General features: G+C 43.9%; 1 protein-coding gene across 1 annotated transcript; it reads left to right on the top strand.

Moving 5' to 3' along the window:
- The first annotated feature begins 27997 nt into the window (after nt 1–27997).
- On the top strand, nt 27998–39315 carry LOC144685650 (tubulin beta chain-like). Its single transcript, XM_078550402.1, has 4 exons — nt 27998–28156; nt 35829–35937; nt 36030–36140; nt 37101–39315. Exons 1-4 carry the CDS (start codon nt 28100–28102, stop codon nt 38153–38155), a joined length of 1332 nt encoding a protein of 443 aa, XP_078406528.1. The 5' UTR covers nt 27998–28099; the 3' UTR covers nt 38156–39315.
- The last annotated feature ends 32774 nt before the right edge of the window (nt 39316–72089 follow it).

Here is a 72089-nt window from a genome sequence, read left to right as displayed (position 1 = left end):
TCTTCCGTATTCCGAGAGGAGAGCCCTCAGTGTGTGAAGCGGCTCTCAGGCAGGGCTGCACTCTGAAACAGAGACTAGCTATGTGACCAATGGGGGTGGGGGTGGTGGTGGTGGTGGTGGGGGGGAGGGAAGGGTGACGGAGACTTGGGGTAAATGAGGTATGGTGCAATTGGAAGGGGGTGGGGGAAGGATGACGGAGACATGGGGGTCAATGGGGTATGGTGGGGTTATGGGGAACGATGGCAGGCAGGGGGGAGACCGAGGCAGCTGCAGCCCGACATGGAAAACTAGAACGCAGACACAGAAGGCGTAGGGTGGGAATCGAACTGTATGAATGTGAGGGGATGCACGCAGACTCTGGAATGGTGGGGGGGGGCGCGGTTGTGTTAGTGTGGCACAAAAGGAATGAGTTGCACAGAGACTCATGGGGGATAGGTGGGGGAGAGAGACTATGTTGTTATCAACAATGAGGGAACGGCAGAGCTCATTGAAAGATGGTCATAGTCCCTGGTCTAGGGCCAAGAGGTCGGAGTGAGAAGTTAAAGGCAGCCCTGGGGCTTTGTGGACCTTACAGTCAGGGTGAGAGATCAAAGGCAATTCTGGGGCTTTGCAGGCCATGCCACAGGACTATGCATGGCACGCATGTCATAATCCCGCTCCAGGGAGGGGCAAGTCCTGTGTGCTCAATTGGTATAAGGCACCGGTTGGTGTGCAGGGCATGTTCATTGTCTTACAGTCGTTGGCGATGGACTTGTCTGGCTCGGTACTGGGTTGCAGATGGGATGGTCATGGTTAAGGGAGGCATTTGCAGTCAGTAAATGAGGAAAATAAAGGGGAGGCTACTCAAGGTTTTCCTGAAGGGCTCTCATCTGTATGTGACCATGCATACAGCCTCAAGATGGGGAGGGGTGAGGTCCACACGGTACTTGGGGACGTCAACAGTGGTGGGTTCGGTGAGAGGGCTGGAATGTCCACCACAGTGACAATGGGATCCAGGGTTACTGGGGGAGGCTGGAGAATAACTGGAGGGAGGTCTACCTGCAGGTCGTGAGGTTCCAGGAAAATTGGAGGGACTGAAACATTGACAGGGGTAGGGTCAAATCTGCTCTGAAAATAAAATGCAGCACCACCATCTTAAAGCCCTGAAGTTATTGCGCAGTTTAAAATTAAACATTGAAAAGAATTTGCACGGGAGGGTTCTGAGGGAGTGGGGGAGGAGCCACAGCTGGACTAACGGGCCCTTTCTGCTGACAGTCACAACATTGAAATAGAGTCAGAGCTGAGAAAGAGGAAGGCTTCTTGAGAAGGTGCAATTGGAGCCATTGCATTTTGGTGCGCTTTAACGAGAGTCTGAAGAGTCAGTGGCTTCACAATACAGTTGCTCCATTTAAGCATTAACAGAGAGGTATGTGAGAATGGAAAATGCAGGTAACCGTTGTGATGACTGTCACTTTAAGATCAGATCGACTGAGTAGGAGGTCACGTGATTAGTTCAACCAATGTGTAGCTAGAGTAGGGGAATAAATTCTAGCGGAGGAGTTTCCTAGGAAATGGTTGTATGAGGGGCTGGCTAGATACAAGCACACACAGAACATAAGAATATATGAACTAGGAGCAGGAGTAGGCAATTCAGCCCCTTGAGCCTGCCCTGCCATTCAATATGATCATGGCTGATCTCATTTCGGCCTCAACTCCAATTTCCGGCCTTCTCCCCATAACCTTTCAACCCGTTACTAATTAAAAATCTGTATATCTCCTCAAATTTACTCAGCGTCCCGGAATCCACTGCACTCTGAGGTAGTGAATTCCACAGATTCACGACCCTTTGAGAAAAGTAATTCCTCCTCATCTCTGATTTAAATCTACCACCCCTTAGCCTAAAACTATGGCCTCCCGTCCTAGAATGCTCCATAAGGGGAAACATCCGCTCCACGTCTACTTTGTCATCCCCTTTAGCATCTTATATACCTCAATTAGATCTCCTCTCATTCTTCTAAACTCTAGCGAGTATGGGCCTAAACTGCTCAATCCCTCCTCATAAGACAAGCCCTGCATCTCTGGAATCAATCTAGTGAACCTCCTCTGAACCGCCTCCAATGCAACTACATCCTTCCTTACCAATGCCTTGTACAGTTGCAACAACACTTCCCTATTTTTATACTCTATTCCTTTAGCAATAAATACCAAAATTCCATTTGCCTTCCTTATTACCTGCTGTACCTGCATACTAGCTTTCAGCGATTCATTCACAAAGACACCGAGATCCCACTGCGATGAAGCATTCTGAAGTTTCTCTCCATTTAAATAATGTTGCCTTTTTATTCTTCCAACCAAAATGGATGACTTCACACTTATCCACATTAAACTCCATCTGCCAAATTTTGGCTCATTCACCTAACCTGTCCATATCCATTTATAAATTTCTTATTTCTTCATTGCAACTTACTTTCCCCCCTATTTTGGTGTCATCTGCAAATTTTGCTATAGTACCTTCTATCCCTGAATCCAAGTCATTAATATAGATTGTAAATAGTTGGGGCCCAAGGACCGAACCCTGTGGCACTCCACTAGTTACAGCTTGCCATCCAGAAAAAGACCCATTTATCCCAACTCTCTGCTTTCTGTTGGTTAGCCAATCCTCTATCCAAGCTAATATATTACCCCTAACTCCGTGTGATCTTATCTTGTGTATTAATCTTTTGTGCGGCACTTTATCAAATGCCTTCTGGAAGTCCAGATATACTAATCTACAGGATCCCCATTATCCACTTTGCTTGTCACATCTTAAAAGAACTCTCGCAAATTAGTCAAACACGATTTACTCTTCATAAAACCATGCTGACTCTGATGGATTGCATTTTGACTTTCCAAATGCCCCATTACCACTCCCTTAATAATGAATTCCAACAATTTCCCAACGACAGACGTTAAACTAACTGGTCTATAGTTTCCTACTTTCTGCCTCCCCCCCTCCTTTTTGAATAAGGGCGTTATATTAGCATTTTTCCAATCCACTGGAACCTTTCCAGAGTCCAGGGAATTTTGGAATATTATAGCCAATGCATCCCGTTGCCACTTGCTTTAAGACCCTGGGATGTAGGCCATCAGGTCCTGGGGACTTGTCACCCTTTAATCACAATAGTTTGCTCAGTACTTTTTCTCTAGTGATGGTTCCTCCTTCTCTATAGCCTCTGCACTACCTGTTACTATTGGGGTGGTACTAGTGTCCTCCACCTTGAAAATTAAGGCAAAATATTGATTAAGCGTCTCTGCCATTTCTGTGTTCCCCACTATTAACTCCCCAGTCTCATCCTCCAAGGGACCAAAATTCACTTTAGCTACTCCCTTTGCTTTTATATACTTGTAGAAGCTTTTGCTATCAGTTTCTACATTTTGCGCTAGTTGTCTTTCATAATTTACCTTTGCTCTTTTTATTATTTTTTTAGTAACCCTTTGTTGATCTTTAAAAGTTTCCCAATCTTCCAGCCTGCCACTGACCTATGCAATTTGGTATGCCTTAGTTTTTGCCTTTATGTTATCTTTAACTTCCTTGCTTAGCCATGGATGCTTTTTCCCCCTCTTACCATCTTTCTTCCTCTTTGGAATATATTTTACTTGGGAGGAATTGAATATCCTTAAATATCTGCCACTGTTCATCAACTGTCCTACCTTGTAGTCTTCCTGCCCAGTCCACTAGGGCCAAATCTACCCTCATGCCTATGTAGTTACCTTTAACTCCAGAACACTAGTGTGGGACTCAAGTTTCTCACTCTCAAACTAAACTTGAAATTCTAACATGCTATGATCACTCTTCCTTAGAGGATCATTAATTAATCCCATATCATTACACAAAACCAAATCCAGAATAGCCTGCTCCCTGGATGGTTCCACAACATATTGCTCCAAGAAACAATCTCTAATACGCTCTATGAACCCTCTCTCGAGGTAACCCTTGCCAATTTGATTAGTCCAGTCTATATGCATATTATCATCCATGATTACTGTCGTGCCTTTCTTACATGCTCCCAGTATTTCCTGGTTTATACTGTGCCCTACTGCTGAACTACTGTTTGGGGACCTATAGATTACTCCCACCAGGGACTTCTTTCCCTTGCTATTTCTTATTTCTATCCAGACTGACTCTACGTCTTGCTCTCCAGTGCCTATATCATTCCTCACTATAGCACTGATCTCTTCCTTTACTAACAAAGCTACACCACCTCCTTTACCTTCCTGCCTATCCTTCCAAAACACTGAGTACCCTTGGATATTCAACTCTCAAACCTGTTCTCCCTGTAACCACGTCTCAGTAATCGCCACCAAATCATTTGCGTTGTTAACTCATTAGTTTTATTCCAAACGCTACGCACAGATACAAAGCCTTTAAGTTTGCCCTATTGTCGATTTTCCCTACTCTCATGTGATTCTTTGGTGCAATATGGCGTTCACACACTCTGTCCCTTCCTTTCACTTTTTGGTAACAATCAGCCCCTTCACTAACCTGCACTCTTACCCTCTCCTTAAACTTTGATTTTTTATATTTCCATGCAACTGAACACCCCCACAGCCCCGCCCCCCATTTAGTTTAAAGCCCTATCTACGACCCTAGTTACGCGATTCGCCAGGACACTGGTCCCAGCATGATTCAAGTGGAGCCCGTCTGAATGGAATAGCTCCCTCTTTCCCCAATACTGGTGCCAATGTCCCATGAATTCGAACCCATTTCTCCCACACCAATCTTTGAGCCACGCACTTACCTCTTTAATCTTATTGACCCCGTGCCAATTAGCTCGTGGCCCAGGTAGTAATCCGGAGATTATTACCTTTCTGGTTCTGCTTTTTAATTTAGCCCCTAGCTGCTCGTATTCCCTCAGCAGAATCTCTTTCCTCATTCTACCTATATCGTTGGCACCTACATGGACTACAACAACTGGATCTTTCCCTTCCCACTCCAAGTTCCTCTGCAGCCCAGATGAGATATCCTTAACTCTGGAACCAGGTAGGCAACACAGCCTTCGGGACTCTCGATCCTGGCTAAAAGAACAGTATCTATTCCCCTAACTATACTAACCCTGATTACAACTACATTTTTCTTTTCTCCCCCCACTTGAATGGCTCCCTGTAGCACGGTGCTATGGTCAGTTTGCTCATCCTCCCTACAGTCCCCGCTCTCATCCACACAGGGAGCAAGAATCTCGAACCTGTTGGATAAGGGCAAGGGCTGAGGCTCCTGCTGTGCTACTTCCTGGATCCCTCTACCTGCCTCACTCATAGTCACACCCTCCTGTCCCTGACCACTGGCCGAATTTAAGGTAGTTAATCTAAGGGGTGTGACTGTCTCCTGAAACACAGCGTCCAGATAACTCCCCCCCTCCCTGATGTGTCGCAGTGTCCGAAGCTCAGGCTCTAGCTCATCAACTCTGAGCCAGAGTTCCTCGAGCAACCAACATTTGCTCCAGATGTGGTCACTAGGAACCACAATGGGGTCCACCAGCTCCCATATCATGCAGAAACTCTCGTGTAAATAAAGTTTGTTTTGTTTGACTAAGAAGCCTTCCAGAGCGTGTTTCCACATTTGGCGATAAGGAAGAACTACCCTGGCATCTTCTCCCACCTGAATCTGTGAGTATCGTGTTTAATCGACAACTGTGAATAGGAAATTATATTACTCATCGAGGTGCCTCTTTTCAGCCAGATAGACCCATTCAACTCCTCTGCAGAGGAATGGGGTCAATACATCGAGTGCCTTGGATTCTACTTTCAGGCGAATGAAATAAGGGACATGGGGAAGCATAAGGCAATCCTCCTGAGCGTTTGTGGAAGCCAGACTTACAGTCTGATCTGCAGCCTTCCCACTCCACGTGCACCTGATTCCAAATCATTCAGCGAGTTAGCGGATCTACTTAAGGCTCATTTCCAACCGAAACTTTCAGTCATAACGCAACGTTTTAAGTTTAATTCGCGAGTGAGAGCCCTGGGAGAATCGATTGTGACGTACATTGCCAAACTCAAACAATTATCAGAGCATTGCAATTTTGGTACGACCCTAAGTGATATGCTCCAGAATTGATTAGTCTGTGGTGTGTATAATGATGCCATACAACGTCGGTTGTTAGCGGAAGTTGATATTGATTTCAAACGTGCGATGGAGATTGCACTCGCTATGGAAAGCGCTGAGGCATATGCATTGGAACTGCAAGGTGTGCAGAGTGGCGCTGTTCACCAATTGCGGGGGAACCGACAGCCAGCCATGGCACCAAATCGGCTGAACCCACTGGAAAAAGGGAAGCAGTTCCAGTAAGCTACAGAACTAAAAGATACAGCGGAGGCAGTCAAGCAGTGATTCCTAAGGTCCAATGTTATCGATCGCTCCTGAATTTGTCAATTTAAGGAGGCTGAGTGCCATTATTGTGGAAAAAAAAGACACCTGAGGAGACAATGCAGGGCTAGGTCCAGGCAGCCAAATAGCCAATCCAACAAGATGTTACAAGTACACAATGTAGAAGACCCCGGTATCAGTAAATCTGATATTTACTCTTTTTCAACCTCAAGGATATTAAGTCAGACCCAATCGCCGTGACACTCAGTGTAAATGGGAAACCTCTAAATATGGAAGTAGATAAAGGTGCATCAGTCACTGTGATGGGCGAGCACACATTCCAGTATTTTAGAGGGGGTGCCCAGCCTTTAAATTTAGAGAGCGCTTCAGCCAAGCTGAAAACATATACACTGGAGAAGAAGTAAAAGTGGACAGGTGTACCTGTAAGCTATGGACAGCAGTCTACCCAGCTACCTAGCGTAGTAGTAATGGGTGAAAGACCAAGCCTCCTGGGCCATGACTGGCTCAATAAAGCTAGATTGGGCTAACAGTTTCCAGGTGAGGATAGGGGGATTGTCAGAATTGTTAAGAAAATATGACAGTGTCTTCCAGGACGGGTTAGGCAAAACTAAGGGCTTACAAACCAAAATCTACGTGGATCCGGAAGCCACTCCCCGATTTTTCAGAGCTAGACCGGTACCATATGCCCTGCATGAGAAAGTGGAGGCTGAACTAAAGAGATTAGAAGAACTAGGTATTATCCAGCCGGTTCAGTTTTTTGAATGGGCTGCACCCATTGTCCTTGTCTTGAACCCCGACAATACTATCCGCATTTACGGTGATTACAAACAAACTGTCAATCAGGCCACAAAGATGGACAATAGGGCAGTGTTCATGAGTGCAGAGTTTCAAAACTTCACCACTCTCAATCATATAAAACACATAAAGACAGCGCCCTACCACCCAACATCGAATGGCTTAGCTGAGAGAGTCGTCCAAACTTTTAAGTCTGCCGTGAAAAAGCTATCAGGTGGATCTTTAGCAACAAGAGTCTCACGTTTTCTGCTGAGTTACTGTACCACCCCACCCGCAACGACAGCTGTTCTTCCTGCTGAACTGTTAATGAAATGTCGTCTCAGGACGAGTTTAAGAACATAAGAACTAGGAGCAGGGGTAGGTAATTCAGCCTCTCAAGCCTGCCCCGCAATTCAATACAAACATGGCTGATCTCATTTCGGCCTCAACTCCAATTTCCTGCCCTCTCCCCATAACCTTTCAACCCGTTACTAATTAAAAATCTGTCTACCTCCTCCTTAAATTTATTCAGCATCCCGGCATCCACTGCACTCTGAGGCAGTGAATTCCACAGATTCACGACCCTTTGAGAAAAGTAATTCCTCCTCATCTCTGATTTAAATCTACCACCCCTTAGCCTAAAACCATGGCCTTTCATTCTAGAATGCCCCAGAAGGGGAAACATCCGCTCCACGTCTACTTTGTCTATCCCCTTTAGCATCTAATATACCTCAATTAGATCTCCTCTCATCCTTCTAAACTCGAGCGAGTATAGGCCTAAACTGCTCAATCTCTCCTCATAAGACAAGCCCCGCATCTCTGGAATCAATCTAGTGAACCTCTTATGCCTAAGTCTTGTGTTTCCAAATTTGCAGGAGTCAAGTCAGTGCAACCAGGAGACAAGTCTTGATTCTCACAGTAGGCCAAAGAAATTCTCGACTAATGAAAATGTGTACATGAGAAACTTCGGTTATGCTCCTAGGTAGGTCCCGGAAGGGTAGTCTCTGAGAACAGACCTCTTTCGTATCAAATAGAGGGACAGATCTTTCGGAAGCATGTTGACCATTTGAGGGGCAGAGAGGCACTCCCACAGTCCGTGTTACCACCGAGTGTTGGCGAGCCTGTGTGCACTGAAGATTCTGGTCAACCTGTAATAAACATCAAGGATATCCCTGTGGAAGTTCATGATAATGAACTGTCTATACCAAAGGAGGTACCCGTTAGTACAGTTCCGGAAAATGTCAATCCAGTAGAAGCCTCACAACCTGTCGAACTACACCACTTGATGCAAATTCGAAAACCACCTCAAAGACTTAATTTACAACTATGGGGTCTATTGTATGTATTGTGTAATTGAGGTCCGGGCTAACGACATATGTAATTATTTCTAGAATTCAGAAAATTCTTGGTTCAATTGTGTAAAGCAGTTGCTAACCGAAAAGATGTACAAAAGAGTTAAGGGGGGAGGGATGTGATGACTGTCACTTTAAGATCAGTTCGTCTGAGTAGGGGTCATGTGATTTGTTCAACCAATGTGTAGCTAGCGCGGGGGAATAAATTCTAGGGGAGGAGTTTCCTAGGAAACAGTTGTAGGAGGGGCTGGCTAGATACAAGCAGCCACAGAAGCTCTTGTGTAAATAAAGTTTGTTTTGTTTGACTAAGAAGCGAGCATGTTTCCACAACCATTAAGGAAGTGCAGCTGCTGCATATCTGGCAGACCTTCAATGGAAGCCTCTAATGTGCTTTCTTCAACTGGCATGGATAACAGAGTAAAGGGCATCCAGTCATTGCTGAAGTGCAAGTTGAGCTTAATCAGTTTACCAGATAGAGACTGCAGGAGAGCCTTTGATAAGGAGGCACATTTCATGAATGTGTCCAAACCTCTTCCAGCCTCTGTGGGATTGAGATGTCAAGTATCAGGGTTGGCATCTTGGTTACCTAGAACTGTGAGAATGCGCCTCAGCTACAAGACTGTATCAGCAAAAAGCTGGTAGAGCAATCGCAGCTGCAATGGAGCATGACAGTGGCTCTCTGTTTGTGATTGGGAGGTCTACCATGTTTGCCCAGTACTCATTAATCTGTTGGATCCATCTGTCCACAGGGAAAAGGAGGATTGAATAATGGAGCCTGTGCTCAATGCTGCCATATTGATGGCAGTGATCCGATTGGGGAGGAGAAGGGCCTGATGCCACCTAGCACAGCTTCCAGAAGAGGCCAAGCCTGAGGTCGATGGCCTGAATTTTTCCCTCATCGTGCGCACGCGATCGGCAGGCCCAGGAGCAGCAGGGAAATGGACCCCCGACCGCGATCGGCCCCCTACCGCGATTTCATGTTGGCTGGCCAATTAACGGACAGCCAGTGAAACACGCACTGAGAAGCTCAGTGCTGCTGGGGTGGAGGCAGGAAGAGGACGGGCAACAATGTCACCGCAGGCGCGCGTGAACGCTGCGAGAGAGCTCCCTGAAGGCAGACAGCTGTCTCAGGGAGCTGCAGGCCTGCAAATAATAAAATACAGCTCTAAAAAGCTGCAAAATAAATGTCCATGCATCACAATCAAGCACCTGAAAGATTACCTCATAAAAATGCTGTGCGCATATATTTATTTTTATTTTATTTCCTAATGGAGATATCATCCCACCCTTGGGTGAAGTTTCATGAAAAATGTAAAGGCCATCTGGTCGATTCGCCCATCCGCCAACTGTAAGGTTGGACAGGCCACAAAAAATCTCAGGCATTAGCGCCGTTAATGAGCTTAATTGCCCGTTTAATTGACAGTGGGCGCGCTTCCGACTTATGTGTGCGCCCGCCGAGCAAAACATGGCGCAAGTGCGCGATGACATCGGGACGCTCGTCCAACGTCATCTCGTGCGGTTTTACGCCCGATCAGGTCGGGCGCATGCCTGCCCGCAGGATGTAAAATTCTGCCCCGTGGTCCAGGGGAGTGCCAGCAAGAACCAGAGGATGAGGAAGTTAGATCCATGTCACAGGGGTGGCTCACATGACCAAGGGTCTACCAAAGAAGACTTTTTGCAAGCTGGGTTCAGAGAGTTAGGAAAGAGATTGGCAAGCAGGACCTCAAAGGGAGTAATCTCCAGGTTATTTCTAAGGCCACATGCTAGTGAGTATGGGAATAGGAGAATACACCAGATGAATGTGTGGCTGGAGAGATGGTGCAGGGGGAGGGCTTCAGATTCCTGGGTCATTGGGACCGGTTCTGGGGAAGGTGGGATCTGTACAAGCCGGACAGTCTACACCTGAATAGGACCAGGATGTCCTTGCAGGGAGATTTGCTAGTGTTGTTGGGGGGGTTTAAACTAGATTGGCAGGGGGATGGCAACCTGAGGGAAGATTTAGATAGGACAAATTCAGAGCAGGAAGCAGGAGACAGAAACTTAGTGAGTGACTCTGAAAGACAGAAGAAGCAAAGGTTAAAAAGCTTACAACACAAGAATTTGGAAATGTTAAACGGTATTTATTTAAATACAAGGCGTATAGCAGCAAAGCAGATGAGCTGAGGGCACAAATAGATACTTGGCAGCATGATGTCATTGCTATAACGGAAACTTGGCTTAAAGAGGGGCAAAACTGACGGCTCAACTTCCCTGGTTATAGGGTTTTCAGGCAGGATAGAAAGGGGGCTAAAAAGGTGTGTTGTAGCATTATTGGTTAAACAATCAATTACAGCTGTGGGGAGGGATGATATACAAAATGAATCATCAAATGAGGCTATATGGGTTGAGCTCAGAAATAAAAAGGGGGCAGCCACACTATTACGAGTGTACTACGGACTCCCAAATAGTGAGAGGGAGATAGAAGAACAAATATGTAATCAAATTCCTGAATGCATAAACACTAGGGCAATAATAGTTGGGGACTTCAACAACCCTCATATCAACCGGGATATGAACAGTGTAATAGGCACAGAGGGCACAAGATTCTTGAACTGCATTCAAGAGAACAGTTTTAGCCAGCACACAACAAGCCTAATGAGAAGGAGTGCTATTCTAATTTAGTCTTAGGAAATGAAGCTGGGCAAGTGGATGAAGTAGCAGTGGGTGACCATTTTGGAAATAGTGACCATAATACAGATAGTTTTAGCATAATTATGGAAAAAGGATAAAGGTAGAACAGGAGTAAAAGTTCTAAATTGGGAAAGATAAATTTTACGAAGCTGAGAGGTGATCTGGCGAAAGTGAACTGGTTACAGATACTTGAAGGGGAAATCAGTGACAGACCAGTGGGGGGGCATTCAAAAGCAAGATTCCACAGGCATAGTGTAGACGTGTCTCCACAAATAAAAAGGGCTGTACTGCCAAATCTAGAGCCCCTGGTTATCTAAAGGCATACAAGGTAAGATAAAGCAGAAAAAGAAAGCTCATGACAGTCACAAAAAACTTAATATTGTAGAAAGCGTAGAGAGGTATAGAAAGTACAGGAGTGAAGTAAAAAATGCAATTAGGAAAGCAAAAACAGGATATGAAAAGATATTGGCAGGTAAAATCAAAGAAAACCCAAAGATGTTTTACCTATCAGAGATGTACATGGTAACTTGTGCACTGATGCTGAAGATGTGGGCATGGTTCTCAATGAGTACTTTATCTCTGTCTTCACTGAGAGGGATGATGCAGACCTTCTAGTTAAAGAGGAGTGTGAAATATTAGACACAATAAGCATAGTGAGAGAGGATGTATTGGAGGGACTGACATTCTTGAAGGTAGATAAATCACCTGGGCCAGATGGATTGTATCCCAGGCTGTTGAAGGAAGCCAGGGAGGAAATTACGGTTGTTCTGAGGATAATTTTCCAATCCTCACTAGATACAGGCCAGGTACCAGAGGATTGGAGGTCTGCAAACGTTGTACCATTATTTAAAAATGGTGTAAGAGATAGGCCAAATAATTATAGACCGGACAGTCTGACTTCGGTTGTGGGCAAATTATTAGATTCAATTCTGACAGATAGGACAAACTGTCACTCAGAAAGGAATGGATTAAATTAGAGGATAGTCAGCATGGTTTTATTGGGGAAAGGTCGTGTCTTACTAATTTAATCAAATTTTTTGAGGAAGTAACAAGGAGGATTGATGAGGATAGTGCAGTTTTAGGGAGGCATTTAACAAAGTCCCACATGGCAGACTGGTCAGAAAAGTAAAAGCCCATGGGATACAGGGGAATGTGGAGAGTTGGATCCTGTCAGCGACAGGAAACAAAGGGTAATGGTTGATGGGTGTTTTTGCACATGGAAAACAGTTTCCAGTGGGGTTCCACAAGGATCAGTGTTGGGTCCTTTGCTGTTTGTTGTATATATTAATGATTTGGACTTAAATGTGGGTGGCATGTTTGGGAAATATGCAGATGGCACAAATATTAGCCATATAGTTGACAGTGAAAAGGACAGCTGTTGTCTCCAGAATGATACCAATGGTTTGCTTGAGTGGGCGGAAAAGTGGCAAATAGAATTCAATCCAGAGAAATGTGAGGTAATGCATTTGGGGAGGGCAAACAAAGCTAGGGAATACACAGTAAATGGGAGGTTATTGGGAAGGGTAGAGGAAGTGAAAGACTTTGGAATGCATGTCCACAGATCCCTGAAGGTGGAAGGACAGGTGGATAAGGTGGTAAAGAAAGCATTTGGAATATTTTCCTTTATTGGATGAGGTATACAATACAAAAGCAGGGATGTAATGATGGAACTGTATAAAACACTGGTTAGGCCACAGCTGGAATTTTGTGTATAGTTCTGGTCACCACATTACAGAAGGACGTAATTGCTCTGGAAAGAGTACAGAGGAGATTTACAAGAATATTGCCAGGGCTTGAAAATTGCAGCTATGCGGAAAGATTGGATAGGCTGGGGTTGTTGAGCTTGGAACTGAGGAGGCTGAGGAGTGACCTGATTGAGGTGTACAAGATTATGTGGGGCCTACATAGAGTAGACAGGGATGCCCTGTTTTCCCTAGCAGAGAGGTCAGTTACCAGGGGGCACAGATTTAAGGTGATTGGTAGAAGAGTTAGAGAGGACATAAGGAAAAACCTCTTCACCCAGTGGTGGAGGCAGAAACCCACAACTCATTTAAAAGGTACCTGGAACTGCACCTGAAGTGCTATAACCTGCAAGGCTATGGACCAAGTGCTGGAAGGTGGCATTACAGTGTGCAGCTAGTTTTTTATATTTTTTTTTTGGCTGGCACAAACATGATGGGTTGAATGGCCTCTTTCTGTGTCATAACTTTTCTATGGTCCTATGGAGGTTAGCGAAAGACAATGTTGCACATGCTGTGCTTGTCAAGAGATGTGGTGAATCATAACTAGCACATTCTGCAGGAGTATCTAACGCCCCACGGACTGGGAAGACAAGCCTTGCTAGTGCCCCTGAAGGTCACCGCCGCACTCAATTTTTTTGCCAGCCAATCGTTCCAGGGATCCACAGAGGACCTATGCGGCAACTCAGTCCTCAACAGACAAATGTATCAAGGAGTGACAGATGCCCTCTACAGTAAGGCTCATCATTATATGAAGTTCACACTCGAAGCTGGCCAGGCTGCTAGATTTCTGGAGTTTGCAGTTATCCCAGGCTTCCCTAGTGTACAGGGTGCAATCAATTGCACACATGTGGCGTTGTGAGCTCCATGGCAGCAGCCCCTGATGTTCATTTACAGGAAAGGGTTCCAATCCCTGAACGTTCAACTGGTGTGCGACCATCAGGAGCACATCATGCACGTTTGTCCCAGGTACCCTGGGAGTTTCCATGACTCATACATCCTGAGTCACTCCCAGGGGCCTCCAGTGTGAAACTGGAGTGAGCTGAAAGTTGACTTACCCTGGCAGAGCAGATGAGATCATTCATCCTCTTCCTGCACTGGGTGGGGTTTCTCAGGTGGGTGCCCAATGAGCTGACCTCCCTTGCAACCGCGTCCGAAGCCAACAAAGTGAGGCTAGTGGGGCTTCTGGAGCCACCCCTCGGATAGAGGACATCCCAGACTCCATGGACCAGGGCCTCAAGGGAGTCATTGCTGAGCCTAGGAGCAGCTTTTATCTTGGGTGCAGCCATATCAAAATCTTTTCTCCACAGTGGGGCTGGAGAGAGTGAATGTGTGTGTTCAGGTGGCACTTAAATATGGCAGCTGGACCTTCGACCCCATTAGGTAATGGCGGGTCGGACGAGTCAGTTCCCACCCCGCCAGGTGATTCAGAGAGCTACTCGTCGATGCATAATTAATTAGCATCTGAGCATGAAACCAAGTTCCACCACGCCGCCCAGCAGGAAACACGCCGTGAAACCCCTCCGTCACCGCACTTAGTCTCAAAAATGGAAAATTCTACCTGGAATATATGGAGATGATGGAATGACAACATTTGTGGAGGGTGACTGTGAGGGATGAGTGCGAGATGATAACATAAAAACAGAGAAATATGAGCAGGAGTAGGCCATACAGCATCCTGAACCTGCTCCGCCATTAAATAAGATCATGGATGATCTGATCTTGGCCTCAACTCCATTTTCCTGCCTGTTCTCCATAACCCTTAACTTCCCTATAGTTCAGGAATCTGTCTAACTCAGCCTTGAATATATTCAATAACCCATAGAATCACAGAATTGTTATGGTGCAGAAGGAGGCAATTCCGCCCATCATATCTGCATCGAACCCAGCCTCCACTGCTCTCTGAGGTAAAGAATTCCAAAGATTCACAGCCTTCCGAGAGAAGAAATTCCCCTGTCATCTTTGTCTTAAATGGGTGACCCCTTATTTTGAATTATGGCCCCTAGTTCTAGATTCACTCACAAAGGGAAACGTCATCTCAACATCCAACCTGTCAAACCCCCTCAGACTCTTCTATGTTTCAATAAGATCATTTCTCATTCTTCTAATCACCCCACTAGTTACAGTTTGCTAAACTGAAATGACCTATTCATCCCGACTCTGTTTCCTGTTCGTTAGCCAATCCTCTATCAATGCCAATGAAATAACCCCAACACCTTGAGTTCTTATCTTGTGTAGTAACCTTTAATGTGGCAATTTATCAAATGCCTTTTGGAAATCCAAATACATTACATATAGTAATGACATACTCTACATCTTTATCCACGTCCTCAATGAACTCCAATAAATTTAGCTAGCACGAGTTTCATTGCATAAAACTAGAGATGGCACTAAGAGGAGGATGAGTGTGGAGGGTTAGGGTGAGTGTGGAGGGTGAGGATGAGTGTGGAGGGTTAGGGTGAGTGTGGAGGGTGAGGATGAGTGTGGAGGGTTAGGGTGAGTGTGGAGGGTGAGGATGAGTGTGGAGGGTTAGGGTGAGTGTGGAGGGTGAGGATGAGTGTGGAGGGTTAGGGTGAGTGTGGAGGGTTAGGGTGAGTGTTGTGTGTTCAAAGAGCGATATAAGCAGGTAACTTGTGGGAGAGGACTGAATGGGACTGCAAGGCATACTGTTCTAAGGAGCGCTATGCAGGAAAATGCTGGGGGACTCAGTGTGTGGGGCTTGGCCCTTCAGTGTGGTATGCCACTCACCCTTCCTGTCCTCATGAGAACTAATGAACGTCTTGCAGCATTGCATCCGTGTCTGAGGGACCACATTTCTGCTGCTGACTGCTTCAGAGGCTTCCAGCCACGCCTGCTTAGTTTGAGCAGCTGGCTTCTTCCTCCTGTCTGTGGGAAACACGTTCTCGTCGGGCCTTCACCGGCTCTAGCATCAGCACCGGGGAAGAGGCAGTAGCCTTCTCCTGTCTTGCTTCCGTCGCTTTGCTTCCAGAACCTTTCAGATCAAATGCAGGAAGCGGCCATTCTGACCGCTGTCAGGGTCCGTTCAAATCCTCCCATTGGCAGGTGCGGACCTGAATTCTGTGATTGGTGGGGAAATGCAGAGATGGGGCGGGGGGGGAACACTGATGCCTTGGCTGCGTTACAGAGTCACAGCAAAAACCGCTGCTGCAACGATCAGGCTCTTATCCCGCTGCCTCCACCCAACCCAACCCCTCCCCTCCCCCGATCCCGCCGCTGCGAGTGGGTTAGTTCCCACAAAATTCCGCCCTCTGTGTCTGTCCCTCTCTCCATCTGGTCCGATGATAACTCACTTCAAACCCGTACTGTTCCACAGAGTTAGCATCGGGCCCGTTGTGTCTGTCCTTCTTTCTATCTATTCTCCATCTTTGTCCAGTCATTCCATCTTTGCTTCATACGAACCAATGAAAAATTATGGACAATAAAAATGCCACTGGTCGATCTAGTTTGTCCGACAGAATACAAACACTTCCCACCCGCCCAACTCCCGGAAAAGATTAAGAAAACATTTTTTTAAAAAAAAATCTCAATTATAACGAGGAAAAAATTCTGGGTACTTCCTCTCCGACCCCGTTGTGCAATCGAAACTAGACCAAGGGATCACACAGACCATGATTTATACTACATAAATACTACATATTTAGATTTGTACTCTTGTACAAATTTGTACATATACTAGATTTGTACTCTTGTACAAATTTGTACATATACTAGATTTGTACTCTTGTACAAATTTGTACATATACTAGATTTGTACTCTTGTACAAGGTGATACCCACTCCAGCCAGAAACAAGTCCAGCTCTCCCTTGAAGAATACAGTGATTCAGCATTCGCCACAGGAAGTGGCAGCCTTTTCCACTGGTGCCCTATTCTCTAACAAAATAAGAATTGCTTAATATCCAACCTAGTTGCGCCCTTACTTAAATTGTGAACATGACCACTGGTACTTATTAACTTACTGAAACACAGAAACACAAAAACTCCAGGAGTGGAAACTCCAGAACACTTCCCGTGTCCTGGATAACCGTTTGTGCAGGAAGTGTGGTCAGCTACAGCGGCCTGAGCTCCAGGTTTTGGAACTTGAGCAGCAGCTGGCGTCACTGTGGTGCATCCATGAGGTTGAGAGCTTTGTGGATAGCACACTTAAAGATGTGGCCATCCTGCAGCTTAAGAGTATGTAGAAAGATGGGTGACCACCGGGCAGTCAAAAAGGAACAGGCAGATAGTGCATTCTGAGTGCATCCAACTCTCCAACCAGTATTCAGTTCTCATAGGGAGTGCAGCCAGGGCTAAGTTCATCACACCATGGGTGGCTCAGCTGTACAGGGTGGGGGTGGAGAATACAAGGAAGACTGGAAGAACAGTAGTGATAGGTGATTGGGTGGACTGTGTGTACTTAAAAGTAGATAAGGCACCAGGACTGGTTAAGAATGCATTCAAGGAGACTGAGGGAAGTGAGAGTGGAAATTGCAGAGGCACTGACACAATTTTTCAGAATTCCTTCGACTCAAGGGTGGTGCTAGAGGACTGGAGAATTCCAACGGTTACATCTTTGTTCAAAACAGGGTGTAAAGGTAAGCCCAGCAACTGTCAGTTTAACTTCAGTGGTGGGGAACTCCTAGAAAATAAAAACAATAATTTGGGATAAAATTGATAGTCACATGGGCAAATGCAGATTAATTAAAGAAAGCCAACATGGATTTATTAATGGAAAATCATGTTTAACTAAATTGCTGGAGTTTTTTCAAGTGATAACAGAAAAGGTTGACAAGGGCAATGCTGTTGATGTAGTGTACATAGACTTCCAAAAGGTATTTGATACAGTGCCACACAACAGACTTGTGTGCAAAGTTATAGCTCATGGAATAAAAGGGACAGTACCAACATGGAGGCAGAATTGGCTGAGTGACAGGAAACTGAGAGTAGTGGTTAATGGATGTTTTTCAAGCTGGAGGAAGATTTGCAATGGAGGTTCCCAGGAATCAGCATTGGGACCCTTGCTTTTACTGATATATATCAATGATGTAGACTTTGCTGTTCAGGGCACAATTTCAAAACTTGCAAATGATACAAAACTTGGAAGCATTGAGAACTGTGAGGAGGATAGTGTAAAACTTCAAAAGGACATAGGTATAGACCCAGTGGAATGGGTGGACAGATGGCAGTTGAAGTTCAATGCAAAGAAATGTGAAGTGATTCATTTTGGTAGGAAGAACATAGAGAGACAATATAAAATAAAGGGCACAATTCTAAAAGGGTGCAGGAGCAGAGGGACCTGGATGTATGTCATGAAGCTATCAATGTATTTAATATTATTGGAAAATATTTTTCTTTTAAAATAGAGGTTTAGTCTGTGGGTGTGTCTTAATAGGATTAAAGCCAGCTAGTCTGGGTGCTTTGATGTGTACTAGTTTTGTTTTATGTAAGAGAGATAGAGTGTATTTGTATTTTTTGAATAGAGCATTCAAGAAGTGGGGTGAAAACTGACACCTATCTAGCAGATGCCAAGCAATATGTTTATATTCATACTATGAAAGGGGTTTTATTGTTAGAAGAGGCTGGTGATACAATGAGAATTTACATTCAGTGGGTGGTGGTGGGTATAACTTCAGCAGTTTTTGGGTGTGCAGAGCAGAGGCAATGTAAGATCAAAGCGGCTGTGAGCCTACCACTGTCTCCACAGGAACCAAAGTGAAAAGAGCCTCATTTTGAATTCGTAAGGTGAAAATGCTTTGTCTGGTGTCTGGTTAAGTCTATGGGTTGCTGTTGCCTTAATGGAGATTAGTTTGGGAATTTGTTAAAAGTTGTGATAGTAGTCAATTGTAGCCATGTGTTTATACTTTTTAACCTGTGTAAATTAATAAAATGTTTCATTTAGTTTAATGTAAAATCTCGAGAACTGGTAATCTGATTCCTGAATTTAGAGTCGCATCTCAAACATAACACTTAAAATTATAGGTTATGACAGCTGTTTAAAGTTTCCCTCTGGGATTTTTAAATAAGTCCGCTTTACCAACTACATTGGTCATAACAGCGTATATGTGCATAAGTCATTGATGATGGCAGGGCAGATTGAGAGCATGGTCAATAAAGCATAGAGTATCCTAGGCTTTATTAATAGGGGCATAGAGTACAAGAGCAAAGAGGTAATGTTGTGTTCAGTTATGGGCACCGCACTGTAGGCAGAATGTTAAGGCAATGGAGAGAGTGCAGAAAAAATTCCGAGAGAATGGTTCCAGGGATGAGGAACTTCAGTTGTGAAGATAGATTGGAGAATTTACTACTGGTTTCCATGGAGAAAAAGAGGCTGAGAGGAGATTTGATAAAGGTATTCAAAATCATGAGGAGTCTGGAGAGTATCTCGGGAGAAACTATTTCCACTCGTGAAAGAATCGAGAACAAGAGGGCACAGATTTAAAATAATTGGCAAAAGAAGCGAAAGCGACATGAGGAAAACTTTGTTCACGTAGTAAGTGGTTAAGCCTGGAATGCACTGCCTGAGAGTGCAGCGAAGGCAGGTTCCTAGTGGCATTCATAAAAGAATTAGACAGTTATCTAAAAAGGAAAAATGTGCAGGTTATGGGGAGATGGCGGAAGAATGGGACTAAGTGATTTGCTTATTTGGAGAGCTGGTGCAGACATGACGGGACGAATGACCTCCTTCTGCATTGTAATGTTTCTGTGTTTTAACCTAGCGTGAAATGGACAGAATCATAGCATAGAATGAGGCCATCTGGCCACTGAGCCTGCACTAACTCTTTTTTTAATGCTTTCACAGGATGTGGACGTCACTGGCTAGGCCAGCATTAATTGCCCATCCCTAATTGCCCTTGAGAAGGTGGTGGTGAGCCGCCGCCTTGAACCGCTGCAGTCCCTGTGGTGTAGGGTGAGAGTTCCAGGATTTTGACCCAGCAAAAGTGAAGGAACAATAAGTTAGACACACTACCTCGTTCTTGCCCCATGGGCCCTGCAATGTTTTCTTCCTCAAGTATTTATCCAATTTCTCTTTGAAAGTTAGTGTTGAACCTGCTTCCACCACATTTTCAGGCAGTGCATTCCAGATCACAACAACTCACTGTATTAAAAAATTCTCCTCCTCTCCCCTAAACAAATAAAAGCTCCCCCCCAAAAGCGGCATCAGGAATAATATAAGCAATACTTAGCAGACTAAAATGTAGTCTTCAGTTGTTCTCATTTGTCAAGCAGATTTCTGGAGATTTGGAAAGTTAACAGGAAATAAAATACAACAATTACAAGAGATTGTGCCATTGTATACTAAGTTGTGAAAATGATTAGCATTTTGATTGCTTGACCTTGGCAAAGAACTTATTTGAACTTCAGAGAAAAAAAAATTACTAAATCCAAGAATCCTCTCGTGTTTAACAGCTTTTGGTACATTGTTGCTGTTATCCAAAACTAAACTATCTGTGTCCTAATTCGCACCAAGTCCTATTTACCCATCACCTCCTTGCTCTCCTACTTATATTGACTCCTGGTCCAGTAATGCCTCGATATTAACGTTCTCATCCTTGTTTTCAAAACCCTCCATGGTCTTGCCCATCCCTACTCTGTGACCTTGCCCAGCCTAAGAACTCACCAGGATCTCTGCATTCCTCCAATTCTGGCTTCTTGCACATACCTGATTTGAGGAGGTGTTGTGGCTAGCTCTTCTTTATTTATTCGTTCATGGGACATAAGCATTGCTGGCTAGGCCAGCATTTATTGCCCATCCCTAATTGCCCCTGAGAATGTGCTGGTGAGCTGCCTTCTTGAATTGATGCAGTCCATGCGGTGTAGGTACACTCACAGCGCTGTTAGGGAGGGAGTTCCGGGAATTTGACCCAGTAACAGTGATATAGTTCCAAGACAGGATGGTGTGTGACTTGGAGGGGAGCTTGCAGGTGATGGTGTTCCCATGCATCTACTGCCCTTGTCCTTCTAGGTGGTAGAGGTCGCAGACTTATAAGGTGATGGCGAAGGAGCCTTGGTGATTTGCTGCAGTTGCATCTTGCAGATCATGCCCACTGCCACCACTGTGCCTCGGTGGTGGAGGGTATGAATGTTGAAGCTGGTGGATGGGGTGCCAATCAAGTGGGCTGCTTTGTCCTGGATGGTGCAGAGTTTATTGAGCATTGTTGGAGCTGCTTAGCTCATCCAGAAAACTGGACAGTACTCCATCAAACACCTGACTTATGCCTTGGAGACGGTGGGCAGGTTTTGGAGAGTCAGGAGATGAGTTACTCACCACATAATTCCCAGCCTCCAACCTACTCATGTGAGACAGTGCTGGTTTCAAGTCTTACCCCAGGACTTGATGGTCACAAAAGGTGCATTCAGAACGTTGCTAAACGGGTTGATTATTAACCTGTAAATCCTTCTGATATGCCTATGGCGAGTGGGAGAGTTTCCTGGTCTGCCAGACCATATGGTAGCTGCAGCGCAACAACCTCCCCATGGTCAAAGACTCAATGTGCAAGTTCTTTCCACTGGCTGTGCTATGTGGCAAGCATCCTCCTCGCTTTGAGGGACTGCTAGAGACAGAGAGAGAGAGAGACCTACCCAATTTTCTTCACTCCACCAATGGCAGCTGTGCCTTCAGTTGCCAAGGTCCTAAGCTTTTGAATTCCCTCACTAAACTTCACCACCTCACTCTCTTCCTTTAAGATATTCCTTAGAATCTACCTCTTTGACCAAGCTTTCAGTGCAAAATTTTGTTTAATAACACTCCTATAAAGCGCTTTGGGGGCATCATTCAATGTTAAAGGTGTTATTTTAATACAAGCTGATGTTGCTATTATATATATGGAAAGTAATTATGTATTTACCACCAGATAATTTTTTAAGAGTTTGCTGATAGGATCTGAAAGAACAGCAGTTTCTTTTTTACTGATCATAATTGTTATCCTTTATGAATTGCCAATTGTGCTGTTGTTTCAGCTTCTGTTGAATAATTTCTAAATAAATCCAAGTTTACTCTGTGACAATTGCCTGACTCCTGGGTCGATATATTACTCCTTTCCATTTTCATTTACAATCACTAGTGTCACTTGTTAAACATGCACACTCCAATCTCACTCAAGGGGCAATGTCAACCCTGTGCAAAACAGTCAGAATTATAGGGCAGAATTTTCCGAGCCCGCTGGAGGTGGGCGTGATAGGTGGCGTGCATGGAAAGTATGGCGGGATATGACAGCGCGAAGGCAGGTTGTGATCTTCCGTTCAGCCTGCCAACGGTGGGCCGCATTTCCCGCTATCAGTTGGCGGGGAGCTAATTGTAATATATTAGCATATAATTAAAAGGCCACCCCGCCAGGCTCTTGGGACCCCGCCGTATCGTCTTTCCACATCGGCGGGAAAGCACGTCGGCGTGTTTCACAACAGTACACAGGCAATGTGCACTTGGCGGCTTTCACTTTGGGGAACTGAGGTGAGTGAGCAACAGCATTCTCCACAGCTCGCCTGTTGTTTACAGGCCTCAGGGGCACCGGCGGGGGGGAGCAGGGGAAACTGATGCCTGGACCCGCAGGCGATTGCTGAGGGGTTGGGGGTTTCTGGGGGCAAGTGCTGACCAGCCTCGGAGGCAACTGCTGAAAGGTGGGGAGTGTTTGGGGGCAAGTGCTGCCCTGACGCTGCATCCCGCGCACAGGCAATCGAGATGGGGGGCAGGGTAAGCGAGGGAAATGGCCACGCATTAGGGACACCTGTATAAACTGACCATGTCTCTGCAACTAAGACGGATCAGGCGTAGCCACAGTGCTATGATTGGGTTCAGGCTCCGAGCTTGCCCGCCCATGCAAGTATCATGGAGGCACCAAAGGGCCACCAAGCGCTCTAGACCTTACCACTGCAACCCGCCCCCCCCACCCCACCCCCGACCCCACCTCCAGCACAGACTTCGAGTCTGCCACCACTTTATTGGACCGCAGAGCAGCTGGAATACACATGTTGTACAATCTCCTCACCAACGCTGGCCATGTAACAGTCACTGCTGGAAGCACTCACAGCCCCTTGCAATCTCAGCATCCTGGTTTGGACCAGTGTCCCCCATGTCGCAGATTGACAGGGCAGCCATACAGCGCACTCATCTCTGGCCATCCAAGGGGTGACCAGCACTCTCCGGGAAGTATTAAGGCGCGGTCACACAGGACCAGGAAAGGTGCTAAGTACAACCATGATGACCATGTCTCTCCCTCTTTCAAGCTGCAGGAGGGCCACGTCAGGATCATGGATCTTGGTGACCTAGCTGTATGCCTGATGGCCTACAGAGACCAAAGAAGACAGAAGAGAGAGCGATTGAGGCTCCTGGCTGCGCAAAGGCAGGAGCAGCAACTTCATGAAGAAGGGGCAGCAGGGGCTCCAGCACATGCTGCCCAGGAGCGACAGCGAGCAGTGGCTGGTTGGCGCCTAGCGACACCCAGGGTCTATTGACGCCACCTGCCATTCCTGCAGATGATTGAGAACCAGAGTCGCCGATTACTGCGCATGTCTAGGGACCTGGTGGCTCACATCTGCCACTTACTACAGGACTTGGCGCCAAGGGGACATGAAGGGCATCCATTACCAGTGGCTGTGAAAGTGACCTCGGCGCTCAATTTCTGTGCCAGTGGCTCCTTTCAGGGCTCCACAGGTGATCTCTGTGGGATATCACTATCAGCCACCCACAAATGCATCCATGAGGTCACAGATACCATCTTCTCCATGGCACACAACTTTGTGCATTTCGCCCGAGACAGCCAGGATGCATGGGCCATTGGATTCGCCCTGATCTTGGGATTCCCACAGGTACAGGATGCAATTGACTGCACTCATGTGGCGCTCAGGTCTCCATTGCTACATTCAATGGACTTCATCAACCACAAGGGCTCCCACTCACTGAATGTGCAGCTGGTATGCGACCACCAGAAATGCATCCTGCAGGTGTGTGCATGGTTTCCAGTGGGTGTGCACGACGCCTACATCCTGAGTCACTCGAAGATCCCTGCAATCTTCCAGGATCAACAGAGGCTTCAGGGTTGGCTCCTCGGGGACAAGGGATACCCACAGTGGCCGTGACTAATGACACCCGTGCGGCAGCCTCAAACTGCAGCAGGGCAAAGGTATAATGAAGCTCATGTAGCAGCTTGCAACTTGGTGGATCAGACCATTGGGATGCTGAAGGTGCGGTTCCGGTGCCTGGACCGGTCTGGTGGAGCCCTGCAATACAGTCTGCAAAGGGTGTCACACATCTTCATCGTCTGCTGCGCCCTTTACAACCTGGCACTGCAACAGGGTGAGGAGCTGGCTGAGGAGGAGATGGAGAAGCTGCACGTCCCCTCTGATGAGGAGGACACTGACGGGGATGGGGGTGAGGGGGTCCTTGGTGGTGACGACGACGGGGATGAGGCTCTCGCACTGGCTAGATGAGGGGAGGCACACTCGGGAGACCCTCATAGCTGCCAGATTTGTGGAGGATGATGACAACATGCAGTGAGGTGTCCCCATATATCCTCACATCGCAGTTGTGAATGTTTGACTCCAGTCTGGCTTGTCTCAGTGCCAATACTCTCTGAGTGAATGCTCTTGTCATGAAGATGCAGTGGAGGCCCTAATAGTCACTCGATCGCAGGAGGATGATGACAACATGCAGTGAGGACACTCCATAGATCTTCACATAGCCTCTAAGAATGTCTGACTCTTGTCTGGCCGAGGGCAGCTCACTTGCGCTCCATGATCAGGGCCATCTCAGAGACGCAGCCATGAAACTTTAGATGCATCTGATGCTGTGTCTGCCTTCAGCACCTCAGCCCTTCAGGAGCTGGTGCAGAGCATCACTGGTCACAGATGCTGGTGTGTTGGGGGCCAGCCCCACCTTAAAGGTGCTGAGAGCACATGGAGAGTATGAGAGAGCTCTGTGGTGCCTGCCCACTACATTCTGACAGCAATGACCAGCACTGCCGAGGTGCAGGCATCAGTAATGTTTCCAGGGAGTGTGAGGCTGGACCATCACTGTGGTCTGAAGGCTGCACAGAGCACAGGGAAGAGGCCCTGGACTGAGACACCTGCCTTTTATCTTGTGCAGAAAGGTTTCACATCTGAGTGATAAGAACACTGCTCATCAGAACAAGGAGCCATAGGCAGGAAGACATTCTTGGGAGTTTATTGACAATAGTGAACATTATGTACAAGTGATTAACACCCGTGCCCAGGCTGTGCAACTAATTCTCCTTAACTCTCCTAACCCTGCCACTATGTGTTAGTGCTCCCTGGACATCCACAGCGGAGGTGAAGGCAGCCTGCTGACTGTGACGCCCTGTCTGTGATGACTTTGTCGGGTGTCTTCTGCAAGGCCGAGGCTTGGAGGGCCCTGGCCTGCTTTTGGGGTGGCACCCTCTTTGACCTGTGAAGCTGTGGATCTGCGGAGGTCATAGGAAGAGGGGAGTCAGATGGGCCGGTCACTCCCAGAGTCACCTGGGTGGATGGCCCTGGAGCGTGCACCCGCTGATCCTCCTCCCTATGGGTGCCCAAGGGCCCCTGGTTGACTTCGTGAGCGGAAGGGGTAGCTGGAGTGAGATTGAGCTGCCCAGCACCCATCTCGTGTACACTGTTGGAGACCAACTATGGTATCGGTGATGGAGTTAAGCCTGCACAGCAGTGTAGGAGTGATGTCCTGGACCAAGGCCTTCATGGTGGCTGCCATCCTGCCAGTGTTGACCTCGGTGTGTTTCAACACCGGCACTATCACCTCAGCCTGAAGATGGACAGACTCCTTCATCGTGCCTTGCAATCTGAGGAGTGCAACATACATCCCTTCCTGATATTCCCGAGCTTGCCTTTGCAGCTCCAGCAACTGTGACATGTCTGAGTCCAGAGGCTCGTCATCTGACTCAGACTCAGCAACGTTCTGGCCCCCAGCAATCCTCCGAGTTTCGGGGACCTGGGAAGTCCCTGCCTCCGCCTGATGCGGATCAGAGAGTGCTCACCAGATTGTGGTCCCGAGGCTACTTTAAAGCTAGATCCCACTGAGGTGCGTGTCTCTGCACTGGTGGAGGGTGTGGGTGAACGCTGTGACGGGTCTTCAGGGAGGGTGCCTTCAGATTCCTCTTCAGAGGCTTCTTCGGAGATTGATTGGAGGCCCAGTGTCATAGGCTCCATCGGCTGTTTCCCAGATGTGCCTGTGAAAGCAAGGGGAGATAATTAGTGCATGGCAGTGACCTGTGAAACAGGACACATCACTCACGGCATGGTTGTCTGATGGATTGTGCACTGCTGGATCCTCACTAGATAGAGCAGCACTGACCTCACCGTCAGCACAGGACTGGTCCCAGTCAGCGCCGGCCAGCTGGATGGCTCTGTTTTCAAATTCTCTGAGAACTTTGAATTCCGGCATCCCTCTGCCTGTCTGCGACCTTTCCCTCCTGGTGTGAGCCAGTTTGACCTGCATGGAAAGAGATGGGGCAAGTGTATCAGGATGCCTACCTGGCCAGATCATAAATATGCCTGGCCTGTGCGAATGGTGAGTGGTCCCATGGACGGGATGAGGACAATGATGGTGAATGTGTGTGAAAGAGTCAATAGTGATGTCCCTTACACTGGCAGTGAGTGAGGGCCCTGTGGCTGTGTGATGGGCTTGTGAGTGTGTGAGTTAGGAGTGATGAAAAGAGCGACTTACTCTGGCGGAACGGAGAAGATCATTCATCCTTTTGCAGCACTGGTTGGCTGTCCTCTTCTGAAGGGCATTGGCGCTGACCAACGCTGTCACCACCTCCCAAGCCGGGTTGGTGACTTTGCTGCCCATCCTGCGGCCAGAGCAGGGTACAGCACATCCCAGCGGGCCTCCACGGCATCCAGCAGTTGCTCAAGGGACCCGTCATTGAAGCAGGGGGCTGCAGCCTTTTTGCCTTTGCAGGCCATGTCTCCCAGGCAGCGGTGGTGAGCTGGTGGTGATGAGCGCTTTGCTGGCAGCTGCCTTTTAAAGATGGCGGCTGGTGTGGTACAACAGCGGGGTGATGGCAGGCGGGCAAATGAGAGTCTGCCTGGTATGGAAACGGTGTGTTTCACAGGAGTGAATGTATAATGAGGCAGGCTCGGGAAGACACAGCGTGAAAACTCACCATTTTCATTGGTGGGTAGGACTCCATTTTACCCGCCCACTACTGCACTTTATGCAGTTCTGAAAAAATTGGGTCATAGAATCATGCAGCACCAAAGGGAGGCAATTTGATCCACTGTGTGTAGCTTCAGGCTTGAGTTTGGTTTCCATAACCAGTCTGTGCTTCTTACAGAGTTACATAGAATTTTACTGTACAAAAACAGGCTATTCAGCGCACCAAGTCTATGCTTCACACTGGCCTCTTCCCACATGAATTCATTGTCAAAGTATTTGCTGACACTAATGCAGCACTGAAGGAGTGCTTCACGGTCTTTCAGATGAGAAGGGATGTTAAACTGATATCCCATCTGCCAGCTCGCATGGATGTGAAAGATCCCATAGCACTATTTTAGCCCCCAATGTACTGGTAAATATTTATCACCTAACCAAAATCACAAAAACAGATTATCTGTTCGTTACCACATTGCTGTTTGTGGGAGCTCGCTCTGCGCATATTAGCTGCTGCGTTTCCTGCATTTCAATACTTCAAAAAGTGCTTCATTGGCTGTAAAGCGCTTTGAGATGTCCGGTGGTTGTGAGAGGCACGACAGAGCTGCGAAGTATTTTTTTAACAGGGGAAATAGAGCATGAAAAAGGATGAATCTGAGAGTGAGACGCGTCTAATATGTATTTGTCCATCAGTAGCTCGTCAAGAATATAAAGCAAATATCTATAAATATAAAATTGCAATTAAAAAAGGAGACAGACGTGTGTGGCTGTTGCAATCTGTTTGTGTCTTGTACTTCGCATATGCTGCAAAGGTTAATATGCGCTAAATGGCATAATGCAGCCATCGGCAGGATGCTGCGCACAGGCTTAGGCAGCAGGGCGCAGCCAATAGGAGAGGAGCCAGTGGCTGACAGCGCAGCTCGTGTGCAAAGGGAGCGGCAGCTTGACGGACAGCCCGCCCGACCAATGGGGAGCAGGTCCCGGGCGGCGGGGGGGGGGGCGGGCCGAGGGGAGCGGTTACATAAGGCACGGCGCGACCGCAGCGGCACACTTTGCGCGTCTCGTTCTTTTGTGCTCCGCTGCAGAGGGAAGAGAGAGCGAGCGAAAAAAAAAATTCGAGCAGCCAGGATGAGAGAAATCGTGCACCTTCAGGCCGGCCAGTGTGGCAATCAGATCGGGGCCAAGGTGTGTGTGTGGAGCGGGTGTGGGTGGTGTTAGGGGCTGAGCTCGGTGGGGGAGCCGCTGAGTTGGCCGTGCGGCCTAGCTGCGAGGAGGAGCCGCCGCCGCCGCATTTTTCAGCATAGCTGCCCTGCAGCGCCACTCCCTGATTGTACTGCGTGTAAACCAGGGGGGGGGGATGGGCGGCTCCCCGGCCTCTGCAGGGAGCCCGGGGCTTGCGGGGGCGGGAGGGGGGGGGCGTGGAATGGAGTCTAAGCGGGAGAGGAGGGGGGGGAATGGAGTCTAAGCGGGAGAGGCGTGGTGGCTGGGGCGGGGGGAATGGAGTCTAAGCGGGAGAGGCGTGGTGGCCTCTCCCCAGTGTGCGAGCTGCCGAATGTTGGGTTTATGTGGATTATTAATGGATTCTCATTAATGCAGCATCCGTATCGAGGATGACGAAAACTGGATCGTCTCTGGGGTGTTTTAATGTGATCGAGACGCCTTTTAATGACTCCGGTTTATCAACGGTGTCGATTAAGAAGGAAAAAAGGGTTTTTTTTTGAGGAGGGGGGGGGGGGGCTGGTTAATTTAAACCCAAATAAGGATTTAGGGCGCCTTCCTTTTGAAGGGAGATTAAATTTAACCGGAATAAAGATGGGACTCTTTATAATTACAACGGGAAATGAGGGCTGCGTGTTTTTTTTTGGATTATGACCACCAAATTGGATTTTGTCAGTGGTGTCGGGATTACGAAGAATAGGGCACCTCCCTTATGAGAATGAGGCTCTTCAGTAAAAAAAATATCTTGATTAATAACCTAATGTTTAAGGTGGGATTTACCCCCTTGTGGAGGTTTTAATCAATTACATGGGGAAATAAAGTTGGCTCCTTAATTCTGAAGCAGGTTCATTGATAATGGTGGAATTTTATCAAAAATTAGATTAAAAGGGTGGGCCTGTAGCCTCGGGTTTATTGAAGAAAGACTTCAATAAAATAGGTGTTAATCCATAAAATTGGGGAGTATTAAGAGGGATTTGGTACTCGTGTTTTAATAGGGATGCAAGATCCACGCCTTTGCAGGTGGATTATGAATATGCCATTCCTCTTGAAGGTGATGGAGGATGATGATCACATCCTTCCCTTCATCAAATGATTGGCCCTCATTTTTAAGTGATCTCTCCATTTTCTGAAATGTTGTTTAATGGACTGATCTCTCCCAAGATTTCTACCTACTTTAATATGATTGCCCTGTGCAGAGCCAAACTAAAGCTACTCATAGTTAATGGATTTTCTGATTTTGATGAAATTCGGCAGTTAAGCCAATGCATGGTCATTTTAATAATTACCTGATTAATTTAAATTTCTGAATTTCATTGACTTTAATTAGATTGCATTCTCTGGCACTAAACAGTTCAAATCCATCTCCTAGTTCTGCATTTTTTTGGCAATGCCGCACTACAAATGAATCTCACCAACTAAATGCTGCATCAAATCTCTGCTTCTGAATGGGGGATCCTGGGTATAAAGATAGCATTTACATAGTGCCTTTCAGGATCTTGGGAGCCCTGCCACATTTTGAACAGCTATTGTTATAATATGGGAAGTGCAGCAGCCAATTTTCCCACAGCAAGCTCCTATGGTGGCAATGTGATAGTGATCGATAATCTAAGCATAGGTTGGTACTCCTGCTGTGTCATTGCTATCTGGAATAAGACTGCTGACGATGCTCAAGTAAATTGCCAGCTAGTTAGCTCTGCTTTTGTCACTCGACTAATATTTCACCCTTGGACTTCTCCTTGAATTTGGAAGTCATGTGGCACACTTCTGTATACTGTACAGAATTGAGATTTTCTTGTTTGAATCATAAGCACAGCTGGGAAGTCATTTGGCTCATAAACTTTTTTCATTCATGGGATGTGAGCTTTGCTGGCTAGACCAGCATTTATTGCCCATCCCTGGTTGCCCTTGGGAAGGTGGCGGTGAGTTGCCTCCTTGAACCGTTGCAGTCCATGTGGTGTAGGAGCACCTGCAGTGCTGTTAAGCAGTTCCAGGATTTTGACCCAATGACAGTGAAGGAATGGTGATATATTTCAAAGTCAGTGCACCAGCTTTTTGAAAGATATCACATTGGGTCAATTTCTCCCAAGCACTGGTTTAATAATTTAAATACCTTTAGGATGGTCAATTAAATCTGGATTGTAAATGAGATGCTATTGAGTGGGATGAGAGTTCCAGATACTTTGGAAGGTGAGGAAGTGGCCCATTCTCAAACTTCTGCATTCTCTAGTTCCATTTTAAAATTGGTGTTTATAAATCAAATCAGTTAACTAAATCATATACTGATAAGAGAATAAAGTGACTGCTGTCTTCTTCGTGCTTTATTTATGACAAATCTTTTTCTAGGACTTTAGCCGCTTGGACCTCAAGTTAATAAGCTGATGCGTCCACACTGCCTTGCCATGGTGCAAGTGAGCAGGGCTCCAGGTCTGGTGAATAGTATTCTGTATAGCATTAAAAATGAGTTGGCTCTGGCTTTAGTTGTTAGCCATACAACCAGCTTATTTTTACTCCCACTCATTTGATGTGGGGTGGAGAAGAAGAATAGTCACGTGGATACTTTGCTCAGTCATTTTGTATTGCTAGGAAGCAAACCTTACCTTGGAGTTACCACAACACTAAACTACAGGTTATAGTAGATGATCTCTTGGTTTAATGAAGAACTGGTGAAATTGTCATTTGACTGCTACTTTGGCCATTTCAGAATGCAAGATTTAACATCTGCAGGATTTATCACATGGGGCAGCCAGTCACTGAAATCTGAATTGTAAAGGGGATGAAGTTGAGTTATGCATTCAAACATTGCCAAGAAAACACAAGTGACTCTGAAGAAGGCTACATCCTAGAAAGGTTTGAGTCCCACTTTATTGCTGTCAGTGACTTATGGAGAATGGTGGGACATCAGAATATCTCCATCTTTGGATGCATAATCTCATATCCAATCTTCCTAGATATTATTTAGGAGAAGTACAAGGTCTCTGACTTGAGCATATTATGCCAATATCCTGTAAGTATAGGTTGTCTGGCTGTTCAGCTTAGTATAGCTTTCATTATTTAGTGGTCATCATACATTCAAGCTACCAAGTTTTTGTTGATGGGGAGCATTTGAGTAAAGGGTGAAGTGATGGCAAGCAGGCTGTCCTTCATTAGTACTGGCTGATTAATGAGGGTATTTTTAAGCATAAATCTGGAGGAATATAGGTGAATGAACCTTAGGACAGGTTAAGCCATGGATTGGGTAGAATTGATTAATATACATTAACCTAAATATTAGAAGATGAGGGTGGGGAGTACCAACTTGGCTGACCCAAGATTCTGAGCAGTGCAGTTTTAATTTACAATAATGACTTGGGTTCAAAAACTCTACAATGTAGTCAATTTTGCAGATGACAATCTTAAGGGCAGTGGAATTAAAGTGACAGTAAGTAATTAGAGGGAGCCAGAAAAATGATGGATGAAATTTAATGCAAATGAGTATTGTAGCCAGGGGAAATGGTGTGCACATTCCATGGTGATATATATATTATATATATATATGTATATATATATGTATATGACTGAGGGACCTTCAAGTCCTAATACAGGGACCTTCAAGTCCTAATACAGCTGAAGCTGTTCTGCATTGGTTAAGTTTGGCACTTGTGCCACATGAGAACAGGAGGTTTTGATGACACCTGACTCAATTCTTCCCCAGAACCACATGCAAGTCCTCACCAGCTTGCACCTTTGCTGAGAAACAATGCTGGAGGCAGTCCAGAGATCAACCAAGAGGTTGACCCTTAAGTGCCAGTAATCAGTTGGCAAAAAACTGGCTTAATTGAGCTTTTCAACAACTAATGCTATTTATGTAGCACTTAGTCTACAAAAACATTTCAGGAGGCCTTGGGTGTAATAGGATTTAATAAAAAGCTTTAAGCTAAAGGACCTTAAGAGCTACCAGGAGCTCAAGATGGGGGCAGGAGAGAGGGTGTGGGTGTGCAGTGAATTATGGTGCTTGGCTGAAGCAAAAGGAGGAATGGGGTCATTCTTCCTTCCTGCAGAAGGCTAGAGTCAGAACAGAATTCTAGTAAGAAGTAAAGATGATTACATGTGTAAATTGGGAGGTGTTGGGGGCCAGGAGCCAACATTGGTCAATGGACAGGGATGATAGGGGATAGGATACAATTAACAATCCTGGATGAGGTGAGGTTGGGCAGGAGTATTGGACAGGGGGTGGTTCTAGAGTGAACAAGAAGGAACTGAGGTTGAAAGGGGCAAGGGGGAATTTGGATCCTTGGGGGATAGAGGTGGCCGTCTCCATAATGGAGACAGAAGGTAAAGGGATTCATCCGCCCTCACACCACCTTCTCCCTCCCAGAACCATGGTAGGGTCCCCCTTGTCCTCACTTATCACCCCACCAGCCTCTGCATTCAAAGGATCATCCTCTGCTATTTCCGCCAACTCCAGCATGATGCCACCACCAAACACATCTTCCCTTCACCCCCCTGGCGGCATTCCGCAGGGATCGTTCCCTCCGGGACACCCTGGTGGTCCTCCTTCACCCCCTACACCTCAACCCCCTGCCACGGCACCTTCCCATGCAACCGCAGAAGTTGCAACACCCTTTACTTCCCTTCTCACCATCCATGGGCCCAAACACTCCTTTCAAGTGAAGCAGCATTTCACTTGCACTTCCTTCAGTTTTAGTCCACTGCATTCGCTGCTCCCAATGTGGTTTCCTCTACATTGGAGAGACCAAACGCAGACTGGGTGACCGCTTTGCGTAACACCTTTGGTCTGTCTGCAAGCATGACCCAGACCTCCCTGTCGCTTGCCATTTCAACACTCCACCCTGCTCTCATGTCCGTCTGTCCTTGGCGTGCTGCATTGTTCCATTGAAGCTCAACGCAAACTGGAGGAATAGCACCTCATCTTCCAACTAGGCAATTTACAGCCTTCCGGACTGAATATTGAGTTCAACAATTTTAGATCATGAACTCTCTCCTCCATCCCCACCCCCTTTCCGATCCCCCTTTTTTCCAAATATTTATATAGATTTTTCTTTTCCCACCTATTTCCATTATTTTTAAATGTATTTCCATCCGTTGTTTTATCTCTGCCTTTTAGCCTATTTTGATCCCTTCCCCCCACCCCACCCCACCCCCACTAGGGCTATCTACCTTTATTATCACATTCCTTAGATAATATCACCAGCTTCAACACCTCTTTGTCCTTTTGTCTATGACATCTTTTGGTTATCTCCACCTATCACTGGCCCTCTATCCAGCTCTACCTGTCCCCCTTAAGCCAGCTTATATTTCACCTCTATTCTTCCTTTCTTCTGTTGAAGAGTCACATGGACTCGAAACGTTAACTGTGTTCCTCTCCGCAGATGCTGTCAGACCTGCTGAGTTTTTCCAGGTATTTTTGTTTTTGTAAAGGGATTCAAGTGTTGGAGTGAACTTTGTATAGTCTTTTGAAGTTTTGAATATTAGTGAAATTGAGCAGGTAAAGGGCAAATGGTTCATTCTGATGAGGTGATAATTACTAATTTGTCCTCGAGCTGGTTTAAGAATATTTGTGAATTTTGTATAATCTCGTGTGCCAAACCTGTTCAAGTTTGTGCTGGTACAGGTACAGCAAAAGCTAGTTGTCATTCCATTACAAGGATTCCAGCTTGTGAAGGAATAGCAATTATTAAATATGCCAGAAAGTAGAATCTTTAAGTAATTACTTGTAAAGCAACAAATTTGAGATTGCTGCTTGGAACTAACTCTTGGTTGGAGAAGTTTGTCCTAATGTTGCTGTGTGCATTTCAGTGACTATTGGTATGTCCTGGAATCTTCCCCCTGCCCCTCTTGCAGTTCTTCTCTTGCTCCCTTCCCCACAACTGGAAGATGGTTCACTGTTCCTGCTGCTCTCCTGTTTGAGGTGCTTGACAATGAGTCGGCAGTCTTGTGCTTCACAGGAAGAGGGAGAATGCTGGGGTAAAGTCAAATGACCTTGTTTATCCTTCAGCCCTCATTTGGACAGCAATAAGAAGGTATATCTCTGCTTAGGATGCTGAGGGTTTTCTGATCTCGTGCTCAGCCAGTCCTTGAATAAATGAGTTGAGCTGTCTGAGGGAAGGTAAACCCCCTTAATTTAAAAGTCTGACAATCTGAATTGGCTTGGTTTCTCCTGTTAAAACAGCTAGCCTTAGGTTAATAATAATTCTTTTAACATGGCTGTGACTCAGTCATTATTTGACTCAACAATAGGTAGCTGCAACCTTCAACTACTGAGTTGTCCTTTTACTGGCAGTGGATGGAGGGAACTTGCCAGAGGATAGAAATGGTTTTCTATTTTTCCCCCACCTATTTCTATTAAAATTTGTTTCCATTCCTTGTTCTATCCCTGCCATGTAGCCTATTTTATCTTTTCTCTAACACTGTCCCTTCCCCCACCCCACCCCCACTAGGGCCATCTGTCACTTGTTCATCCTGCTTCCTACTCTTAATGTCACCAATAGCACCTCCTTTAGCCAGTATCACCACCATCAACACCCCTTTGACCTTTTGTTTGACATCTTTGGCAGTCTCTCCTTTGTCTCCACCTATTGCTGGTCTTCTATGCAGCTTTACCTGTCCCACCCCTCTTTAAAAAGTATATATTTCACCACATTTTTTACTACTTAGTTCTGAAGAAGAGTCATATGGACTCAAAATATTAACTCTTGTTTTTCTCTCCATAGATGCTGTCAGACCTGAGTTTTTCCGGCAATTTGTTTGCTTTTTAGATTTCCATCAGCAAGCAGTAGTTTGCTTTTACATTATAAAAATAGTTTTCATTGTTCACATCGAACATCCAGATATTTGGGAAGATCAGTGAAAATGAATCATCACATTCACCCACATATATGCAGTTCTTCTCATCAGTGCAAAGTAATGTGCTATGCAGCACAAATGAAGTATTCTAAGTCAGTGGGGGCTGAAACATCTAGAGTATTGCTGAAAGATGTTGAAGCTTTTTCTCTTGCACTCATCAGGACACTCGCAAGAATACCAATATAAGAGGAAAACAACAATTTATACTATGTGAAGTGCTGATTGGTTGGCAAGTGGCATTGCTCTGGGGAATGCACCACTGGTGACTGACAGTTAACTGCCAAGCATTGAAATTTAAATCAGGCAGCTTGACCCTGAGGAATGAGTCAGCAAATGGCTGTCACTTATATTGCACTTGTTTCAGTTTAACAAAATATGTACTGTTCTGTCTGCAAAGAACAGGGCCCTGTGTCAATATATGAAGCTTCCAGTACACAAATGTGCCAGTGAGCCTGACTGACTCTTAAATTGGTTCAGTGTAATTCTTGGCATTCTCCATGGCAATGTCACTTGCCAACCAATCAGCATTCTCTTCACATACAGTATAAATTGTTTTCCCTTGTATTTATTCTTTCAAGTGTCCTGATGAGTGCAAAATGAAAAGCTTAGACATGTCTTTTTTAGCAATACTAAAGTTCTGTACTACCAAACATCTTGGTAATAGGAGGGATTCTGCAATATGAAGTGAGCTGTGCTGAAAGCAGCTTACTCAGCCTGAAATAATTTGCAAGGATTATGATCTGACATGTACTGGCCCAAACTTATAAATTTGACATCTGATATCTTCCTCCTTCAGTTTTGGGAAGTTATTAGTGATGAACATGGCATTGATCCCACTGGAACCTACCATGGTGATACTGACCTGCAATTGGAGAGAATTAATGTCTATTACAATGAAGCTTCAGGTACCAATCTAATGCTTTTAAACATACATTTTTTTTTTTTAGATTGGAGTTACTTTTTACAGTAGTCTAACCCTCTACAAATTTCCAAACAGGTGGCAAATATGTTCCTCGTGCTGTCCTTGTGGACCTGGAGCCTGGTACTATGGACTCTGTTCGTTCTGGACCCTTTGGGCAGATCTTCAGGCCAGATAACTTTGTTTTTGGTAAGTGAAATTTGTGTAAATAGTTGGGACTGGTTGGTAGCTCTTTATCAAGCTACAGATCTTAACTAGTGGAGGTCATGCTAAAATGCTATATTTGAATCATCTATGGAGGGATGGGTAAACAATAGGTTGCTTCATCCAGAGAAGCTGAATTGCACTTCACACTAGGTTAATGGAATGTATACCATTTGTACTAATTTTTTTAAAGTTTAACCTGTACATGCAAATGATAGTATCCTGTTTATTTTCTTCAGTATCCATCCAGTTTCTTTTTGAAATCATTGAATTTGTTTCCAACAGCTTTGTAGGCAGTGTTCTACTTCCCCTTCCACTTTGGCACTTGCTGCACATACTATAGTTTTGCTCATCATTGCCCACCTGCAGTGTTCCATACTAAAATAAATGTTTTTAGTGCTTTGACAAGATTCTTGTTGCTCTGTCTCCTCTCCCTGTTCTACTGGATGATCTCCCTTTCCTCAGTAAACTTGTTTAGGCTGTAACATGAACACCTTCTACAATGTGCTTTTCAGGAACCTATCAACCTCCAACTTTGAGTCATGCTGGACACCCAGCATCCTGACCATCTACACTAGGTCAGAGACCTCAGCTATTTTCTTGTTGCTCCCATCCTTGACTAAATGGCATAGTGCTACTGAATGCCAACCTTGCAGTGGCTTAATCACTTCAAAGCTAAACTCTAGGCTGCTTAGCCTTCAGATGGGCATTTATTTATATAGTCACTGCCTTGATGTCCCAAAGACCTCTACAGCCAATGAACTGTAACTATTGTAGAAAACCTAGTTTGTAAAGTGTTGTCACCTCCTTGTGCATAAATGTTTATCCACCATTATATAAATTAAATGTAAATTGTGTACAAGTATTCACTGCATTGTTAAAGCTAGACCACATTGTAGTTTTGCAAACATTATTTTAGTAAAAACATGGCATCCTTTGTTTCAGGGCAAAGTGGTGCTGGCAACAACTGGGCCAAAGGTCACTACACGGAAGGAGCTGAACTGGTCGACTCTGTTCTGGATGTGGTGAGGAAGGAGGCTGAGGGATGTGATTGCCTCCAGGGATTTCAGCTCACCCATTCACTGGGTGGTGGTACTGGCTCTGGCATGGGCACACTCCTTATTAGTAAAATCCGTGAGGAATACCCTGACAGAATAATGAATACTTTCAGCGTTGTGCCTTCACCAAAAGTGTCAGACACTGTAGTAGAACCTTATAATGCAACTCTGTCTGTCCATCAGCTTGTGGAGAACACTGATGAGACCTTCTGTATTGATAATGAGGCACTGTATGACATCTGTTTCCGTACCCTTAAATTGACAACTCCCACTTATGGTGACCTGAACCACCTTGTGTCAGCCACTATGAGCGGTGTAACAACATGTCTGCGTTTCCCTGGTCAGCTAAATGCTGACCTGCGTAAACTAGCAGTGAACATGGTCCCCTTCCCCCGTTTGCATTTCTTCATCCCAGGCTTTGCTCCTCTGACCAGCCGTGGTAGCCAGCATTACCGTGCCCTCACAGTACCTGAGCTTACCCAGCAGATGTTTGACGCAAAGAACATGATGGCTGCCTGTGACCCTCGCCATGGCCGTTACCTGACCGTTGCTGCCATTTTCCGGGGCCGCATGTCCATGAAAGAGGTGGATGAGCAGATGTTGAACGTCCAGAACAAAAACAGCAGCTATTTTGTTGAATGGATTCCCAATAATGTCAAGACAGCTGTCTGTGACATCCCACCTAGAGGCCTCAAGATGTCTGCCACCTTCATTGGCAACAGCACAGCCATTCAGGAGCTGTTTAAACGCATCTCCGAGCAGTTTACTGCCATGTTCCGGAGGAAAGCTTTCTTGCATTGGTACACTGGTGAGGGCATGGATGAGATGGAGTTCACTGAGGCTGAGAGCAACATGAATGACCTGGTATCTGAGTACCAGCAATACCAGGATGCTACAGCTGAGGAAGAGGGTGAATTTGAGGAGGATGAAGAGGTTGCCTAAGCAGTATTGTGGTCAGCTAAGAATTTATTCATTTTGCAGAGACCTGTCTAATGTCCTTTTCTTCCTATACTTCACACTATTCATATGTTCTGCATTTCTATCTTAAGCTGTATAAAATTTCAGTTGTAACCTCCTGGTGGTATCTGCAGCATTGACTTGTACAATTGGAATCACTGTATACATGCAATACGTATGGGTTGTATTAGTCTTCTCCCTTGAAACTGTGTAGTTTTTTTCTTGTAGGGAGGATTCCTGGTAAGATTTTCCCCCAGTAAGTTGCTATCGGGTCTGCCATATTGCACCTGTCTTTGAGCAAATTTAATTGAGTTGGAGGTTTGATACAGAACCCCTATAACATTATAGTGGTACCTGTTGTCACTAGGGTGCAGATTGACTGACTGCCAACCCAACTAACTTGGTCCTGCTATGTATAAGCAGAGCATCTTTAAAGTAGAGACACTGGCCTGTCTCCAGAAGACTGACTGCCTTTTCATCATGGAATACATTTTTTACAGTCTAAATATAATTTTATCCACAATGTTGCTTTTCATTAAAGGAGGGTATCATTTTTAAGACATCCTCTATTTCTGGCCAGATGTTAATCATTGTGAAAGTGAAAAGTTGTAAAATGTTTGTATTTTTGATTTAGTATGAATCAGTGCCACTGTATTGATGCAGAAGATTTCAATTGACCTCATTTGGTTGCTAGTGTATTTATTCAGTAGGGTTGCCATTTTTTTTAATGTCCAACAGTCAAATTTAAGTGGACTGTCAAAGTTCATCCTGTAAATTGGGCAGAAAATACTTTCTGAAGTCTTATTTGCATTTTCTCAATGTTTTCTATTAACATTATGCTCAGGAGAGCAGTCCAATTCAGGCAGTGAACCTACCCACTGACTTGTCTGAATTTTCTAAAGTGGCAGCCCCAGTGTTGCAAAGCATGCTCATTTCCACACTTCTGCAAAGGTAGACAGTGGCTTTCAGATATAGCTGCCAGCACTCCAGGCAGAATGTAAACACTTCATGTTCTGTTGGCAATTTCATCAATGTCACTATCCAAATCTGAGCTGTTTGATTGCTAATGTTCTGAAACCTTTGTATGGAGATTGCTCCTGTAAAATAAATCATGTTTGACCATTAAATTAGCACAGCATAATTTATCTTTGAATTGTTGTTCATGTGTTCACATGTTTCTGGTTTTTCTTTCATGGATTGTTTGTTACTGACTATGCTAGCATTTGTTGCCCATCCCTAATTGGCCATAAACCAGCTCACTAGGCCACTTCAGAGGGCAGCTAAGTCAACACATTATTGTGGGTCTGGAGTTGTCTAGGCCAGACCGGGTAAAGGTGGCAGATTGCCTCCCCAAAAGGGCATTTGAATCTTCAGGCGACTTAGCATGCAGACACAAATGGGAAATGTTGCACTCGATGGGACAGTGTAAGGTACTGGCCTTTTTTTTTTGAGGTCTTTGACACATTGTGAAGTACATCTTTGGTTGTCTGATAGTAGTAGTATATACTTGTATCCCACTGTTTGCCTTGATGCAAGTTCGCTTCAGACCAAGTTTTCTGTGTCACTTCAATCACTTGGGTTGCAGTTGTTTTCACGTGCAATAGTATTGCATTCCAGTTCTAAGCTTCAGCTTCACATGCCAGAGATTATCACTGCTTTTCAGCATGAAACACATTCCAGACATCTAAGATCAGGAAGTGTTGGCAACTCCTGGACTGAGGTTGTCATCTGGTCCAAAATACCTCTAGCATGTGTCACAAATTTGGCCTCCCATCTGGTGTAGGCTGTCAGCACTAGATAACTGTTAACCTATTGAGTTATTCCCCTCTAGTGCTGGTTAGGGATGCTGATGTTGTCTAAAGCAGCACCAGCCAAAACAGCTGTCTTGCTCCAGATGAGGCAGTGTTTTAAACACATTCTAGTGCTTGCTGTGGTACTTGCCTGTTCTACTTAACCATGGGATAACAAAGCTGTAGCTAATTTGATTAAATGTCCTAAGCAGTGTAAACCTTTAAGAGCCCTCAACTTGAAAATTGGCTGCTGCTTCAACTGGCATAACTACTTCAGCCCTTCTAGGAAAAGGCCTTCAGTTCCTGATTAAGTAGTGCAGAGAATAATGAGCTTAGTTTTAGTTGGCCAGTGGCAGCTGGTTCTCTTCAGAGCACACCAGACTTCACATTCTGCTACATATCCAATGAGAACTAAATCTTCTAAAGCCTTTTGAGTATTCACTTCTCTGCACATAAACAATTACATACAAGCTAACTAGGCATTAGGCTAGTCTTTTCATCCATTTGAGAACAGCCAGCCTTATTTCCCAGAATTCACTGCTGGTGGTCTCCCCACACTTTGGGGAGAGATGCAATTTTAACCATTTCCCTGTTGAAACTGGGCAGGAGGCAGGTAACACAAGTTTCCCTGATTTTTTTGCTTTCTCCTGTGTTCCCATCTTTTAGGAAGTAGGTTTTAATTTAAATAGAATAATTGAACTCAATTTGCATTTCAGGATCCAACCTGCAATTTTAACCTACTATTCTAAATTTATTGTTCGGGTTTCCTTGTGGGCCGGGAGCACCCCTCAGTTTCACCATGGTATAGTATTTACAACCCTGCATTAATGGATTTCCCCACTTCCTGAGCTCCTCTACATCTTTCTTCCCTGTTAATATTGAGGCCAAGTTATCAGTGGTTATCCATCAGGCTTGGCAGAATCAAGTCACTAGCTACCAGTGGTTGACTGCTCTGGTTGGCAGACTAAGCAACCCTCAGAGCAGCACCTGTTCCAGAGCATTGAGTCCTGCAGGGGCCTGAAGTTGGCAACTAACCAAGCCCCAATGTGCCTGTAGGCATATGGTTTGCTGATGATTGTTTCACACTGCATACTATATAAAAGGGACACCAGATTATTAAACAGCAATGAAAGTAACTAGTGTCCAATGCGGTCAGTGAGCCTGGTTGGTTTGCTGCCATAGTATTTACATCTAAAGTAAATTTGAATATAAACAAGGCAGATTCTGATTACTGCAGCACAATGATAAATCTATGTAACATGACAACACAGATGGGAAAGATGATCCATCCACAGCTTTTCATGCACATGCAGCCTGTGGTTAAAATGGAATTTAAGAGGTGCAATACTGAAGGATGCAGTGTTTAATACCACAGTACTTTTGATGTGTTTTAAAGTGGATCCATTTACCTGTTCTGGCAGATTGGCTTAGGTAATAAACTTTCCATAATTGGTAGTGGCGAAGTCTCTGGCTTGAACCAAATCCTCCCTCAAACAGTACCAAAATTGAATCTAGTCATTCATCCCACTATTTGTGGGACCAGGCTATACAAAACACCTGCCTCATTTTCCCAAATCATAATGAATACTGTTTTGAGATGTTCAGGTATACACCGATTACACCAGCTCACTTGATTGTTCACTCCGACTTGTCATTGCTGCTTTTCTGACATCCACTATTGGATGATCAAATTAACTGTGAACCCAGTCAAGCTTTGGGAAAATTGAAGCTCTTGTCCTCTGCCCCCATCACCAAGTCGATTCTGTAGCCACCGACTCCATCCCTCTCCACTCCGTGAAGCTGAACCAGACTGTTTACAACCAATGCACCCAATTTGATGCTGAACTGAGCTTCCAACCCATATACCCTCCATTGCTAAGCCCATATATTACTACCTCCGTAGCACTGCCTGTCTCTACCCTGTCTCAGTTCATCTGCCGCTGAAACCTTAATCCATGCCTTTGTTATCTTTCAACTTGACTATTCCAGTGCTCTCCTGGGTGTCTCCCATCACTCCTGTGCTCGCTGCCTCAAAGTGGCTCCTGGCCGTGACTCAACTGTAAAGTTGTCATTCTCGTTTTCAAATTCCTGCATAGCCTTGTTCCCTCCCCATTTTTTGTAATTCCAGTCCTACAACCATATGTGATTTCTGCACTCCTCCAATTCTGGCCTCTTGCATAGCCCATTTTCATAATTTCACCATTGGCAGCTATGCCTCAGCTGCCTGGGTGCTAAGCTCTAGAATCCTCTCCCTAAACCTCTCTACCTCCTCCTCTAAGACACTCCTTAAATTTAACTCTTTGGCCAAGCTTTTGGTCATCTGTCCTAGTAACTCCTTAAGTGGCTCAATGTAAAACAATGCTCCTGTGAAGCACCTTGGGACATTTTACTAGGTTAAAGGCACTTTATAAATGTAAATTGTTTGAGAGAAATAAGTAAGGTGCCAGATAAATGAAGGTGACTAAACTGTAAAGAAATTGTAGGGTGGGGGCAGGGGGTCGGTTTGGTGGTGAGCATCACAAATGGAATAGGATCTTAGTTTGGAATGACTTCCTCTTATTACCATTTTTCTAATCAGTGGACACTATCTGGCACGTTTATTTTTTTATCAGAACCCCTTATAATTTTGACCTCTATTGCATCTTTCCCTTAATCTTCTCAGGTCTAGTCACAAATCCCTAATGTTTCAAAATATTACAATTTAAATTGAAGAAGAACAAGAAAACAAAATACAATGTATAACTTCACACTTTCTACATTGAACTGCATATGGCCATACTGATATAGCCTGTCTATAACTTCCTCCTCTGGTCTTTCACAATCCAAGCCACAAACTCCTGTATCTCATCCCAACCCCCCCCCACCATTTAACTTTATTAGTAATTTTTTAATACAGCAAGAGCATGGTCTGAAACATGCCTGTGAAACAGCACGCCAGCACACCAATTATTTCTGCATTCATGAAACTCCTTTTATCCACTACCTTTGCTTCCTATTTATATAGCATAGTATAAACAAGAACTTACTCCTTGAAGGAACCAAATTAATGTAAAATGCTACAAGGCACTTCACAGATGTGAAATCAAATAGGTTTTGACACTGAGCCTCATAAGTAGGACAGGTCATAAGCTTGGTCAAAGAGGTAGGTTTTAAGAAGCATGTTAGAAGGAGGAATAAATTGTTTAGCAACAATGATTTTCTTTTTTTAAGTCTCTCTCATGCTCCCTCTTAAATGGGACCCTATCACATTATTGGCTTTTCAAAGAGGAAAAATATTTAAACCCCTTTATCTGTTAATGTTTAACTGTTAGATTAAATAGGTTCTGTTTATGCTGTATATTGGTCCTGGCCTTGGAGGCATTTGTTCAGTAAGTCTTTCTGGTTCTTTGGCATTCTCCCTCATTTCCTTCCCCAATTTGCAGTTATTGGATTTTATATACTACAAACTGTAGCAAGCACTATGGGTTCTTCTCTGGGCTATATTTGAACAGAAAGCTTTAAATATTGTATCTACACCTTTCTATTTAGAGGTTCTCTTCCTTTAAAACTTTAAAATTTAAGGAGGATGTTTCTCTGTTTATCAAGGTTGAAACATTATTTCAGGCAATCTAATCCACAAGTCACTCCACATACAAGTCAGTTTTAAGGACTTTACATACGAGCCCAAATAACTTCTGCATGAATGCAAAATCTAACACTTAACCTGTAAATATATAAACGACAAAGATGACTATGTGGGGGGTAGGATTAGTAAGTTTGCGGATGACACAAAGATTGGCTGGGTGGTTAACAATGAGGTTGAGTGCGTTGGGCTACAGGAAGATATAGATGGGATGGTCAAATGGGCAGAAAAGTGGCAGATGGAATTTAACTCCGAAAAGTGAGAGGTGATACACTTTGGAAGGAGTAATTTGACAAGGAAGTATTCAATGAACGGCATGACATTAGGAAGTTCTGAGGAACAAAGGGACTTTGGCACGTGTGTCCATAGATCTCTGAAGACGGAGGGACATGTTAGTGGGGTGGTGAAAAAGGCATATGGGACACTTGCTTTTATCAATTGAGGCATAGATTACAAAAGTAGGGAGGTCATGTTGGAGTTGTATAGAGCCTTGGTGAGGCCACAGCTGGAGTGCTGTGTGCAGTTCTGGCTGCCACATTTTAGGAAGGATGTGATTGCACTGGAGGGGGTGCAGAGAAGATTGTTGCCTGGGATGAAACATTTAAGCTATGAAGAGAGGTTGGATAGACTTGGGTTGTTTTCGTTGGAGCAGAGAAGACTGAGGGGCGACCTGATCAAGGTGTACAAGATTATGAGGGGCATGGACAGGGTGGATAGGGAGCAGCTGTTCCCCTTAGTTGAAGGGTCAGTCACAAGGGGACATAAGTTCAAGGTGAGGGCCAGGAGGTTTAGGGGGGATATGAGGAAAAACTTTTTTTACCCAGAGGGTGGTGACGGTCTGGAATGCACTGCCTGGGAGGGTGGTGGAGGCGGGTTGCCTCACATCCTTTAAAAAGCACCTGGATGAGCACTTGGCATGTCATAACATTCAAGGCTATGGGCCAAGCGCTGGTAAATGGGATTAGGTAGGTAGGTCAGGTGTTTCTCACGTGTCGGTGCAGATTCAATGGGCTGAAGGACCTCTTCTGCACTGTGAGATTCTGTGATTCTGAATAGAGTGAGTAGTTCCTCATGCTTTTGTACTCCTGTCAACATTGTGTCTAAACAAGGAATTTTTATCTGAACCCTTTGCTTGTCTTATCTTTTACTGGGGACAAAATTCAATTGTCGGGCAGACTGTTTTCTATTAAAACACCTGTACATATGTCATTGTATGGTGCGCAAGTTCTAAGAGCTTTCCCAACATATGAATATTTCTCAGTGTAAAAACATAGATCTGATAATGAAGTTTCAGCTACAAATTCAGAGTCAATTGCACAAAACATGCAATTCTGCTAAAATAAATTAGAGTGGTTATAATCGAGTATTCAGTAAAATTATTCCATATATTTTATATATGTTTAAATCTTGTCACACCTATTTCTGATTGCCACAATTTAGTTCTGATTTTTGATATTGATAATACCTAAAATGTCACAGTAAGGTCTTGCTGTTGCCTTGAATAGGGAACACTAATGCCTCCTCTGCAGACTACTTACTAGTCCCCTGTTTCACCTACATTTTGGGTTGTAACTAAAAATACTCAGGCCCAATTTTGCAGTCAGCAGCAAAATAAGGGTGTGCTGCTGACCTTGAAGAAAGCGGCCCACAAAGAACTAGTGATCTCTGTGGTCTGGTTATCTTCTTTCTTGATGGCAGTTTAAATCTGGCGCCAAGTCAAGGGGATGTCTTGGCTGCAGCAGCAGTGATGTCAGCAAGTAAGTACACAACCCATCAAATTGAAATATTCATACACCGCAAACCAGGAAGTTAAAAACACTTACTAACTTTCACATTTAATTCAAATTTTCAGATTATGATTGGATTGACATGGAAGCTAAAATAAAGGTAAACTTGAAAAAAAAATTTAAATGAAAAAAAATTTAAAAAGAAAAATTTGATATTATACAAATATAAAATTAGCTTTTCAGGGCCACTGAGGGTGGTTAACAAATTAGTACATAATTTAAAACCCAGTTATACTTTATTCAATAAGGTGTAACTTTTTCAAATGTTTTTATGAGAACAGCTTTTATGAGAGTTCCTATTAATCTCATTTGATTTTTATGTTTGCAGTCTTGTGGGAAGGATTGGGTGCCTCATCAATGCATCCTCTAGAGGAGCACAGAATCACTGACAACAACTTCTGGATTTCCACATTATTCTACGCATGTGTGGACTCCAGAAGTGCTGTCAGTTTCAGAGGAGTAATGATGGTGAACAGTCATTACCACAGCAAAATCAGGGCCATTATTTAGCAAGGTGACAGAGCATTCACTGCTAACATGTTAAAAACCAATTGTCAAGCCCATTTCACATTATTGAGATTTAATCTGTCAGAAACACTGATTTAATGTTACCTGTAAAACAGAACTGCACAGTGATTCCAGTCCTGTTTTCACTGAAATTCTCAGCCTATTTACTCCCAAAATTTCAAATTTAGGGATATTATTGATCCTCCTGCTTGTTTATAACTTACCCAATTTTATTTTTGGCTTAAAACCAGTGTGTTGATGGTGAAAATGAACTCCAGTCACAGCCACCACCCCCACAATGGGTGTTTGCTATGATAAATATTAAATCAATCACCACTTCCTGGTGGTTTCCTTTGACCCTACAACATTAAAATAAATAAAATGTGATAAACAGTGATGGCCCATTTTATTCCAATGTTTACATTCTAAAATTGACATTTTAGCTCTGCCCAGGGGCTCTGCTCTGCTGCCTGCCCTGGTTTTTGAATAAACAAATCTACATCTGCTCTAGTTTATAAATTAATAAAGTAATGGTAGCTCCAATGTTTAAATGAATAAATTAATGGTTCTTGTTAAATCCCAGCATTCCAATCTAAAAATACATTAATCTGTGTTGGGCGATTACCTACTAATTAAAGTGAAACTTATAGATGGAATGATTGAGGTTTCACAAATAAACTTTTAAGAACGTTTTGGTGCTGAGCACTAGGACCTAATGGCATCAATATACCAACATGTGAACTGTATAATGTACTCATTAAACAATTCCATAGTCTTATCTAAGTAAACAGCAAAATACTGCAAGTGCTGGAAATCTGAAACAAAATCAATAAATGCCAAGAGCACAAAGTGCATTAGTCAACATCTGTAAAGAAAACAGACAAAATAACATTTTGGGTGAAAACCATTTTCCGAAGCAAGATCCTAAAGGAGGATCTCCACCCAAGGTGTAAATACATTTCTTCCGAAGATGCTGACTGATCTGGTCATTTTCTGTTTTTGTTTCATAATGTCATGTTTCATTTTGAAAAAGTTGTTCGCAATAAAACACTTGTTATCTGATATACTATTTGTGAACTTGTTATTTCACTTCTAAAATGTCCAAAGATCCTAATTTGCTGTCATTGTTTATTAATAATGTATTTTTCTGTTGAAAATTGAGGTTTTAATTTATAATATGGAACACAGGAACAAGAATAGGCCATTCAGCCTGTTGAACCAGCTGTGTCATTCAACTAGACCATAGATGATCTGTATTTTAACTCCATTCACCTGCCTTAGCTCCATATACATTGATAGCCTCTGAGCATAAACTATAGATCTCAATCTTTAAAGCTCCAAATGATCCCCAGCATTCACAGCCAGTTGAGAGAGAAGATTCCAGATTTCTACCACCCTTGATGTTTTCTGAATGGGCAAGCTCTAATTTTATGTTCCCTTGTTCTCCATTCCCTCACCAGAGGAAATAGTTTCGCTGGAATCTATCAAATTGTTTTAACGTTTTAAAGATCTCAATAAGATCACATCATATTTATGAAAATACACACCATCTTTATGCAACCTCCATGCATCATGTAGCCCTCTAAACCCAGGGAATAGATTTAAAGGTGATTCTCAAAAGAATCACAGACAACATGAGGAAGAACTAATTTACACAATGGGTGGAATTTTCCGCACCCACCCCCTGCGGCAAGTCAATGGACTTCTGGCTGGGGCGTCACCTCGCCCGGGCAGGTCCTGCTCGCGACAGGGCTGGAAAATCCCAGCCAATACGTGGTTGGATTTGGAATGAACTGCCTAATAGGCTTATGAAACAGATTTAAGAGTAGCTTTCTAAAGGGGATTGGATAAATATTTGAAAGAGAAAAAATTGCAGAGATATGGGGAAAGAGCAGGGAAGTGTAACTAACCGGGTTTCTCTTCAGAAGAGTTAGTGCAGACTTGATGGGCTGAATGGCCTCCTGTGCTTTATGATTCTATCATTCTGGTGAATCTCCTATACCCACTCCAAGGCCAGTATATCCTTCCTGAAGTTGGTGCCAAAAATTAAACACAGTACTCCAGATGGAATCTGACCAGGGTTCTTTATCAGCCAGCAGTGCAAGAGCTTCTCTATAGTGTGTTACTGCAGCATGCTTCCTGATGCGAGTGGAGGATGATTGATGGTGCTGTCTGATGTGCACATTTCTTGCTGAAATGTCTGTGATTAAGTTTCTGCTGTGGTGGTGTGTTTGACAGGTTTTTCCTTTGAGTTGAATTCTGCCATGCTCATTGTACAGTATGAAACAAGATGACAAATTTCGTGGTATTAAAGTTTTGGTATTCAGTTTCTTTAATATCAGCATCTCTAATCAGTAGGAAGTTCTTCCATCTATTGTTTTAATGAACAATGCCACAGATCTATTAGTAACTTATTAAAACTTTTCTTGCAAGCATTTCTATCTCTGCAACCTCATGAAGCCCTACAGCCTTCCTCAGCATTCCTCCAATTCTGACCTTTTGTGCATCCCTGATTTTCATCACCCCACCATTGGCAGTTGTGCTTTCAGCTATCCAGACCCTAAGCTCTCAACTTCTACCCGTAAATCTCTTCACCATCTCTACATCACTCTCCTCCTTTAAATTGCTCCTTAAAACCTACTTTGTTGATCAAGACTGTCCTAATATATCCTTCCCAGAAACATGATAGGGTCCCCCTTGTCCTCACTTATCACCCCACCAGCCTCCGCATTCAAAGGATCATCCTCCACCATTTCCTCCATCACCCCCTACTCCTCAACCCCCACCTATGGCACCTCCCCATGCCCACGCAGAAGATGCAACACCTGCCCCTTCACTTCCTCTCTCCTCACCGTCCAAGGGCCCAAACACTCCTTTCAAGTGAAGCAGCATTTCACTTGCATTTCCCCTAACTTAGTCTACTGCACTCGTTGCTCCCAATGCGGTCTCCTCTACATTGGAGAGACCAAACGCAAACTGGGTGACCGCTTTGCAGAACACCTGCGGTCTGTCCGCAAGAAAGACCCAAACCTCCCTGTCGCTTGCCATTTTAACACTCCACCCTGTTCTCTTGCCCACATGTCTGTCCTTGGCTTGCTGCATTGTTCCAGTGAAGCCCAACGCAAACTGGAGGAACAGCACCTCATCTTCCGACTAGGCACTTTACAGCCTTCCGGACTGAATATTGAATTCAACAACTTTAGATCTTAAACTCCCCCTCCCCCCCATCCCCACCCCGTTTCTCCCCCTCCCCCTTTTTTTTCAATAATTTATATAGATTCTTCTTTTCCCACCTATTTCCATTATTTTTAAATCTAAAACTAAAACTTTGTCAGTCTTTCCACCCCACCCCCACTAGAGCTGTACCTTGAGTGTCCTGTCTTCCATTCTTAATTAGCACTTTTCTTAGACTATATCACCACCTTCAACACCTCTTTGATCCTTTTGTCTGTGACATCTTTTGATTATCTGCTCCTATCACTGCTTGCTTATCTCCACAATCACCACACCCTCAACTTCTCTCTCCCCCTGCCCCCCCCCACCTTAAACCAGCTTATATTTCACCTTTCTCCTAACTATGCTTCAGTTCTGCCGAAGGGTCGTGAAGACTCGAAACGTTAACTGATTTCTTCTCCACCGATGCTGCCAGACCTGCTGAGTTTTTCCAGGTAATTCTGTTTTTGTTTTGGATTTCCAGCATCCGCAGTAGCTTTTAGCTTTTTGTTTTTATCTCTAATATATCCTTATGTGGCTTAGTGTCATATTTTATTTGATAACCCTCTTATGCATGGTGTAATATAAATGAAAATTGTTGTTTTGTCACAGTCACTTCCTGTAATTCATAAGCAATGCCACAGAGGCCTGCTAGTACCACGATACTAGGGCTAGTACCACGATACTGGGAGGGTAGTGGAGCAGGTTGCCACACATCCTTTAAAAAGTACCTGGATGAACACTTGGCACGTCATAACATTCAAGGCTATGGGCCAAGTGCTGGTAAATGGGATTAGGTAGATAGGTCAGGTGTTTCTCATGTGTCAGTGCAGACTCGATGGGCCGAAGGGCCTCTTATGCACTCTGTGATTCTGTGAATATAGCTTGCATGTTCGGGGTCTAATATCTAATTCAATCCATTGGTCAGTTCCCACTATTAGTTCGTTTCAATACCAGATATTAATATTTGATAAAAATTGTGAATAACTAATAAGCCATACCAACATTCCTCTCCACTTAATTTTAAAAGATTAATGATTCCAATAAAATAGTGTCAAGAGAAAGTTCAGATGAAATAATGTGTTCCAAGTATTATTGCGTAGTGGAATCTCCAAGGTCCTTGGTCACTGTCATAATCACTACCTGGTAAGTAATCTGGTGGAGCCATTGTCCACCTATTGTCAGATTGTCATTCCGTTTGTTGCGAATTACCCCTGCAAAAAAAATGTTCCTCATGCACCCCAACAACACATAATTCAGAAATATTTTTACAATCCATCCCCTCAACATCCTGCCTTCCAATCAATCCTAGGCACACATGATCCAACAAACCCAAGCAGACCATTGGAAAATCTCCAATCACCCATTTACTCTCTGTCCTAGTGTCCCAGGTCAAACCATTTTCAGCTGCTCCATCAATGACCTCTCTGTCATAAGGTCAGAAGTGGGGATGTTTGCTGATGATTGCACAATGTTCACCACCATTTGCAATTCCTCAGGCACCAAAGCAGTCCGTGCCCATATGCAACAAGACCTAGACAACATTCAAGCTTGGGTTGACAAGTGGCAAGTAACATTTGTACCACACCAGTGCCAGGCAGTCACCATCTCCAACAAGAGAGAATCCAACCATCTCCCCTTGACATTCAATAGCATTACCATCATGGAATCCTCCACTATCAACATCCTAGGGATTACCACTGACCAGAAACTGAACTGGACTAGCCATATAAATACTGTGGCTACAAGAGCAGGTCAGAGGCTGGGAATTCTACGGAGAGTAACTCATCTCCCGATTCCCCAAAGCCTGTCTACCATCTACAAGGCACAGAGTGTAATGGAATACTCTCCACTTGCCTGGATGAGTGCAGCTCCAACTCAAGAAGCTCGACACCATCCAGGACAAAGCAGCCCGCTTGATCAGCACCCCATCCACCACCTTCAACATCCACTCTCTCCACCACCACCAATGCTCAGTGGCAGCAGTGCAAGATGCACTGCAGCAACTCACCAAGGCTCCTTCGACAGTACCTTCCAAAACTGTGACCTCTGCCACCTAGAAGGACAAGGGCAGCAGATGCATGGGAATACCTGCATCTATAAGTTCCCCTCCAAGCCACACACCATTCTGACTTTGAACTATATCGCTGTTCCTTCAATGTCGCTGGGTCAAAATCCTAGAACTCCCTCTCTAACAGCCCACTGAGTGTCCTACACTTGATGGACCACAGTGGTTCAAGAAGGCAGCTCGTCATCACCTTCTCAAGGGCAGTTAGGGATGGGCAATAAAAATGCTAGCCTAGCCAGCGATGCCCACATCCCGTGAAAGAACAAAAAAAAATGCCACTTTATAATTAACTTCACTGGGAAAGTAAGATATTTATTTAAATAAGTTATGCTAAACCTTTAGAAATCACTGGTTAGGTCTAAGTTGGAATCTTCCTGCAGGACGGATGTCAAGGCATCAAGATGCAAAGGAGATTTACCAGATTGGTACCAGGGATGAGGCAGTTCTGTTTTTTGGAGAAGCTAGAAAAGTTGGGAGTGTTCTCCTAAGAGTGGAGTAGGTTATAGGGAAATTTAATAGAGGCGTTCAAAATTATCACAGATTTTTTTAAGAGTCGATAGGGAGAAACTATTTCCACTGGCAGGAAGGTCAATAATCAGAGGACAAGAACAACAAATTGCATTCATATGTAGTAAAATGCCCCAGGGTGCTTCACAAGTGCATTATAACAAAATGTGACAACAAGCTACATAACGAAATGTTTGAAAAGGTGACCAAAAGCTTGGTCAAAGAGGAAAGTTTTAAGCAGGGTCAGAAAGGCGGAGAGGTATGGAAATCAAATTCAAGAACTTACACAATTTGGAGGCACAGCTGCCAATAGAGGGACAAAGGAGATCAGGGATATGAAACAACATTTGGAGTAGACAGCAGAATGTGGAGGGCACCCTAACAGTATCCATTGCTGTATTCCATCCCACTCTTTATGTCCAGTTGTGGAGGTTTCAGTTAATAGGAGATTCATCTTAAGGAAACTGCAACTTTGCTGTGAAAAGAAGTTAAAAGTGCTCAAACTTAGCCCAAACATAAACAATAAATGAGCTTGATTCAGAGTATTAGACTTAGACATATTGTGTCTGACATGACACAAACCACCTTCCATAGTTCTTTCCACCATGAAAAAGCAAGCATCCATTGTAGAGCCGATGAAGGAACTCAATATTTAACCTGCACTTGGTTGTTGAAAAGACTTGCCTGGAGGTAGGTATGGACACAGTCACTTGTACATCCAGGATCTCAGGTTTAAAGCGATTGGGGCGCAGAGAGATAAGAATTTACACAGAATTCCAAAACATTGCATAGAATAAATAGCACAGAGACAGGCCATTCAGTCTACACTGGTGTTTGTGCTCCACACAAGCCTCATCCCACCTTACTTCATCTAATTCCATCAGCATGTCCTTTCCTTTCTCCGTCATGTACTTATCTAGTTTCCCCTTAAATCATTTGTCTTCATTTAACCCTGCAATCCAATGCCCCGATGAATAGAATGGTGCTGGCTGAACAAAAAGCAGAGAATGTGCCTGTGCTCTCTGCTGGTAGGCTATGCAGTATCCACTAGTTACACTTCAGCAGTTTCTTTGTGCTGATACCTGGCTCTTGCAGGGTCAATGTGCTTAGGAAGTGAAGTGTGCCCCCATGGGAAAAGAAGGATAATTTCATGCTGGTAAACAGAAAGTTAACCCCCAAAAAAAGTGGGCATTCAGAGAATGTTCTGTCCTGAACCTGAAAGGCATTGCCCAACACCACTTCATTCTTATGCAACGTTAAGATATGTTCAGCCTAAGTACCTGGCTTTGAGTTGTACTCTGCTAGTTTCCTCAGAAGATCGAGAGGGGTTGGATGTACACATGGAGGGCACATCAAAGGCATTCTGCAAGATAATGGCTACTCTGATCAGATTGCTTTCTGCCGTATAACATGCAAACTCATGAACAGGTCTAAGGCCACCACTTTCAGCCCTGAAAAGTGCCCAGTCTACCTCAGATTACCCTGGAAGGGCAAGGTATCTCAAAAATTTGAGCAACAGGTGAAGCTAGGTGTTTCACGCTGCTAAAATTCAGTAGCAACATGAGAGGTATTTGCCACTAACATGATGCTGTCTTCAAGCCAAAAAGACGTTTTGCCTACCACACAAATGAGTAATGTGGTATAAGAATTTCAGTGCCAGTTTGATGCTAGGTATGTAGGCTGTACTTCCTAAAGACTGGCAGATCGTACCAAACAGCATGTCCCAACTGCTGTTTGCAACGAGCAGGGTGCAGACCGTACCTAACCAGTCCATGCTTGCAAAATTCAAAACACACTGTCCAATATTAGACATGCTTCCGCGATTGGACATTTGCTAAATAATCATCAGAGTGCTAAGAATTACGCTGACAATCAATTTAAGATTGTCAGTCGGGCTCGCAGGGTGGCACATTTGCAACTACTAGAAGCTACATATATTAATACACAGGCCCTGTTCTGTGCAGACAGAGAAAACATGAAAATACATTGTGCCTGTTTCAGCTAAACAAAATAAGTGACAGCCATTCACTGACTCATTCCTCAGGGCAATGCCTTGACCAATCAGGGTCAATCTGCTTGGTTTAAATTTCAAACAATGCTTGGCAGTTAACTGTCATTCTCTATCAGTGGTGCATTCTACATGGCAACAGCACTTGCCAACCAATCAGCACTCTCTTCACATACAGTATAAATTGTTGTTTTCCTTATATGGGTTTTTTTGCAAGTGTCCTGATAAGTGCAAGACAAAAAGCTTAGACATGTCTCCTTTTTCAGCAATAATTAATACTGAGATATTAGTTTCAGCCATGCCCTCATACGCACAGAGTGGATGGAGGCTGTCAGGAAAACAAAGTCGTTAGTGGAGTGGGCAGTTCAAGGTTAAAGCGCCTTGAGATGTTCTGCTGCACCACCCAGTGGCTGACAATGAGTGATTCCAGTAAAAGTTGGGAGATGTTTATATCTATAGTAAAAAATCTCACCTCCCAGAGGGTGACCCAAAGGGAGGAAGGAAATAATAAAAATGCACAAAATACACTTAACAGAAGATATTAACAATTGAATGAAACCTGTCCATAGAATGTGCTCAATTTAAGCCAGAAATAATTAAATGCTTTGTTTTATTCTCAAGGCTGAGAGGCATTTGACGTTGGAACAATTAGACAAGGACTCCTCTGTTCAGTGCTAAGACTGCTACAAGCTGTAAGATTCAACAAGCATTGGTATGGTTTAGTCTACAAAACACCTCTGTCATTTCTCTGCCTGATGGAGCTAATGGTTCACACATGAATGAACTCCAAATTACCTGTGTGCTGACAATATTCAATTTACTGAAACCTGACATCTTTATTCCTATAACACATTAAAATGATTATATTACCCAGTCTGATCGTAAAATGACACAGGAAACTAGAAGCTTTGAATCTGGGGAAAAATAGTGTGCATACCTTTTATTCAATGTGCTCCCCTCCTCACATAGAGCCTTCTGGTAACTCCAACTACTGGCGTTTCTTCTCTTATGAATGTAGACTGAGTGCTAGTGGACTATTCAACTATGAGAATTCCACCCCCATGCCCTAACTTGTTCCCACCCAACATCCACATAACCTCACTTTTCAGTTGGGGCAATTGGACAGTGATTAGGAATGAGTAAGCTCTGAGACCATTGGTACTATCCCTATTCATGCCCCTGATCGGATCACCTTACTCAGCATACTGGGAGTCAAAGCCTGGGAACCTCTGGCGTAAGCCTTCATGCAACATTATGTGATGCCTTTACTCACCAATTAATTTCTCCTTTAAAATGTATAAGTATCATGGTATAGACCTGAGCTTCTGGACAGTGTAGAATGAGTCAAGCATTTTGTGATAAAGATGTCCCTTATCAAATGAACATCACCATTGTTGTCCCTTATGGGTTTGTTTTAAAATATTCATTGCCATGTGGGCATTGCTGACAAGGCCTGCATTAATTACCCATCCCTTGTTGCTCTGGAGCTATTTTGGTGGACCTTCTTGAACCACAACAGTCCATGTGGTGAAGGTACTCCCACAGTGTTGTTATGTAGGGAGTTCCAGGGTTCTGACCCCAGCAACATCCTTCCTAAAGTGTGGTGGTCTACAAATTATGTCATGGATAGATACATCTACAGCCAGTAGATTAGCAAGGGCAAGGCCAAGTGAGTTATTACCTCATGTAGGTTCTCTCACCACCAGCCACAAGCCCAGTCTGGCAGCTATGTCCTTCAGAACTTGACCAGTGGTGGTAATATTTGAAGTCCCCACCAGAGTACACTCTGTGCCCTTACTACCTTAAGTGCTTCCTCCCAAGTGGTGTTCAACATAGAGGAGTACTGATTCATCAGCTGTGGGGGAGTGGGGGGGGGGGTGCAGTAGGTGGTAACCAGCAAGAGATTTCCTTGCCCATATTTGACCTGAAGCAATGAGACTTCATGAGGTCCAGAACCAATGTTGAGGATTCACAGGGCCACTTCCCCAGCCCTCTGCCCCAGACTGTATACCACTATGCTGCTACCCATGGTGGGACAGGATATACCCAGGGATGATGATGGAGGAGTCTGGGATGTTGAATGATAGGTATGAATCTGAGAGTACAATTGTCAGGCTGTTCCTTGACTAGTTTCTGTGACAGCTCTCCCAATTTTGGCACCAGTCTTCAGAAGTTAGTGGGGAGGACATTGTAGGGTTGATTGTGTCTTCATCGTGTCCTGACTCAATACCTAGATCGCAGCTGAGTGGTACATCTGGCTTTATATTTTTTTCCTCCTTTCTGCCAGTTTGACACAACTGACTTGGCTTGCTGGGCCAGTTTAGAATATAATTAAGAGTCAGCAAAGGTTGGGTTGATGAAATGTGCACAGTTGTGCAGAATTCAAATTCTAGCCATATATCTTCTAAAGTTAGTTACAGATCAAATTGTAATTTTTTCTTAGATGGACAGAATGGCAAAACCCTAATTGGGTTCCCCATTCATAGTTCTATTTCTGGGTTGCATAGATCCAATACATAATTACTTTGTAAAGACAATTGAGCAACTGTATTATGGCACAGTGGATGGTAAATGCTGAGCTGTTCAAATCCCAGAGGGAAACTTGAAACAACTGCCACAACTATTTTATAATTTATATTTATTTTGAGATGTGTGCCTTGAATTCAGTAGTAATAAGACCACTGGGTCTTCTAGGTTTCTTGCAAAACTAAATTAAACCTTTATTAATAAAAAAAAATATTTTAAGCACATACATAGGTTTACAAATTACTACTATGATAACTCCTAGCTCCCCTTGTTAATCTAACTCCAGTTACACCTCTGTTAAGGCAACAGTAAAACACATATTTTAAAAGACCCAGGCAAAGTAACACGACTGAACATCAAGTTCAAAGTGAGTTTTCTTCACTTTAGTTCGTGTAGACAGCCACATGAGGCTTAGAGGCTGGAGGCTTTTCACACTTGTTAGATCTTAGAATTCCTTCCTCTTACAAATAACCTCATCTCCTTTATACAGGCTCCTCCCTTTTTAATGTAAATTCCATTATCCCAATATGTCCTTTCATTTCTACTTTTCTAATAATAATGATCTTTCATAGTACTAATTTTATCAGTACGCCTTGGGAAAAATAAACACACTGTTTGACTTCTTCTGGCTGTGTAACATTTCACCACCTCTTTCGAAATTCAAATTACTCTGGTTTAACTAAAAATACAAATTTTCCCTTTACACCTCACATTCTAAAACTTCAGCCATGTTTACCTATTTAACATTTAAAACCTAGCTTCTCTTCTGATACATCAAGGCATTCAGACCAGCTGTGTTTAATTCAATTAAGTCACACACACAATTCCTATCTTACAATAAATTCCAATAATATTATGAAAAGTATTATATTTTCCTGACAACTGCCTGAGATTAGGAATGCCAGTGCCAGATTTCCAACCCACTCTACTTTCTGCCAAACCTTCTATGCGTGAATTGTTATTCCAACAGTTTATCACCACTCAGAATCACAGAGTGCAGAAGAGGCCCTTTGACCCATCGAGTCTGCACTGACACGTGAGAAACACCTGACCTACCTACCTAATCCCATTTACCAGCACTTGGCCCATAGCCTTGAATGTTATGACATGCCAAGTGCTTATCCAGGTACTTTTTAAAGGATGTGAGGCAACCCGCCTTCACCACTCTCCCAGGCAGTGCATTCCAGCCCGTCACCACCCTCTGGGTAAAAATGTTTTTCCTCACATCCCCCCTAAACCTCCTGCCCCTCACCTTGAACTTATGTCCCCTTGTGACTGACCCTTCAACTAAGGGAAACAGCTGCTCCCCACCCACCCTGTCCACACCCCTCATGTCACTCCACTAACAACATTTCAGAAGACATCATGCAATAGATGAGATATGTTTGGAATTTATGCGATTGTAGTTCTCCCTGAGGCTCACATGTTAAAGGGTCCTCTGTAACGCAGACAGAGACTGGGAACATTCTAGGTTTGATCCATGGCCTCTGTGGTGTTAACTGGTCACATTTGGGACATTAGTCGAGGTACTGCAATTAGCCTCAAAGCTCATTGGTTGGAGAGGTTTTGATCTAGGAACGGAGATATAGTTCCAAGTCAGGATGGTGAATGACTTGGAGGGGAACTCGCAGGTGGTGTTCCAAGCATCTGCTGCCCTAGTTCTTCTAGGTTGTAGAGATTTGGAAGGTGCTGTCGAAAGAGCCCTGGTGATTTGCTGCAGTGCATATTGTACAGTAAAATCCCGATGAGTCGATACCAGGGGATCCACTCACAAATCCGAGTTAAGCAGAGCTTCTTGATAGCCGAGGAGGCCCCATTCCCAGATGAATGTGTCTCTTTGTAAACCGATATGTCTATAGACGCAGTCTATGTCAAAAACAACAGATTCAAATGCCAAATGAAAACACAATAAAGCAATAAATGTGTGAAAAAGTCTTTTTTCAAATTGTTCACACCTTACAATGGCCTGACCTTGTAAAAGGTTGGAACTTTGCAGTGAAAAATGTCAGGTCTTAGCTCCGGAACAACTCTGCAATCATTTTAACGTACACGATACAGCCCACCATGTCGTTAATGCAGTCAAATATGTTTTCAGTATTTTCGTGCTGTAGTGCAAATCCCCAGAGCATCACAATGGCCTTTGCAGAATCAGCTAGGGAAACAGGCAGGCGAGCATTCATCAGACTCTTCAAGGTCATCGGCCTCTTCGGGCTACTCGGTTGAAGAATGTACTGCATCTACGACTGCATCTGTCAGTTCCATCAAGCAGCGTGCAGCATAAGTTTCCATGGTAGTCTCTGCTGGAATTTCCATGCTGACTTCCTGCAGGCAAGCGAAAAGTACCTCGTCATCTGGTTGGTTGACCTCACCCTGCTCCTCCTCATTTTTGACGTCTTGTGCAGTCATAACCTGTCTGAACCCAGGGTGATGGAAGCACTTGGCAATTGCGGCTTCCATTACCATCTTCCACACCTTCATCATGAACATGGCTTCTACAACAGCTGGATTGAACTCCTGTTTCTTTTCGATGGCCTTGATAACCTGAGAGATTAGCTGTCGTCAGTAGTCGTCAGGGTTTTCAGGTTCCTAATCACCCCCCCGATCCATTGGCTGGAGCTTGGCTGTGGTGTTCAAGTTTGGCTAATCCAGAGTTACCAGTGCAGAATTTTGACTTAACATGGGCATCGTTCTGAGGATTTTTATTTTGCCAGCAGGAATGGTTGACGGCTTCGATATAACCAGAATTTTGTGTCATCTGAGTTTGACTCATCAGGATTTCACTGTATGAGGTTCACACTGCTGCCACTTTGTGTCAGTGGGAGTAAAGGTTTAAGGTGGTGAATGGGCTACCCGATCAAACAGGCCACTTTGTCCTGAATCGTGTTAAGCTTCTTGAGTGTTGCAGCTGCACTCAACGAGGCAAGTGGGGACTATTCCATCACACTCCTGACTTCTGTCTTGTAGATGGTGGTCAGACTTTGGGGAGTCAGGATCTGAGTTACATACCACAGCCTCTGACTTGCTCTCTTAGCTACAGTATTTATGTGACTGGTCCAGTTAAGTTTCTGGTCAATGATAGCTCCTAAGATATTGGCAGTGGGGATTCTATAATGGTAATGTCATAGAATGTCAATGGGGAGATGGTTAGATTCTTTCTTCTTGGAAATGGTCTTTGTCTGGCACTGTGTCACAAATATTATTTGCCACTTGTCAATCCGAATGTTGTCCAGGCCTTGCTGCATGTGGACACAGATTTCTTCAAATGGTATTGAATGGTACAAATGGTGCTGAAAACTGCATAATCACCAGTGAACATCCCCACTTCTAACCTTATGATGGAGGGATTGATAAAGAAGCTAAAGATGGTTGGACATAGGACACAACAGTGAAGAACTCCTGCAGCGATATCCTTGGGCTGCGGTGATTGGCCACTAACAACGACAACCATCTTACTTTGTGCTGTGTGTGACTACAGCCAGTAGAAAGTTTTCCCCTTGATTCCCATTAACTTCTACTAGGGTTCCTTGATGCCATACTTGGTCAAATGCTGTCTTGATGTCAAGATCAATTACTCTGACCTCACCTTGCATTCTAACATGTCACCAAACTCACTGATTGAGGTTCACATGAGAGGAATGGCTATTTTGGCATTGTAACTGAGGACAATCTGTCTTATCACACAAAAAAAAAATCAGTGCCTTTGTCACAGCGGGAAATAGTCAAAATAAAATAATGAATAGCATTTAGACTCAGATGTCATTAATCTGTTTTCTCAAGCTTTCATCTGAAACTAATTACATGGTCAAGATGTGAGATAATTACAGTTTCAGGTAACTGAAAATAATAGTACTAGGTTTAATGTCTGCAACAATTAATAGTTTACACATCTAAAAGTACTGTTGGATACAAGGACAGATTCCATTTACCTAACAACACCCACTTCTGACCATTAAACCGAGCAGCACTTACTAGCCTTTAACTAACCTTCAGATTCTGAGGACTTGTTTTATTCTTCAATGGATTATTTTTAGTCCAGGAAAATGAGAGACTACTTACAATAAGTATAATCTTCCACGCTGAGTAAAGATAACTTTTATCTGCAGTAATTTCAGAGCCCCAAGGATCCTAGGCAAACTTGTCTTGTCTGATGGAGGGGGTGAGACCTCCAGAATCAGCAAGATGCATTGAAATATCAGAATAAAAATAAAACAGAAACATGTACAAACTCAATGGTACAAAACAGTAAAATACTGCTCCAAACCACACAAAATCAGAACAAAGGATATGAGGCAAACTGGAAGTTAGCATTCAAAGTGTGATAAAGATGCTAGCCGTTATGAGCTTTTCTTAATCTTTCTCATTTATTCAAATTTGTAAGACAAGTTGAATTTAAAAAATGAAAAACAAATGATGTGACTCTGTAGTTTTAAATCTTTGGAACACAGCAGTGCCAACACACAGAGCCACAGAAATGCTACGGTGCAGAAAGAGGCCATTCAGCCCATTGTGTCTGCGCCAGCCGAAAAAAAGAAACTAGGCACTCATTTTAATCCCACATTCCAGCACCTGGTCCATAGCCTTGCAGGTTAAAGCACTTTGGGTGCAGATCCAGGTACCTTTTAAATGAGTTGAGCATTTCAGCCTCAGTCACCAATTCAGGCAGTGAATCCCAGGCGCCCACCACCCTCTGAGTGAAAGCGTTTTTCCTCATGTACCCTCTAATCCTTCTACCAATCACCTTAAATCTATGAAGCCTGGTAATTGACCCCTCAACTAGAGGACACTGGTCATTCCTGTCTACTCTATCTAGGCCCCTCATAATTTTGTTCACCTCAATTAAGTCACCCCTTAGCCTACTCTGTTCTAAGGAAAGCAAACCTTGTTATGATATAGCAGGTGATATTTGCCACGCTGACCAAATCCACAAGGGAAACTTGGCCATGCTATCACATCGATTTTGCAATTTGTATTTATTATGAGAAGGCTTATGTGCTGAAGTCAGAAGTAATGAATCCACTACCACCTTTAGGGATTTTGAAGATTAAATTAAAACATTAACAAAAGAAGAAATAAACTGTAAGATTACAGTTATAACATTTGTCAAAATTTCTGCTTAACCAGGCTCCCAACTACACATCCCCTTTAAGGCAACAGTTCAAAATAGATTTCAACTTTATAAAGTCATCCAGCAATATTACCACAAGCACCCACTGGGCAATGGACTTCCAAAGGCCTTTAAAACTTTAGTTACTGGAACAGCAAACTTCTTCAGGGTGGCCAGAGGCTTTCTCCCCCCCCCCAAGTCTGTTTCACACAGTCACCTTTCAAGATCCCATACGGCCACACTTCACACAGCCTTCCATCCTTCTTTAAATATATTTTATCTCTTTTGATTTGTAAATCCCATTGTTTCCACTTATATTTAGAAGTGACTTTTCCCAGAATATAAAAAACCTTCATATTCTCATTATGGCCAGCACTTTTGGGAAAAATCGATGTAATTTATTTATTTATCTTGCCAGTTGTAAACATTTTTCATATCCTTGTGAAGATCAAACACCTCTCCACATATCTAAAAATGTAAATTTCATTCACGCCATATCTGGTGACCTTACCCTAGCTCTACTCACCTCCATTTCAAATGCCTGCTTTACACCTCACTTCTTTGATAATTTAAACCTTGGAAGTCTAACCGTGTCAAGTTAAATTAAGTTAGACATACACACACACGCCTGCTTTGAAATATCCCACAATAATATTATTAGGAAAAATATGATAGTTCCGTGACACCTCCATCCTTATGGAAAAATGAACCATCATAATTTTAAAAGACTTTCATTTTCTCAACCCATCTTACATTGCTTATTATACTTAACTATATACACAAATCTATTACACTATCAGGTACATGCATTAACATAATATATACAAATGTTTTGTATTAACAGAGGTCATTTCAGTCCAGTGTCCATGTTGCAAATGTCCAATTTCCCTGGAACTTTAAACTCTTGACAATGCATCCGCAATTAAATTTTCTCATCCAGCCACATGTATAATCTGAAAATTAAACGACTGCAGTAATAAATTCCATCTGAACAGTCTTACACTTCAGTCTTGGAATTTGTCCAGAAATTTTAAAGGATTTGGTCTGTATGAACAATTGTTTCTGAAGAATTGCTTGCAACATAAACCTCAAAATGCTGCAATGGTAACACCATACTTAGTCTTTTTTTCGATGGCTAAGTATCTTATCTGATGTACATTCAGCTTCTGTGAAAAATATCTTACCAGCCTTTCAATTCCTGTTTCATCTTCTTGCAACAATACAGCACCAATAACCAAATCACTTGCATCAATTGCCAACTTAAACTGCTTGGCATAATTAGGTGCTGCCAAAACTGGTGTAGTAGTCAACACAGTTTTTAAACTGTCAAATGCATTCTGCCACTCCTGTGTCCACTGAAATTTCTTGTTCTTTTTTAGTAGTCCAGTCAATGAAGCAACCACACTGCTAAAGTTTGGTACAAACTTCCAGTAAAATCCACTCGTGCCCAGAAATCTCAAAACTTCCCGTTTTGTTGTAGGCACTGGGAAATTCACAATGGCTTTTATTTTCACATCTCTTGGGGCCACCTGACCATGTCTAACGATAGAGCCTAGATATGTAACTTGCACTTTTGCAAATTCGCTCTTAGCCATGTTCATCACCAAATTAGTTTCTTGCAGTCAATCCAACAGCAAAGGGAATTGTAGAGGTGTTGACCAAATTTTTTTACAAGACATGGGTTACCAAAAGAAATATATTTCAGTTGTTGTAAATGTTCCTCCCACACTTGACTGAAAACTACAAGTCATCATTATAAACAGCACAATTGCTCAGTCCTGCAATTACTTTGTCAGTCTTTGAAATGTTGCTGGTGCATTCTTCATACCAAATGGCATAACTTTAAACTGATATAATCCATCTGGGGTTACAAAAGCCAATATCTCTTTTGCGCTTTCCATTAACGGCACTTGCCAATATCCTCACAGCAAGTCAATCTTTGTGATAAACTCTGATTGTCCCACTTTCTCAGCACAATCTTTCAACCGTAGAATAGGATATGAATCCTCTTTTGTCACTGCATTTACTTTTCAACAATCCACACACAGTCTTTGCGTTCCATCCAGCTTCAGCACTATCACAATAGGTGAACTCCAGTTACTATAACTAGACTCTATGACATCATTCTGAAGCATGAATTCGATTTCTTTTTGTACTTGAGCTAATTTTACTGGATTTAATCCATAAGGATGTTGCTTTAATGAAACTGAATCTCCCACATCCACGTCATATGTAGCTAAATTTGCTTAATCCCACAAATAGCTTTGTGCGACTGCAACAGCTTTTCCAAATCACTTGGACGCTTCTCTGAAAGGTAGCTCAATATTACATTTAAATTTTAAGTACCCCCTCATTGTCCAATTTGATTAGAGGAAAATCAATTTCAGAATCCTTCATTTCTACCGCTCTCTATCTACCACTACTAATACCTCCTTTTGGTCATCTTCCCTGTCAAAGTACTTTTTAAGCATATTTACATGATACACCCTCTACTTCTTTCTTCTATCCAGGGTATTTATTAGATAATTTACTTCACACAGTCTCTTTTCAATCCTGTAAGGCCCACTAAACCTTGCCTGACACTGGTAATAAAACTAACACTATCTCCAACAACAAAACTACGAGCTTGTGCCCTCATCTGCATTTGTCTTTAACCGCTGTTGTGATATCTTTAACAGTTCCTTAGCTAACTCACATGCTCTGTTCTATCTTTCTCTAAATTCTGTCGCATAATCCAGGAGAGTAGTTTCTGAACTTTGACCCACTAGTTTCTTCTGAATCAACTTGAGTGGTCCCCTTACTTCATGACCATAGACTAATTCAAAAGGAATAAATCCTGTTGCTTCATTAGGGGCATCCTTAATAGCAAATAACAAGAAAGGAATCCCCCAATCCCAGTCCTGTGGTTAGTCTTGATTATAAGTCCTCATCATAGTTTTTAAAGTTGGATGCCATCTCTCTAAAGTGACTCCGAATGATAAGCTGATGACTTAAACTGTTCTATCCCCAAGCTGTTCATTATTTCCTTAAACAGCTGTGACATGAAATTCGAACCTGATCCAACTATATTTCTTTGGGTAACCCATATCATGTAAAAAATTTGGTCAACACCTCTACATTTCTCTTTGCTGTAATATTTCATAAAGGTATCGCTTCCGGAAATCTGGCAGACACATCCATGATTGTCAGCAAGTACTGATTGACACTTTTGGTCTCAGGGAGGGGCCCTACACAATCAATCAGGTAAAAGGTTCCTCAAATGCTTGAATCGGAATTAAAGCTGCAGGTTTAATCACTGCTTGAGGTCTTCCTGTCACCTGACATGTGTGACATGAGGCACCCGCCACGTCCGAGTGGGCGCGAGGAGCGTTATCTCTCGACCCGGTCTATAACTCTAGCCTTCGCTGGCGGTAAGGGTTGACTCTCTCTCCCCCCACGCCACATACTCTATGCGGCTACACTTACAAACCTTAGCCCCGATCTGGTTCCCGCACTGGCCGGCCTGGATGTGCACAATCTCCCGCATACCGACAGTTGGATTTAAACTGACCTTCTCTCTCAGCGAGAAATTAGGCCATCAACCCCGCCGGTGTGACTCCGCTATTGGACAGGCTGATCATATTCCAGTCTTTCCATTGGTTGCTTGGTTGTCAATCAACGCGCGTGCCCGCCCACCGCACAGAGCTGCGCCTCTGATCTATGATTGGCTGTGAGTTGATGTTGCCTGGTAACAACTTAACCTCTCACCCCCTTTCTACCTGGTGGTAGCTTGTCACAATATCCTGGGACAAATGTTGACATATTGCTGACCATGTTTTGCCTTACAGCCCTCATCTGTGCCTGGGCAACATCTTAGACATAAGCCTTTATAAACAAAGGCAGGGACTGTAAAAAACAGAAAGTTATGTTAAACCTTTATAAAACATTAGTTTGGCCCCAGCTGGAATATTATGCCCAAGTCTGGGCACCATGCATTCGGAAGGATGCGAAGATGTTGGAGCGGGAGTGAAAGAGGTTTACAAAAATGGTTTCAAGAATTTTGTTTAATGGACAGTTTGGAGAAGTTGGGGTTGTTCTCATAGTACAGATAGATAGAGATGTTTAAAAACATGAAGGGTTCAGAGAGAGTAAAGGAAGAGAAATTATTTCCAATTACTGAAAGGGTTGATAACCAGAGGGCTCATATTGGCAAAAGAACGAATGGTGACTGTTAGGAAATAGACATAGCTTAAGTAAGTTATAAGCAAAATGATAAAAGCAAAAAACTGCGGATGCTGGAAATCAAAAACAAAAACAAAAATACCTGGAAAAACTCAGCAAGTCTGACAGCATCTGCGGAGAGGAACACAGTTAACGTTTCAAGTCCATATGACTCTTCAACAGAACTAAGGAACAATAGAAAAGAGGTGAAATATAAGCTGGTTTAAGGGGGGGTGGGGTGGGGTGGGACAGGTAGAGCTGGATAGAGGGCCAGTGACAGGTGGACATAACCAAAAGGTGTCATAGACAAAAGGACAAAGAGGTGTTGAAGCTGGTGATATTATCTAAGGAATGTGATAATAAAGGTACAGATAGCCTGCACTTCCCTCAATTTAATCTACTGCATTCGCTGCTCCCAATGCAGTTTCCTCTACATTGGAGAGACCAAACGCAGACTGGGTGACCGCTTTGCGGAACACCTTCGGTCTGTCCGCAAGCATTACCCGCACCTCCCTGTCGCTTGCCATTTCAACACTCCACCCTGCTCTCATGCCCACATGTCCGTCCTTGGCCTGCTGCATTGTTCCAGTGAAGCTCAACGCAAACTGGAGGAACAGCACCTCATCTTCCGACTAGGGACTTTACAGCCTTCCAGACTAAATATTGAGTTCAACAATTTTAGATCATGAACTCTCTCCTCCATCCCCACCCCCTTTCCGACCCCCCTTTTTTCCAAATATTTATATAGATTTTTCTTTTCCCACCTATTTCCATTATTTTTAAATGTATTTCCATCCATTGTTTTATCTCTGTCTTTCACCCTATTTCAATCCCTTCCTCCCACCCCACCCCACCCCCACTAGGGCTATCTGTACCTTTATTATCACATTCCTTAGATAATATCACCAGCTTCAACACCTCTTTGTCCTTTTGTCTATGACATCTTTTGGTTATCTCCACCTATCACTGGCCCTCTATCCAGCTCTACCTATCCCCCGCCCCCTTAAACCAGCTTATATTTCATCTCTTTTCTATTTTTCCTTAGTTCTGTTAAAGAGCTATATGGACTCGAAACGTTAACTGTGTTCCTCTCCGCAGATGCTGTCAGACCTGCTGAGTTTTTCCAGGTATTTTTGTTTTTGTTAAGTAAGTTATACTTGTATTTGTGGGTATTAGGAATGAGTTTTAGCTTTAAACTTTAAGTTTGATTTGTGTTTCTGCATCTGTGTTAAGAAAGGTCAAATGGAGTTTTAGTTTCACTTTAAACAGCTGCTTGCATTTCTAATGAGACGTTTACGACCCCTACAAAGTGAAAGTAAACACACAAGAGTAGGAAGAACAGTGCTGTTGCCTAGCAACAGAGAGCACCAGATATGCAGGTTCCTCCCACAGACACACACAGAAGAAAGACAGCAGTTTTGGAAGCAGTTTGAGTTCAGTTGGTTTGAAGGCAGCTGTGAAGCAGAAGCAGCCTAAAGGGGGGCAGGTAGCAAGTCCCAAGCTAAGAAAAAACCCCAAAAGTCTAGGGGAGTGGAAGAAGAGTAAGTCCAAAGAAGACCTAGTTAAAGGAAGGGCAGGAACCTGGGAAAAGGTCCTGTTAAGAGTAAGGGGCAGAGAGAAAGGCTCCAATCTTCAGATTTAAAGTGAGCTTGCAAAAAGCAAGAAGGTTCAAAGAGACAACCGAAGGTCTGTAATTATTTGCCATGGGCATGTGAAGCAGTGGTGTACTGTTAAGGCTGAGTTGCTGAGAGAGCGAGTGCATGGAAGACAGCTTGAGTGCATGTGGTGACCGAGGGAAGAGGAACATCAGCAGGAGAGTTTGAAACCCTGGAGGTGAACCCTTGTGGAAGGTGTCTGAGAGAACATGTCAGCTTGGGAGAAGATTCCAAGGCGAGGTCTTGGAGAGTGGAGATTGGAATCCCTCGTATGAAGGATGGAATTCAGTGAGACTGGTTGTCTCACAGTTTGACAAGCGTCTGAGGGAGTTGAGGAGAGATCCATAGCATCTGTTTACCTCAAACAGATGCCACATCGGCATCTGTGACTTGGTTTCAGAGTGTGGTGTGTCTGACCACAGGGTGCCATAGGTTTACATGGACTGTGTACTTACTGTGAACATTAGAGTATAAGATAACTTCTGTAACTTGTGTAATCCTTACAAATCTGTTTACATCTGTAAAGGTATAGTTGTGAATGAAGGAGTTTTGTAATATAGCTCATCTTGTTGAATAAATGTTTTATTCTTTTGTTAAAAGTTCAACAGCTGACTCCTTATGCCTCTGTTCAGTAGCTACTCTTCCCCATATCTAAACAAACAAAAGTAAAAGTTAGGGCCTATCAAGCTGGGTTTCACTTTGGGAGCAGGCCTGTCCAGGGGTAAAACAAAAACAGAATTACCTGGAAAAACTCAGCAGGTCTGGCAGCATCGGCGGAGAAGAAATCAGTTAACGTTTCGAGCCTTCATGGCCCTTCGGCAGAACTGCCGAAGGGCCATGAAGGCTCGAAACGTTAACTGATTTCTTCTCCGCCGATGCTGCCAGACCTGCTGAGTTTTTCCAGGTAATTCTGTTTTTGTTTTGGATTTCCAGCATCCGCAGTAGCTTTTAGCTTTTTGTTTTTATCTCTGTCCAGGGGTAACCTCAGCTGTGGATCATAACAGTGACATTATGCAACATATGGTTAGAATTTGGAATGCACTGTCAGATAGGGTGTTGGATACAAGTTCGATAGTAACCTTCAAAATGGAATTGGACAAATATCTGAAGGAGAAAAAAATGACAAGGATCTGGGGAAAAAGTAGATTGTTCTGTAAAAGAGCTGATTCAAGCTGAATGGCTTCCTATGCTGTACTATTATATAAAAGCAAAATACTGCAGGTACTTTGAAATAAAACAAAATATCTGAAATAAAAGAAAATGTGAAATACTCAGGCAGCAGCTGTTGTGAGAGAAACATACCTGTTGAGTGTTTGCAGCATTTTCTGTTTTCATATTATATCCGATGTAAAGTCCAGTTTCTCACTTTTAAACTTTTCTACCTTGAGTTGATACGGTTGTTAAAAAACAAACAGGATCCTGGACTTGAAAATAATAAGAGTGACATCACAAGACAGTGCGAGAGAGCGGCGGAGAGATCAGAACCAGCGCTAGTGCGAGGAAGCTTCAAAAAGTGACATCAGCACAAAGATGAGAGCTGATTGGTAAGTAGTGGGTAAGTGTTTGCAGTTTTTTCTCCAGTTTAAAATAGATTAAGCTAAGGAAAGGGAAGAGTTCTAGTTTTTAATTTAAAGTACATAAATAATTTAACGTTTTGTTACTGTATTTAACTTAAAATAAGGGCTTTTTTTCAACTAGAGGCACGGTAGGGTAGCTCAGTCCTATGTTACATACCGCCTGCAACATGTGGGAAGTCCTAGACGCTCCTTGCGCTCTGACCGATCACCTGTGCAGGAAGTGCCACCAGCTGCAGCTACTTGAGGTTCGGACCTTGAGTAGCCGCTGGAGGCACTGAGGTGCATTCGCAAGGCTGAAAGTTTCATGGATAGCACATTTTTAGACGTGGTCACCCCACAGCTTATGGAAGTGCAGACAGAGAGGGAATAGGTGATCATCAGTCAGAAGAAAGGTGTCAGGCAGGTAGTCAGGAAATCTCCAGGGTGCATCTCGTTCTAGAACCGTTTTTCTGTGTTGGAAAATGGTGAGAGTGACGGTTCCTCTGGGAAGTGCAGCCACGCCCATGACACTGTGAGTGACTCAGCTGCACATGGGGGGAGGAAAAAGAGGGGGAGAGCAATAGTGGTAGGAGACTCGATAGTAAGGGAACAGACAGGCGTTTCTGCGGCCATAGACGTAACTCCAGGATGGTATGTTGCCTCCCTAGTGCCAGGGTCAAGGATGTCACTGAATGGCTGCAGGGCATTCTAAAGGGGGAGGGCAAACAGACAAAGAGCATGGTACATATTGGTACCAACAACATAGGTGGAAAGAGGGATGAGGTCCTGCAAGCAGAATTTAGGGAGCTAGGAAGCAGATTAAAAAACAGGACCTGAAAGGTAGTAATCCCTGGATTACTTCCAGTGCCACATGCTAGTGAGTATAGAAATAGGAGGTTAGTCCAGATGAATGCGTGGCTGGAGAGAGAGTGCAGGAGGGAGGGCTTTAGATTTCTGGGACATTGGGACTGTTTCTGGGGGCGGTGGGACCTGTACAAGGCAGACGGGTTGCACCTGAACCGGAATGGGACCAACATCCTTGCGGGGAGGTTTGCTAGTGCTGTTGGGGAGGGTTTAAACTAACTTGGCAGGGGTACGGGATCCTGAGAGGAGGTTCAGCTTAGGGAGATGCCCAGCCAAAATTAGAAGAGAGAGCAAGTGAGTCTGGAAGGCATAGAAATTCTAGGCCAGTTAAGGCACAAGGGAGTTTGGCAAGGTTGGATGGTATTTATTTTAATGCAAGGAGTCTGACGAATAAGGCAGATGAGTTGAGGGCACAAATTAACACATGGACGTATGATGTCATTACTGTCACAGAGATATGGTTGAGAGGGGGGCAGGATTGGCAGCTCAATGTTCCAGGATATAGGGTCTTCAGGTGAGACAGGAAAAAAAGTAAAAGAGGAGGGGGTATTGCAATATTGATCAAGGAATCAATTACAGCAGTAAGGAGGGATGACATCTTAGAATGCTCCTCAAATGAAGCCATATGGGTAGAACTGAAAAACAAAAAAGGAGCAATTACATTGCTGGGCGTGTACTATAGATGAACAGATATGTAGGCAAATTTCAGAGAAGTGTAAAAATAATAGGGTAGTAACAGTGGGAGATTTCAAATTCCCCAACATTAACTGGGTTAGTCATATTGTGGTAGGTTTAGAGGGAGCAGAATTTTAAAAATGCATCCAGGAGAGCTTTTTAAGCCAATACGTAGAAGGCCCTTCAAGAGAGGGGGCGGTCCTGGACTAATTTTAGGGAATGAAGCCGGGCAAGTGGTAGAGGTATCAGTGTGGGAGTATTTTGCAGATACTGATCATAACAACCTTGAATCCAACGGAGTTATGGAAAAGGACAAGGATGGGCTAGAAATCAGAGTTCTAAATTGAGGGAAGGCTGATTTTAATAAGATCAGATATGATTTGGCTGGAGTGGACTGGGAGCAGCTACTTTTGGGTAAATCTGCGTCAGAGCAGTGAGACTCATTCAAGAAGGAAATAGGGAGCGTACAGGGCCAACATATTCCAGTAAAGATAAAGGGTGGGACCAACAAACCCAGGGAACCCTGGATGTCGAGGGATATACAGGATTGGATAAAGATAAAAAAGGCTTATGGCAGATACCGAGGGCTCAATACAGCGGAAACCCTAGGGGAGTATAGAATGTGTAGGGGGGAACTTAAAAAGGAAATTAGGAGAGCAAAAAGGGGGCATGAAAAAACATTGGCAGGTAAAATAAAGGAAAATCTGAAGTTATTTTACAAGTACATTAAGAGTAAGAGGATAACTAGGGAAAGAGTAGGGCCCATTAAGGACTATAGTGGTAATTTGTGTGTGGAGCCGGGAGACATAGGTAGGGTTCTAAATGAATAACTTTGTGTCAGTGTTCACAAGTGAGAGGGACGACGTGGGTATGGAAATCAGGCAGAAGGACTATGATATAGTTAAAGAAATTAGCATTGAAAGGGAGGAGGTTCTAAGTGGTCTGGCAGGCTTAAAAGTAGATAAATCTCCAGACCCGGATGAAATGTATCCCATGCTGTTGAGTGAGGCAAGGGAGGAGATAGCAGGGGTGCTGGCAATAATTTTCAATACCTCTCTGGCCACAGAAAAGGTGCCAGAAGACTGGAGGACAGCCAATGTGGTACCGTTATTCAAGAAGGAAGGAAGGGATAAACCAGAGAACTACAGGCCAGTCAGTCTGACCTCAGTGGTGGGGAAACTATTGGAAGCAATTCTGAGGAACAGAATTAATCAACACTTGGAGAGGCAGGGACTAATCAAGGATAGTCAGCATGGTTTTGTAAGGGGAGGTCATGTCTGACCAATTTGTTTGAATTTTTCGAAGAGGTGACCCGCTGTGTAGATGAGGGCAATTGGTGTAGTCTCCTTGGACTTCAGCAAGTCTTTTGATAAGATCCCGCATGAGAGACTGATAATGAAGGTAAGAGCCCATGGGATCCAAGGCAATTTGGCAAATTGGATTCAGTATTGGCTGAGAGGCAGGAAGCAGAGGTGATGGTCGAGGGGTGTTTTTGTGACTGGATGCCTGTGTCCAGTGGCGTTCCACAGGGATCGGTGTTGGGTACTTTGTTGTTTGTGGTGTATATAAACGATTTAGACTTGAATGTAGGAGGTTTGATCAGTAAGTTCGTGGATGACATGAAAATTGGTGGGGTGGTAAATAGTGAGGAGGATAGTCTTAGATTACAGGAGGATATAGACGGGCTGGTAGTATGGGCTGATCAGTGGCAAATGGAATTTAATCCGGATAAGTGTGAGGTGATGCACTTGGGCAGGACAAACAAGGCACAGGAATACACAATGAATGGTAGGACCCTGGGAAGTACCGAGGATCAGAGGGACCTTGGTGTGCATGT

This window comes from Cetorhinus maximus, chromosome 10 (assembly GCF_964194155.1).
Source record: "Cetorhinus maximus chromosome 10, sCetMax3.hap1.1, whole genome shotgun sequence".
Taxonomy (NCBI): domain Eukaryota; kingdom Metazoa; phylum Chordata; class Chondrichthyes; order Lamniformes; family Cetorhinidae; genus Cetorhinus; species Cetorhinus maximus.
This window is presented reverse-complemented; position numbering and strand designations above follow the sequence as displayed.

Excerpts from the sequence above, each read along its gene's own strand:
- LOC144685650 (XM_078550402.1), top strand. The coding sequence starts at position 28,100 with ATGAGAGAAATCGTGCACCTTCAGGCCGGCCAGTGTGGCAATCAGATC. Across the intron at positions 28,157-35,828 it reads GCAATCAGATCGGGGCCAAG|TTTTGGGAAGTTATTAGTGA; the intron begins GTGTGTGTGTGG and ends TTCCTCCTTCAG. Across the intron at positions 36,141-37,100 it reads GCCAGATAACTTTGTTTTTG|GGCAAAGTGGTGCTGGCAAC; the intron begins GTAAGTGAAATT and ends CCTTTGTTTCAG.